This window comes from Cryptomeria japonica, chromosome 11 (assembly GCF_030272615.1).
Source record: "Cryptomeria japonica chromosome 11, Sugi_1.0, whole genome shotgun sequence".
Classification (NCBI taxonomy): Eukaryota; Viridiplantae; Streptophyta; class Pinopsida; order Cupressales; family Cupressaceae; genus Cryptomeria; species Cryptomeria japonica.
The window spans coordinates 355,489,475-355,561,563 of record NC_081415.1 but is presented as its reverse complement, the minus strand read 5'-3'; positions in this window follow the sequence as shown (position 1 = coordinate 355,561,563).

Genomic DNA, 72,089 nt, shown 5'->3' with positions numbered 1-72,089 from the left:
AAATGGGGATGCAATTTGCATTTGTAGGATTTTGCAAGTGGGGGGATTTTTAAATAAATTTTGATTTATTTAAATGCAAAAGAGATTTTAATTAAATGTGAATTTAATCAAAAAGGGGAAAAGGGGATTTTAATTAAATAAATAAGATTTATTAAATTAAATGACTAAGGGTACTTAATCAAACCTTAGTTTAATTACTAGATTAGGCTTTAGAAGAAAGGGGTTTAATCAAATTTTTAATTTGATTAATAGGCTAATTATAATAATAGGGATATAATTAAATCTTAATTTAATTAATTGGGAGAATGAAGAATAATTAAATGAATAAAATTCAGTTAATTCATTGTGCGACTTTTAGGTGTCTACAATGATTAATATGCATAATAAAAAGTGATTAACCAATTTGTTTTTTATAAATTGAAATAGAAACATTTTTTTTTAATATTAGTGTAGACACCTAAAAATGGTCAACGCTTGCGGAGTCATACTTTAACATTGGTGCATTGCCTTATTTTAGGTTTTTGCGTCGCATTAACATTTGTTCTATGTTGCGTACTTGGTCTTTATCATTTGCGAGCATCGAGTCCTTCTTCTGCATTCCTCATTTTTATCGCTTTTGAATCAGGGTTTTGTCCTCTTATCAATCTTGTCATTTTGTGATCAATTTGTCATCGATCCTCATCCTTGTCAATCTCATCAATTTTGCGATCGATTTGTCATCGATCCTTGTCCTCTTCAATCATGTCAATTGGCGCATATCAATTTGGTCTCTTTATCAATATTGGTCAATTTGTCAACCAATTTCAATTGTTTATCAATCAAATCATTTATCAAGTCAGAATCATGATTAAATTGACCCTACATCAATTATCTTTTGTCAGGACCTAATTGGCGTTCTTGCATTTCTAATTCATCTTCTAGGGTTTTATGATTTATTCATTTAATCTTGTTTGTCATTTTCCCTCTAGGTTAAATAATTTATTTATTTATCCTAAGTCTTCTTGTCACAATTAAATATTTATTTAATTGGCTAATTAATTCCCTCTCTTATTGTGAATTAATTAATGAATGAAAAATTGTTAATTAATTCACTTATTTTCCTAATTTCCACATCATTTCTAATTTTCTAATTTCCTAATTTTCTAATTTTCCTAATTCCTAATTTCCACCTCATTTTCTAATTTGTCAAATTCAATTTCCACCTAATTAATTTCTCTCTAGTCTCTCCCTATTTTTGTGCTTCGGTGGAAGCATGAATTTCTCATGCATCATACTATTGGCATAGTAAGATGTCATAAGCTTTAAGTCCTCTAACCTTTGCATTGGCAATATGTCATAAATGACATAGAAGGTGTCATAACCCTCTTCTTTCCACTCAATTGTGCCATTTTTGAAATCAATTGCCTCTCAATATCAAAGTCATGCTAATCTTGTCTTTTCTCCAATTTATCTATAAATTGGATGAATTTCTTCAATCAAAGATCCCCAATTGATCGCATTTTCGAACCCCCTAATCCCTGATCCTTGGTCGAATCAATCACGCTTCTAGTATTCTTGCGCTATCGTCTTGTCTACTTGCTTTCACATCATGCTCATGCACTAGTAGGTGAGATCCACAAACAAAGCTATTTGAAGGAGAAAGAAGGACAATGGAGCCACATGAAGGAGACATTCAAGTTTGCAATGGTTTGCGTTTGAATTGATGTCTTGTTTTCATGTCTTTATTGAGTGTAATTAGGATTGTTATTGTAGCGTCGTAAATTGTATGCACTTGCTAAAGCAGTACAATTTCACACCTAGTTTAGCACCCGCCTTGGCGCATTTTGCATTTTGCATTGCATTTCTCCTTTAACACTTAATTAATCAAATTAATTAGGTCTAAGGTCCTATTTCATCGTCCTCCACATCATAAAGTTGGGCCCTTTCATTAAAGTGTGCCCCTTTCATTTTATTCCTCCAATACATCATTTAATCAAAAACCCTAATTAGGCCCTATTCTGAGCTTGGGGGCTTGATTTCAGGGGTCAAAACATCTCAAAATCACCTATAACTTTGGGATTCGCTCTAAAATCATCATATCCGACGGCCCTGAAAATTTGGTGAAAAGTTGTCAGGACCGTGGCGCCCGGAGTGCACACGGTCCCGGACATTTTTCCCAAAATTTTAGGAGCGCGATCCAATCATAAAATAAAGCTTAACCCCAAGAAATTGGCAGGATATTCAATCTCTAGGTCAGCCAAAAGTTGGAATTAAGACCTAGGGTTTCATACATAAGAGCTCTCTTTCTTCATTTGAAAGGATCCGAATTTTGTTTTCAGGAACCTTATATGTAGTGAAAGAGAAGATCTTGGATGACTTCAACAACATTCAACATCCATCCATCAAGCATCCATCAATTTCATTCATCCATTTAGGGCTTTGAAGGCATTGAAGAGCAATAAGGGATCACCGACTGAAGATTGGCTTGTACCCCCCCCCCCCCCCCCCTTGGGGTTGGGTATGATTTCATGTTGTTTTCATGTCTTTGCATAAGCTTCCTTACATCATTTGTATTCATGCTTTAGATCACTCTACATCTTGATTTGGAGCATTTACATTGTCATTTACAAGTAATTAGGGTTTACTTTCTAGGTTGCTCTAGTTTGCTTACTTGCATTTTAGATCTTGCACACACACAAGGTCTGCACACACACTACTTTTACAATACAACTTGGCTATTCATGGAGGTGGAAATCACCGAAGCGGGGGTTTGACTAAGGCAAAACCCTATATAGCCGACAAAACACCTTTTCAGATATAAGTGCAAATTTTGGGATTTAGACGACGCCGCGAGTTGCAGATCCGAAAGAAGTAGTTGGAGACTGAATCGTACACCAAGTTTCAGAGTAGAAGACCAGGATAGGGGCATGGGGTGCCCTGGTCCTGCTAGGACAGGGGCGCTAGGTGCCCTGGTCCCTGGGACAGGGGCGTTGGGCACCTTGGTCCTCCTAACAGACAACAATTTTTAGCATTTCCGACAGTTTTCCAGGTTGCAAAGTGGCAGTTTCAGGTGCAGTTTCAGGAAAAGAATTAGGACAGTGGCGTCCGCACTCCCGTCCCAAACATTTTCACTTAGATTTTGACTCGAGGTATGCATCTGCATTCTTGTCTTGTCCTTGTGTTTGCAGCTTTCCATTGTTTAACTTCAATTCTGCAATCTTGTTATTAGTTCATACTTGCATTTTGGGGTTAGGAATTGAACTTGCATAATTTTACCTTTCAATTACAACAAAGGAATAGAAACCCTAATAGGTAGCCCGTGGCTCTCTCTTTCACCAAAAATAAGTAGCCAATTGTGTGATACCTCTAGGCTCTTTCGTATTCCGTAATGTGTGTCAAAAGGTAGGATTAGGACATGTTAGCTTAGTCTCGCTTTTTCCCCTACACATTTTGGTGAACCTGACGTGAATCAAATTATTTCTTTCTCTCGCATTGCATTTTTTAGATCTAGATCTAGATTTAGTGTGTTCCATTTAAGTTTCATTTTCAAAAAAAAAAGAAAAAAAGAAAAAAAAAGAGAGTGTGTTTCTTTGTTTCTTTGCATTGTGTGTCTAAGTTTTATGCAACTTTTATTTCAAAATGTTGGATTTTTATTTGCAAGATGTTCATATTTATGATGATGTATGCAATTATGCCGATTATGAGTATAGCCAAGATGAATTAGATGAAGCTTTAGATGAGTTTTTGAATCCTAAAGAGGCCAAACCTTCATTTTACCAAAAACTCATAAACCTTGTTACTATGCCATTTCATTGTGATGAGAAAGATAAGTTGAATGATTCCTCTCAAGGGTACATTCCTATCAACTCTTCCACTGAATCTAGTAACATGGTTGTTTTCAATAATCCCCTCTATGAAGAGATGTCTCCTTTTGAATCAAAAGATAAACCTTTTGATAGATATGATCATGCTTTGTTGGATGATGCTCTTGATGATTTTGTGGCTTTATTGAAATCTCTAAGCAAGAACAAAACTTCTAAATTAGTTAATATGATAAACCTGAATGAGCATAATAAGCCTCTCTTTGAAGTCCAAGGTGCTTGTCCTTCTCCCACCTTTCAAGTTCCTAAATCACCTCTCCTTGCTGTCCAAGGAGGGTATGGTCATGATTCCTTTCTTACTCCAAATAAACCTATCATCACTGTGCAAGGAAGAAAGCCTATAAGTCCTTATAGTTATGCCAAGCAATTAACTAGAGAAAGTTATCATGCGGTTGCCCATACTTATCATACTAGAAATAATAGGCAGCCTAATCCTCCTCCTGTTACTCCAATTTCTCTTCCTAATCCTCAACCAATTCTTCCGCAAGCTCCACGTATTTCACAAGTTCTTAGTAAGGAATATGATCTCATAGAACAACTTAAAGCTACCCCTACTAAGATATCCCTTTGGGATTTGATTCAAACTTCTTCTGCTCATCACGGAATGTTACAAGATTCTTTGAAAGATTTGAATGTTCCTCCACTGAATACATCTAGTAATATAGTGTCTTTGGTTAACTCTGTGATGAATCCTAAAGCTCATATTGTGTTTACTCAAGATGAGTTGCCTACTAGTGAAATTCAACATCAATATGATCCCTTGATGATTGTGGTTATCATAAATGATACTGCTATAAGACTAACACTAGTAGATAATGGCTCTGGTCTTAATGTGTGTAGCATTAATCTATGGCATAAGATGAATGTGGATACATCCCTAATTGAGCCTGACTCTCGTCCTATTTGAGGCTTTGATAATGTGGCTAAAACTTCATTAGGTATTATCACCTTACCCATCACAGTGGGGCCTGTTACTTTGCCTACTCCTATCCATGTTATGTCGGGAAATCTAACATACAACTTGCTATTAGGGAGACCTTGGATTCATAGTATGCAAGCTGTCCCCTCTACATTGCATAGACAAGTTAAAGTTATTTACAACAATAAGACATATACCTTGACAGGTGATACTAACTTCCAAGCTTGTTTACAAACATCTACTTCCAAAGGGGGTTCTTCTAAGCCTTCCTCGTCTAGCGATGACTCTTTAAACAAGATACCTATCGATGAATCCTCGCTCTCTGATGATCAAAATTCTTTGGATGAGTCTGGAGCTCCTGAAGAAGATTCTTCTCGACTTGAATCTACACATAAGAAGGATTTTGATCCTGAGAAATTTCTCGCAGAAGACGATTGGGGATCTCTTGATTTTAATCCCACCTTTGTAGGTGAATATAAGGTTCCTTCTAGAGAGCTTAAAGTTGAAAAGAAGGAAGAAGCTAAAAATCAATCAATCTTACCTGAACCTATGAGCAATAATTTCGTGGCTGCTTCTCAAACTTCTTCCCCTCACACTTCTAATTCTAAAGAATTGGATTCTTTGTCTTATGAAAAACCACCTTCTCTTTTTGAAATGGTTGATCGTTATGGTCGTGGTTTTCGTATTCTAGCTAAGCATGGGTATAATGGAAATGGTTGTGGTGCTCATGAACAAGGAATAAAGGTTCGTCTAGAGAATAATCTTTATGATTATGCCTTTGGACTTGGTTATAATCCCTACAAGCGCACTAAAGCTTCTAAAAGACCATGCATTAGTGTTAATGTTATTTCTACATCTCTACCAATGAGACACCCTGAGTATATTGATCCTTCGTGTGCCTGTGCTTTGGATGTTTTTCCTACCGATGATGCTTTAGCTGAGTTTTTAGGAGCATATGATACTCTTCCTCGTTATCATCACAATAGGGGATTCCCTTATTGTTTGAACACTGAAGCCTATTTTGGAAAAGAGACTGATAACGATGAGATTGTGAAAGAATTTCCTCAGTTAAAGGATACTCCTCAACAAAGTAATCTTCTTATAAGTGACACCATTGATGTTAAGATGGATCCTTGCAATGAAGAAAAAGCTATTAGAATTGGAAAATGTCTGGACGAAGAGGAACAAAAACAATATGAAGATTTATTGCGTGAATTCCCTGAGATCTTTGCTTGGACATATTCTGACATGCCTGGTATAGATCCTAAGATTGTCACTCATAATATTGTCTTAGTTCCTGATGCTAAGCCTGTGAAACAAAAGACTCAAAAAATGAATCCTAAGGTAGCTTTGCTTGTTAAGGCTGAGATTGAAAAATTATTGGAGGCTGGATTTATCCGCCCTATTGATTATTCCCCATGGATTTCAAATATTGTCGCTGTGGCTAAATCAGATAATAAAATAAGAATGTGTATTGACTTTCAAGATTTAAATAAAGCTTCTTTGAAAGATGATTTTCCCCTCCCAAACATTGACATGATAGTTGATTCTACAACAGGACATGCTTTGTTATCCTTCATGGATGGTTTTTCAGGATACAATCAAATTTTCATTAATCCTCAAGATCAATTCAAAACTGCTTTCACCACTCCTTGGGGTACGTTTTGTTGGGTAATGATGCCTTTCGGACTTAAAAACGCCGGCGCAACTTATCAACAAGCGATGACCCTTATCTTTCATGATTACATGCATAAGATTTTAGAAGATTATGTTGATGATATTTTAGCCAAATCCATTCTCCGTATAGATCATATTAAGATCCTTCATCAAATCTTCAAAAGAATTCATAAATATCACATGCGCTTGAATCCCCGAAAATGTGTCTTTGGTGTGGATAGTGGAAAACTATTAGGATTCATAGTTTCGCATCATGGGATTGAGGTGGATACTAAGAAAATAGATGCTATTGTCAACATGCCACCTCCTAGAAATGTATCTCAACTCAAAAGCTTACAAGGAAAGATTCAAGCTATTCATAGGTTTGTATCTCAACTTGTAGATCGTACTTTTCCTTTTACTCAACTTCTCAAAAAGAATATCACTTTTCAATGGAATGAAGATTGTCAGCAAGCATTTGAAGATTTAAAAGTGTATTTGGCTAATCCTCCTATCCTTCAACCCCCCGAACCTTCTAAACCCTTTCTTCTTTATATAGCTGCTTCCTCTCATGCTCTCGCAACATTACTGGCACAACATGATAAAGATGGTAAGGAGTGTCTGGTTTATTATATAAGTCGTACCTTACTCGATTATGAGACCCGATATTCTGTGATAGAAATACAATGCTTGGCCTTGGTGTTTGCGACTCAGAAATTGAGACATTATCTTTTAAATTCAGAAGTCCACATCATGGTAAAGTTTGATCCTTTGAAGCATCTTTTCTCTAAAACTGATTTATCAGGGCGCCTAGCTAAGTGGGTTATGATGTTAACTGAATTTGACCTTAAATTTGTTTCACAAAGAGAAATTAAAGGGCAAGCGTTGACCGATCACTTAGTTGAGGCCCCTTCACCTTTCTCCTTCCCTAACCCTGAGTCTTTTCCTGACGACTTCATTCTTTGTACAGAGAAAGATGAAACTTGGGAGTTATACTTTGATGGCTCTAAGTGTCGTACGGGATCGGGGGCAGGTGTTGTTCTGATTTCTCCTACAAAGAAGTCCATTCCCTTATCTTATCGTCTCAATTTCCTATGTACCAATAACATTACTGAGTATGAGGCTCTTATAGCAGGAATAAAAGCAGCCTTGGCTTTGAATATAAAACAGATACATATTTTTGGAGATTCTCAATTAATTATAAGACAAGTAACAGGACTGTATCAAGCAAAACAAGACAAATTATCACAATATAAAGACCTTGCTATCTCTTTGTTACAAAAATTTGATTCTTACACCATGGAACCTGTTCCTCGAAAAGATAATCGACATGCAGATGCAATGGCATGTGTGGCTTCTCTTGTATCTTTAGAGGACCCCGTGGTTGGTCTTAAATTCGTTATTCACAACCTTATTTCTCCAGCTATTGTAGATGATTCTAGCTTGGTGACATGTTGTGACTTTATAGACTCAGATGAATGGTATTCGCATATCATAAGATACTTGACCGATGGTACCTGTTGGACACTATATTTGAAAATAAAAAATATATATAAAAAATATATATTTCCATAGGTGTAAAGACTAAAAGATTTTTCGGCCAGAAAATTGTATCGAGCATTTCAAGAGAAGCTTCATCGAAAGAGTACTTTCATCGAAATGAAGTATGTAAAGCACCAAGAAAAAGTATTTCGGCAAAAAGTCACCTCCGATGAATACAGAAAACCGCTCATCGATACTCCAAGTTTCATCGAAAAGGTAAAAAAAACAAAAGGCAAAAAGTAATTTCGAAGGAATATCATTACCGAAGAAACTCATAAAGCATTCATCGAAATGCAAGTTTTCACCGATGACATAACATCGAACAAAATAAAAGGTGTTTCATCGATAAAGGAGGATATCGATGGAAAAGGACTGTCGATGAACATACATAAACCTTCACCGAAGAAAGGAACTCATCGAAAGAATGATTTCGATGAAACTTGCGAGTGACCTATCGAAAAAATTTTGTCGATGAAAAAATGATTTCGATGAGTCTTGAAAGTGGCTTCTCGACATGGGCTACTCACCGAAAGAATAATATCGAATAAAATAGGCTTTCGATGAAAGATTTAAACACTCGGCCGAAGACAAGGGTTTCATCGATAACTTGAAATATGATCACTTTGATTGAACTGTACTTCCCGCGAAAGAGTTAAAGGCCCAAGTGAGGAATGTCACATCTGCAATTAAGTTTAAACACTTGAGTAGCCGTTGTAGACGCAGAACATTAACTGTGCACAAGTTGCCCATACGATTACAGTTGAACTGATTGAATTTTCATAAGAACCAGATCAATGCTAAAAGACTGAAAATTGCAAAGAACTTGCGGAAACTTGCGAACGACAATCAGAAGAGCTAGGCATTTCTCCAAGTAAGTGTTGTCTCTCGTATTTGCTGTAATCATGGAACCTTCATCTTCTTCTTCTAAAAAGAGTAGGAAAGGAAAAGAGCTAAACCCTGAAGAGAAGCCCAAAAGACAAAAGAAGGAAGGGAGAGCTTTGACGCAGGATTTGTTAGACCAGTGTCCCTCATCTAGTGTGAGGTCCAAAAAGATCAAAAGTGAAGAAGAAGGATTGGAGGATAGATTTGAAAATCTAGGAGACATTTGGACTAAAATCAGAGGACATGAGTTATTCTTATTTAGTTACAAAAGAAGGGATGCTCCTGAACCCATAAGTAATCTATGGAAGAAGAACTTAGGCAAATTGGTAGTCCCGAACGTGTTTGTAGATGTAGAATTAATGAAAGCACTGGTAGATTGTTATAACCCGAGGACCAAAACCATATGTGATTATAGAGGGAATCCATTAGTGGTGATTAATAAAAAAACTATTGATATGGTGTTTGATTTAGACTGGGAGGTGGAGGAGAGTATTGATATGAAGAAACTTTCACAAGAATTCTTTAGTTTGGAAAACATCTACAGGACTTGGAGACTACCTATTCACAGGCCAAAAGTGGGTGGGTCATTTGTTCCGTTCAGCAAAGATGACAAGGTGCCGTTTGATGTCAACCATTTCCATCCATATTTCAAATACACATATTATGCTGCAGCCCAAGTACTAGGCCTAGAGGCTCATCCACTCATGGATATTGGGGTTATGGTTCTGTGTGCTGACTTACAGTCAAAAGACCCTAGGTCATTTGATTTTGCCACTTATGTTGCAGATGCCTTAAATCATGGGCTGGAAAAATTGAAAGGGGACCTTGTGAATATTCATTTTTCATTATATTCCTTGTTAATGCTTATCATTCTTTATTGTGGACAAGAGATTAACTTCTAGTCAGATGATTTCTGCATTAGATCTTACGACAAGAATGGTCTGAAGAAACCAGTTCAGTTATGGGTTTCTGCATGGGACCAGAGGTTCATGAACAACCAGTACTGGCACTTTCAAGAATATTTTGTGAAACCCCTTAGTGCAGCTTTTGGGCAACACAGGGATTACACTTTGTCCCCTAAAATCAAGAGATTCCTTAGACCAAAGGACTTCTCTCCAGAGTCACAGATTGATCATAATTGGGGTGATTGGTGTTGCCATGATAATCACACAGAAATCAGGATATTTGGATATGAAGGGAAACCCCACATGCTTCCAATTACAGTGCCAAACAGGGTGGCTAGCCTGGAGATCATAAGACAATTGTCTATTGTCAGTGCTAAACACTTAACAGATTTCGGTAAACAATCCATCATTCCAGGTTTATTGGTTTTCTCTGATTTCATTGTTAAAAGTTCAAAAAGTTATCATTTATTGCAAAACAAGTTAGACTACTATGGCATGACTCTGGGTGAGCCTAGAGAGAACTTTGATCCTGAAGGATATATAAGAGCTGCTAGAGCATCACAAAAACTCAAAGCTGGAATACATGTGGCCAGAATGCCAGATGACTTGATTAAGAATCTTGAAAGAGAAGAAGCCAAAGCTTTGAGAGAAAAGAGTGAGTTAGTTTGGGAGGCCTACAAATGGTAAAGGGCAAGAGGAATGATAGATGGAGATCTAATTGGAAATCTCCAAGATCCTTTGGAAGTGGCTAAAAGGCTGCTTCAACATGAAGCAGAGATCATGCATAGAGTGCCCTCGCAATTCCTTCATTTCATTAATACTGAGAAGGATAGTCAACCCTTAGCTCACATGTCACCAAAATCGACTGCTAGTAGTATCCCTGCTGATTCTCCTAGAGAAGATTATCCTCCTGGTTTCGAAGCAGAAATGAATATGGACACTGGTGAAATCAATATTAAGGATGTCGTCGATATAAGGATGACTGAACATGAAGATTTTGTTGCTGATGATGGATTCGCCTCTTCTAGGGAATTTCTCTCATTTTTATACCGATACAAAGGAGCTCATGTAAAACGAAGCATGGCTGGGAGACCAGAGGAAGAATAGATGAAGAAATTGCAGGATGAGATTGATGTCCTCATGAAAGATATGACTCCTGAGAGAGGGAGGAAATTACTAAAAGAGGCTGGTGTAATCATCTTTTCTGGTTGGGCTATAAACTCAGCACTTTTATTCGACAGGTTCTTTAAAAAACAAGACTTGAATCAACAGGTGTTGCCTCAGGAGATAGACAAATTATTCCTAGGCTCTGGATATGATCCTGACAAGAAAGCTCTCCTACAATGGGCATTATATCCAAAGGGGAAGAGGCCCATCATTGTAGACATTGAAGAAACCTTTGGACACCTCATGGTTCATCAGGTTGGAAAAACTGACCCTAGGGTCACTGCTAAACTAAACCTGGATGTTGCTAGATTGAACCTGGACCAGACGGAATTTTTGGTCAGAGAGAACATCACATACAAGGGGTTGTATGAAAAATCTAAAGAGGAGAATCAAAAGTTGCAAGCAAAAATATTGCAACTAGAGACAGGGACTCCTATAAGCGAGTACACCTCATACCCCACGGGACATAGCTTGGACGATGTCTCTGATGCTTTGTACCGGAAATATCAAGCAGAGAAGGCTAATAAACGCGCAGATGGTATCCAACAAAGGATGGACAAACTGGTCAATGATATCATAGGACATCGGTTTAACACCATGCTCTTATAGGTTGAGCCATATTGGAAAGTATATAGTGGAACAATAAAGGCGTTAACAGAGCATGAGAGATTAAAAGCACGACTGCATGAAGTACTGAATAATGTAGATGCCATGACACCAGAAGAAAAAACTGAGGGGACTGTGTATATGGAGAATCATGTTAAACTTGAAGATACGCTGAGAAGAGATCTGAAGGAATTGGATGATGAGAAACCTGTTGGAATGCCCTCTGTTTGCAAAGAAGGAGAAGTGATATCCCTGGAAAACTTGCGAAAGGAGCTCATCAGCGTCAAGGATTGGGCCTTGTCAGAAATAGATCGAAGTAAGGATATGGCCCCTACTGTCAACCAGATGAAATTCAAGTATCTATCACAGGGAGATGAATTGAAGAAACAGAGTGCTCAAATCAAAACCTTCAAGGACGATGATTACATTCATCATTTAGGACTTCTAAATCTCTTTTTGTTTAAATTTGTTAGAAGCACTCAAACTAATGATTAGTGTTTCGAAAAGTCGTGTCTCTTCATGAAAAGCCTTCATCCTCATATATATATGAGAATGATTTTTGTAATGTAAAAAACGAAAAAAAAATACACAATAGGGAGATGGCGATGTATGACAGCCTGTAAGTTTTACAAACTTCGATGGAATACATGCTATGAGCTGTTGTTTTTTCTTTGCGTATGTGTTGTGGATTATTTCACTTTGTTTTGGCAATCGTTTGTGATATTATCTAAAGTGATAAGGTTATTCATATTCTTGAAATCAAATCTGTGCTTCATGTTATAAGGTTGAAACAAAAGTTTTGCTTGCGAATTGTAATTGTTCCTTGCAGTACTTCATTGATTGGTCCCTTAAAGGTAGGGTTAAATTCATTCAATCATCATATGATATAAGCATTCAAATTGATCTCAAAAGAAATAATAACCGACAGGTCCATAAAAGGGTGGATTAAAAAACTGTCTCACAAGCTCGCATAATAAGTCCTGAAGAAAGTACAATGACTCTGTAGCCCAAACAGCAAAGAAGGCACTGGTCAAAAACAGATCACACTCATCATTATATTTCACCATTTGTTATTCTAAAAGCAAACAGAAGTAGTTAGGAAACATAGATCGAATAGCTTCTACAACAACAATCTTGAACTCATCTGCTATATCTCCATTCTAGGAACTTGTGCCATTCTGAGACTAAGAAATATCAGATTGAGAAACTAGATCTGCTATAAAAAGCATTAGTTGGAGGAACAGCTAGTGAGTAGGTATACCCGCCTAGGTCCTGCAGAACCTGAAGTGAGAGAGTTAGTAACCAAATAGGTTCACTCTATAAGTTGGCCAAGTCAATTGGAGGGTTTGATCATAGGAGTTGGCATTTCCTTAGGACCTATCCAATCTGTTGATTTGAGACTCAACAGATTGGCGACTCTGCTGGGGAAAATCATTAAGACTCTGTTGTGGGATAGAACTCAGAAGAAAGAAATAATTTATGTCCTCTAAGAAAGAGGTGGTGACTCTGAATTAAAAATATCAATGCACGGAACAAGATCAGTCACGAAAGGACAATCTTTATCCCAGTTAGACTTCTCTCAACGGAAGAACAAAAACAAAGAATCCATGAATGAATCCATGAGAGAACGGTACAATCAGTATAAATATGAAGGCAACCAACATTCACCTTTAAGAGAACAAGATGGAGAAACTACTTCAAGCCCAGTGAATGAGGATTTGGTTGCAGCATATAAAGCTCAGAAGGGGCGATGCCAAATTCCCCCTGGTTTCGAAAGTCACGAAGCACGGTCTAGACAAAACACACCACTTTCATCAGGATCAGGTATGGTGGATCCTGTAGACAGATTTACAGATTTAACTAGACAAATGATGGAGGCAGCTGCTGAGATGAGAGATTCAGGAAGGACTCAGGAATGTCTGGAACTGTGTGCTAAATTAGGCATAAATGTTGGTGAGGATGACTTTAATAAAGATGTAAACAACTACAAGAAAAAATTTGCTCAGGGAGTGGGTAAAACAAGGAGTAATGATTTTAAGGCTTATGAGAATCCCCTGTTTGGTAACAAAAGGGATGATCATGTGCAATCAAGTGCACCACCAGTCTAGCCAAGTTCGCATACAAACTTCACTACTCATAATCAGTACCCACCTCCTGGTCAATTTCATAACCAACATCCACCCCCTAATCAATTTCAATATCAACACCAGAATCAATACCCTCTTCCTTATCAAAATCAAATACCCTTATATGGCAATATGAACCAAAACTTTGGGAATCCTCATGGAGGGCATGGAATAATAAATATGGAACAAATGAGGCAGTTTGATTTTTCAGGAATGATGGTGTACCCATATCCTATCCCAAATGAAATCAGGACAGCAATACCAAGATTCACAGGAAGTAATGTAGTTTCAGGTGAGGCTCATTGTAAAGCCTTTGATGTAGTAATTGAGGATTTTGGGTTACCATATGAAGATGTCAAGATCAGGTTGTTTATGCAATCATTAATAGAAGATGCAAGAGATTGGTTTAGGACGTTGCCTGATGCATCCATTAGAAATCTTGCAGGATTCAAAGATTTGTTCCTTGAGCAGTATGGAGACCATAACAGCCCTGAGTTTGCTTTGCATGAAATCATTAGCATAAAAAAGGAACAAAATGAATCAGTAATAGATTTTAACAAAAGATTTAACAGGGTTCTAAACAAAATCCCCAATAGGATGAAACCAGTACCTGAGGTGAGCATTCTGTATTATATCAATGCTTATGACAATAAAACAAACTATGAGCTGAGAACCAGAAATCCTAGAGACCTCCGGGATGTAATGAAAGATGCCATTGTTATAGAAAACAATAGAAAAGCTGCTGGTAAAGTGGGAAAAAGAGAGGATGCAAGGTTGTACAATCCTAGAGCACCCAAGGCTAATAGAGATGAAGATAAGCTCGACAAAGTTTTAAATGCCCTAAAAGACTTATCTGTAAGGGTAAACAAAATAGAGAAACAACAATACTACCGTCCTGAGAGGCCCAGACTGCATGATATGCCTTATAACACTACATGGAAGGATGGGAAACCAGTAGACAAGAACCACAGAGATAATCAACAAATTCCAGATCCTTTAAAAAGAACAGTAAATTATACTCAAGATGATGACATGTGGTGTTATGCTTGCAATATGCCACACGCTCCTTCTTTGTGCGCAGTAGCAAAAGGATTGCAGAAGGAGGAGGATGGTTATGAAGAACATATGGATAACCCAACTGTTAACATGATATCCTTTGCCCAAGAAGGAAGGTCAGATTCCATGAACATTGATCAATGCTCTGTGTTACCTGTGACCACCAGCAAAAATGAAAGTGTTAAGCTCAGAATCCCTACTGAAGAAGAGAAAAGAAGAATTACAGCTTATGCCATTGCACAAGCAAAAAGGACTTATGATTTAAGGAATAGGGTAGTGAATCCAGAGCAAGGTAAACCTACTAGTCTTTTTATGAAAGAAACTGATGAGACACTCAAGCGAGTAAACAAAGGGGATAAGACTAAGGAGGTTGTACCAAAGAATAATAAGAAGGGTCCTGATGTTCAAAAGGAAGAAATGGTAAAACTTCCTTCAGCGCAACACTCTACTTCATTTGATATTTCAACTGCATTAACGCAATTAAAAGTTTCTGTCCCATTGATGGAAATAATGAGGTTTCCTGAGTACAGAGAAAAAACTTTGGAGATGATTTCAGGTATCCAGGAAGAGAAGGTAAACGAACAGAAACAAACAGGTGACAGTAATGAACAGATGGCCCCAGTTATATATTTAGGGTCCACTATAACCAAGAACCCAACACAGGTAGACCCATTTTATCTCACTTTGGTGATAAATAACAAGAAAATAAGGAATTGCATGATCGATTCAGGAGCAGCTATAAATGTCATGCCTGTTGGGGTAATGAAAGAACTTGGATTGGAAGTTGATACTACCTTTGGGAAATGCTATGCCATGGACAACAGATCGGTTCCAGTGGTTGGTGTTATGAAAGATGTAGAGTTCAGACTAGCAGCCTGTCCAGAAGCATCGTATAAAATGGATATTATAGTGGTAGATGTTCCCCCAAACTATGGAATGTTGTTGTCTAGGCAGTGGTCAAATATGATTGGTGGATATGTGCAGCTGGATTTGTCATATGCTACGATTCCAATAAATGGACAGGAAGTGAAAATTGACAGAGAACCCCGGTCCACATATATCATAGAAGACATGGAAGAAACAGTGAATCAAATATGTTTTTTACAAATTGATATGGACAACTTCCGAGTACAATTGACAAAACCTAAATTTAAAGAGTGGATCCCTATTGAGTCATGTCTAACTGAAAAGGATGATCAAATATGGAAAATGTTCTTTGATGGGTCTTGTAGCAAGGAAGGAAGTGGGGCTGGAATCCTATTCATTTCACCCACAGGGGAAAATTATAAATATTCTTTCAAGTTGTTATTTGAATGCACTAATAACATTGCCGAATATGAAGCTCTACTCACTGGTCTTAACATAGCAGTCAAACATGGAATAAAATTGCTAAGTGTCTTTGGTGATTCAGAATTGATAGTTTCACAAGTGAAGGAAAAGTATGCCTCGAGACACCTAAGACTGAAACAATACAGGAATGTTGTTTGGGATACTATGGAGCTTTTTGATGCTTTTCAGATAAATTGGATAGACAGGTCGAAGAACATCATGGCAGATTTTTTAGCAAACATTGCATTAAAAGACAATGATATAACGCTAACTAGGATATCTGAAGTAGAGATGAAAGTAAGACCATCTATTCCCGACAACTTGTATAATTGGCAAGTGTTTCAAGATGATGCAGATTTGCTGAACTTCTTATAGTGTGTTGATCATTATCAGGCTCAAGCTATAAATTTTAATGACTTTGTGGAAAAAACTGAAGGTAAGGAAACTTTATTTGGACATGAAATTATACAACTGAAGTCAAATAAATTACCAAGAGGCCTAGTAGCATTAGAAAGAACTTTTAATGCTCAAGATGTGATTGAAACCAAAGGGTCAGCTATTAAAGAGAGTGATGTTGAACAAATCAACCTAGGGAATGAAGGAGCCCCCAGAAATGTTTTTATTGGAAAAAAATTAACTCCTGCTATGAGGCAACAACTGATAATGTTGCTAAAAAGATACAAACATGTGTTTGCATGGTCTTATGAAGATCTCAAAGCTTACAGGAAAGATCTCTTTCAACATGAGATACCACTTAAACCAGAAGCTAAACCATTCAGACAAAAGCAAAGACCTATTAATCCAACATTGTTACCAAAAATGAGGGAAGAGATTATAAAGATGAAAGACGCGGGAATAATTGAACCATGCAGATATTCCACATGGGTTTCTAACTTGGTACCAGTCAGGAAGAAAAATGGGGATATTAGATTATGTGTAGACTTTAGGAATTTAAACATATCATCTCTAAAGGATAACTATCCATTGCCAAATATGGATAACATGCTGCAGAAGGTAACAAGGTGTGAGTTGCTGTCTATGATGGATGGATTTTCAGGTTACAATCAGGTGAAAGTTAGAGAAACTGAAAAATATAAGACAACCTTCACAACTCCATGGGGCACTTATGTCTACGCACGAATGCCATTTGGATTGACCAATGCTGGAGCTACTTTTCAAAGGGCAATGGATGTGGCTTTTGTAGAATTGATTGATGTAATCATGGTAGTATACCAAGATGATCTGACTGCATACTCAAAGAAAGCTGATGATCACTGTGAACACCTTGAAAAGATATTTAAAGGGGCCTTAGAATATGGGATTTCCTTGAATCCTAAAAAATGCCACTTTGGTGTTGAAGAGGGAAAGTTACTTGGACACATAGTATCCAAGGAGGGAGTAAGAATTGACCCTGAAAGGGTAGCAGCTATTAATGAGGTTCCCATCCCTCGAACTATCAAAGCCATTCAATCATTCTTGGGACAAATTAATTTTGTGAGAAGATTTATTTTGAATTTTGCAGACATAGTGAAACCTATAGTGAGGATGTTAAAAAAAGAGGCCCAGATAGATTGGACTGAAGAAGCAATTGATTCCTTTGTGGCAATCAAAAGGGAAATTTCCGAGGCACCAGTACTAATTTCCCCAGATTTTGGTAAACCTTTTATATTATTCTCATTCGCCTCTTGTCACACTATAGCAGCAGTGTTGTTACAGAAAAATTCAGAAGGGTATGAGCAGCCCATTGCATACTTTAGCAAGTCTTTGAGCCCTTCAGAAGTAAAATATGAACTGAATGAAAAGCAAGCTTATGCTTTGGTCAAAGCAATGAAACAATTTAGACCATACTTAGTAGGGGCTGAAGTTATAGCTTATGTCCCCAATACAGCAGTAAAAGATATCTTCAGACAGACTGAGGTCACGGGCAAAAGATGCAAATGGATCAATCAGATACAAGAATTTAACATTGAGCTCAAAATTTCACAGGTTATCAAAGGATAGGGGTTGGCCAAACTCATGACAGGAACTGAAATTGAGGAATCTGGTGTGAATCAGGTTGGATGGGAAGAAGCTAACTTCAGTATTGAGAGAACAGCATGGTACACTGATATCATGTATTACCTTAAGAACTTGAAATGTCCAAATGGTATGACCGATAATCAGAAGAGAGCTTTGAAGCTAAAATCAGCAAGATATGTAATTATCAATGGGGACTTATATTGGAAAAATAGAGATGGGATATTATTATTATGTCTAGACAACTGCCAGGCAGACAAGGTTCTTCATGAAATGCATGATGGGGTTTGTGGTGGTCATTTCTCGGCCAAGAATACAGCACATAAAATATTGAGAGCTGGATATTATTGGCCATGTGTCTTCAATGATTCTTATAGATATGTCAGAAAGTGTGAAGCTTGTCAAAAGTTTTCAAACAAAACAAAGTATCAAGGATCACTCCCATTGAGACCAATGTTGGCTGAGGAACCATTTCAACAATGGGGAATAGAATTTATAGGGGAAATATCAGAAAAATCCAGTGGAGGACATAGATGGATATTGGTCTCTACAGACTATTTTACCAAATGGGTGGAGGCAATACCCACCAGACAGGCCACTAGCAAAGTGGTGATAAAATTCTTAATGGAGAACATTATTTCTAGATTCGGTGTCCTTGCAAGGATCATCTCAGACAATGGCATGTCCTTTAGATCAGAAGAATTCAACACTTTTTGTGGAGAATATGGCATTAAGATATCACATTCTTCTCCCTACCACCCTCAAGGGAATGGACAAGCTGAATCTAGCAACAAGAATATCCTAAAGATCATTAAAAAGATGTTGGGACAGAACAAAAAAACATGGGATTCAAAGTTGAATCTTGCACTGTGGGCAGATAGGATAACTGTGAAGAAATCTACAGGAAAGTCTCCATTTGAATTGGTTTATGGCAGAAGGGCTAGACTACCTTTGGATAATCTCTTGCCTGTATATAGATTCATGACTCAAGAAGAGATAGATGTTGAAGATCCATCACAAGAAAGGATAATGCAGTTAGTAGAACTTGATGAAGTCAGGGCAGAAGCTCAAAAGTAGAATGTCAGGATTCAAAATCAAATGAAGAAGTTGTATGACAAGAGGACATCAAATAGAAAATTTTGTGTAGGTGATTGGGTTTTAATGTGGAATGCCAGGAGTCAGGACAAAGGCAAGCATGGTAAATTTGAAGCCTTATGGATCGGCCCATATGTGATCATAGATAAAAAAGGGGAGGATTCTTATTTGCTTCAAAACGCAACAGGGGAGGTCCAAGAATTGCCAGTACATGGGCAATTCTTAAAGAACTTCTTTTTCTGAACACACTATATCACATGTACAGTAGATTAGGATCCATTTCCATTGTAAATACCATCATATATCTGCGCTAACCAGAGATTCTGAATTCTTGAAGACATATTCAATATGCCTCCATCCTCAGTCAGAGCCGCTGTTGGACACTATATTTGAAAATAAAGAATATATATAAAAAATATATATTTCCATAGGTGTAAAGACTAAAAGATTTTTTGGACAGCAAATTGTATCGAGCATTTCAAGAGAAGCTTCATCGAAAGAGTACTTTCATCGAAATGAAGTATGTAAAGCACCAAGCAAAAGTATTTCGGCAAAAAGTCACCTCCGATGAATACAGAAAACCGCTCATCGATACTCCAAGTTTCATCGAAAAGGTAAAAAAAACAAAAGGCAAAAAGTAATTTCGAAGGAATATCATTACTGAAGAAACTCATAAAGCATTCATCGAAATGCAAGTTTTCACCGATGACATAACATCGAACAAAAGAAAAGATGTTTCATCGATAAAGGAGGATATCGATGGAAAAGGACTGTCGATGAACATACATAAACCTTCACCGAAGAAAGGAACTCATCGAAAGAATGATTTCAATGAAACTTGCGAGTGACCTATCGAAAAAATTTTGTCGATGAAAAAATGATTTCGATGAGTCTTGAAAGTGGCTTCTCGACATGGGCTACTCACCGAAAGAATAATATCGAAGAAAATAGGCTTTCGATGAAAGATTTAAACACTCGGCCGAAGACAAGGGTTTCATCGATAACTTGAAATATGATCACTTTGATCGAACTGTACTTCCCGCGAAAGAGTTAAAGGCCCAAGTGAGGAATGTCACATCTGCAATTAAGTTTAAACACTTGAGTAGCCGTTGTAGATGCAGAACATTAACTGTGCACAAGTTGCCCATACGATTACAGTTGAACTGATTGAATTTTCATAAGAACCAGATCAATGCTAAAAGACTGAAAATTGCGAAGAACTTGCAGAAACTTGCGAACGACAATCAGAAGAGCTGGGCATTTCTCCAAGTGTTGTCTCTCGTATTTGCTGTAATCATGGAACCTTCATCTTCTTCTTCTAAAAAGAGTAGGAAAGGAAAAGAGCTAAACCCTGAAGAGAAGCCCAAAAGACAAAAGAAGGAAGGGAGAGCTCTGACGCAGGATTTGTTAGACCAGTGTCCCTCATCTAGTGTGAGGTCCAAAAAGATCAAAAGTGAAGAAGAAGGATTGGAGGATAGATTTGAAAATCTAGGAGACATTTGGACTGAAATCAGAGGACATGAGTTATTCTTATTTAGTTACAAAAGAAGGGATGCTCCTGAACCCATAAGTAATCTATGGAAGAAGGGATGCTCCTGAACCCATAAGTAATCTATGGAAGAAGAACTTAGGCAAATTGGTAGTCCCGAACGTGTTTGTAGATGTAGAATTAATGAAAGCACTGGTAGATTGTTATAACCCAAGGACCAAAACCATATGTGATTATAGAGGGAATCCATTAGTGGTGATTAATAAACAAACTATTGATATGGTGTTTGATTTAGACTGGGAGGTGGAGGAGAGTATTGATATGAAGAAACTTTCACAAGAATTCTTTAGTTTGGAAAACATCTACAGGACTTGGAGACTACCTATTCACAGGCCAAAAGTGGGTGGGTCATTTGTTCCGTTTAGCAAAGATGACAAGGTGCCGTTTGATGTCAACCATTTCCATCCATATTTCAAATACACATATTATGCTGCAGCCCAAGTACTAGGCCTAGAGGCTCATCCACTCATGGATATTGGGGTTATGGTTCTGTGTGCTGACTTACAGTCAAAAGACCCTAGGTCATTTGATTTTGCCACTTATGTTGCAGATGACTTAAATCATGGGCTGGAAAAATTGAAAGGGGACCTTGTGAATATTCATTTTTCATTATATTCCTTGTTAATGCATATCATTCTTTATTGTGGACAAGAGATTAACTTCTGGTCAGATGATTTCTGCATTAGATCTTACGACAAGAATGGTCTGAAGAAACCAGTTCAGTTATGGGTTTCTGCATGGGACCAAAGGTTCATGAACAACCAGTACTGGCACTTTCAAGAATATTTTGTGAAACCCCTTATTGCAGCTTTTGGGCAACACAGGGATTAAACTTTGTCCCCTGAAATCAAGAGATTCCTCAGACCAAAGGACTTCTCTCCAGAGTCACAGATTGATCATAATTGGGGTGATTGGTATTGCCATGATAATCACACAGAAATCAGGATATTTGGATATGAAGGGAAACCCCACATGCTTCCAATTATAGTGCCAAACAGGGTGGCTAGCCTGGAGATCATAAGACAATTGTCTATTGTCTGTGCTAAACACTTAACAGATTTCGGTAAACAATCCATCGTTCCAGGTTTATTGGTTTTGTCTGATTTCATTGTTAAAAGTTCAAAAAGTTATCATTTATTGCAGAACAAGTTAGACTACTATGGCATGACTCTGGGTGAGCCTAGAGAGAACTTTGATCCTGAAGGATATATAAGAGCTGCCAGAGCATCACAAAAACTCAAAGCTGGAATACATGTGGCCAGAATGCCAGATGACCTGATTAAGAATCTTGAAAGAGAAGAAGCCAAAGCTTTGAGAGAAAAGAGTGAGTTAGTTTGGGAGGCCTACAAATGGAAAAGGGCAAGAGGAATGATAAATGGAGATCTAATTGGAAATCTCCAAGATCCTTTGGAAGTGGCTAAAAGGCTGCTTCAACATGAAGCAGAGATCATGCATAGAGTGCCCTCGTAATTCCTTCATTTCATTAATACTGAGAAGGATAGTCAACCCTTAGCTCACATGTCACCAAAATCGACTGCTAGTAGTATCCCTGCTGATTCTCCTAGAGAAGATTATCCTCCTGGTTTCGAAGCAGAAATGAATATGGACACTGGTGAAATCAATATTAAGGATGTCGTCGATATAAGGATGACTGAACATGAAGATTTTGTTGCTGATGATGGATTCGCCTCTTCTAGGGAATTTCTCTCATTTTTATACCGATACAAAGGAGCTCATGTAAAATGAAGCATGGCTGGGAGACCAGAGGAAGAACAGATGAAGAAATTGCAGGATGAGATTGATGTCCTCATGAAAGATATGACTCCTGAGAGAGGGAGGAAATTACTAAAAGAGGCCGGTGTAATCATCTTTTCTGGTTGGGATATAAACTCAGCACTTTTATTCGACGGGTTCCTGAAAAAACAAGACTTGAATCAACAGGTGTTGCCTCAGGAGATAGACAAATTATTCCTAGGCTCTGGATATGATCCTGACAAGAAAGCTCTCCTACAATGGGCATTATATCCAAAGGGGAAGAGGCCCATCATTGTAGACATTGAAGAAACCTTTGGACACCTCATGGTTCATCAGGTTGGAAAAACTGACCCTAGGGTCACTACTAAACTAAACCTGGATGTTGCTAGATTGAACCTGGACCAGACGGAATTTTTGGTCAGAGAGAACGTCACATACAAGGGGTTGTATGAAAAATCTAAAGAGGAGAATCAAAAGTTGCAAGCAAAAATATTGCAACTAGAGACAGGGACTCCTATAAGCGAGTACACCTCATACCCCACGGGACATAGCTTGGACGATGTCTCTGATGCTTTGTACTGGAAATATCAAGCAGAGAAGGCCAATAAACGCGCAGATGGTATCCAACAAAGAATGGACAAACCGGTCAACGATATCATAGGACATCGGTTTAACACCATGCTCTTACAGGTTGAACCATATTGGAAAGTATATAGTGGAACAATAAAGGCGTTAACAGAGCATGAGAGATTAAAAGCATGACTGCATGAAGTACTGAATAATGTAGATGCCATGACACCAAAAGAAAAAACTGAGGGGACTGCGTATATGGAGAATCATGTTAAACTTGAAGATATGCTGAGAAGAGATCTGAAGGAATTGGATGATGAGAAACCTATTGGAATGCCCTCTGTTTACAAAGAAGGAGAAGTGATATCCCTGGAAAACTTGTGAAAGGAGCTCATCAGTGTCAAGGATTGGGCCTTGTCAGAAATAGATCGAAGTAAGGATATGGCCCCTACTGTCAACCAGATGATATTCAAGTATCTGTCGCAAGGAGATGAATTGAAGAAACAGAGTGCTCGAATCAAAACCTTCAAGGACGATGATTACATTCATCATTTAGGACTTCTAAATCTCTTTTTGTTTAAATTTGTTAGAAGCACTCAAACTAATGATTAGTGTTTCGAAAAGTCGTGTCTCTTCATGAAAAGCCTTCATCCTCATATATATATGAGAATGATTTTTGTAATGTAAAAAATGAAAAAAAAATACACAATAGGGAGATGGCGATGTATGACAGCCTGTAAGTTTTACAAACTTCGATGGAATACATGCTATGAGCTGTTGTTTTTCTTTGCGTATGTGTTGTGGATTATTTCACTTTGTTTTGGCAATCGTCTGTGATATTATCTAAAGTGATAAGGTTATTCATATTGTTGAAATCAAATCTGTGCTTCATGTTATAAGGTTGAAACAAAAGTTTTGCTTGCGAATTGTAATTGTTCCTTGCAGTACTTCATTGATTGGTCCCTTAAAGGTAGGGTTAAATTCATTCAATCATCATATGATATAAGCATTCAAATTGATCTCAAAAGAAATAATAACCGACAGGTCCATAAAAGGGTGGATTAAAAAACTGTCTCACAGGCTTGCATAATAAGTCCTGAAGAAAGTACAATGACTCTGTAGCCCAAACAGCAAAGAAGGCACTGGTCAAAAACAGATCACACTCATCATTATATTTCACCATTTGTTATTCTAAAAGCAAACAGAAGTAGTTAGGAAACATAGATCGAATAGCTTCTACAACAACAATCTTGAACTCATCTGCTATATCTCCATTCTAGGAACTTGTGCCATTCTGAGACTAAGAAATATCAGATTGAGAAACTAGATCTGCTATAAAAAGCATTAGTTGGAGGAACAGCTAGTGAGTAGGTATACCCGCCTAGGTCCTGCAGAACCCGAAGTGAGAGAGTTAGTAACCAAATAGGTTCGCTCTATAAGTTGGCCAAGTCAATTGGAGGGTTTGATCATAGGAGTTGGCATTTCCTTAGGACTTATCCAATCTGTTGATTTGAGACTCAATAGTACCTTTCCTGATTCCGCCAATAGGAACACTAGGGCTAGAATTCGCAAGCTGTCCACTAGATATATTATTCTTTCTAATGTCCTTTACTGAAGGGGTTATAACGGTCTTCTCCTTCGTTGTCTTAACAAATCGGAAATCCCTATTGCTCTTGAAGAGGCGCATTCAGGTGCCTATGGGGGGCATTTTGGAGGCAAATCCTTGGTTCAAAGGTTGCTTCGTATGGGATATTATTGGCAAACTATGCAGCAGGATTCTTTTTCATTTGTTAAGAAATGTCATCAATGTCAACAACACAATAATCTGATTCATGCTCCTGCCCAAGAACTTTGTTCTCATGTAGCTTCTTGGCCTTTCTCTGCATGGGGGTTGGATCTTATCGGTAAAATCTCTCCTCCTTCATCTCAAGGACATACTTTCATTATAACCGCAATAGATTACTTTACAAAATGGGTAGAAGCTATTCCCCTTCGCTCTACTACTGCTGAAGTGATTTGTCGATTTCTTCTAGAAAACATTATTTCTCGATTTGGGATACCTTCCACTATAATCTTAGATAATGGGACATCATTTAAGAACAAGGACGTGAAGAAATTCCTTGAGAAGTATCATATCAAACATCGATTTTCTACACCATACTATCCTCAATCAAATGGTCAGGCCGAATCATCCAATAAATAATTGAACAAATTCTTTGTAAAACCGTGAATAAGCATGGTAAGGATTGGAGTACTCAGCTAATCTATGCTCTTTGGGCCTATCGAACGAGTGTACAAATTGCTACAGGAACCACCCCTTATAATCTTTTTTATGGTGCTGATGTTATTATGCCTTTAGAATTAGAGATTCCATCACTTAGAGTTTCTCTCAAAGGTATAGTAGATGATGACGCTTATAGAGAACAAAGACTTCAACAGCTTGAGATGTTTGATGAACAGCGTATAAATGCTCTTGAGCATATTCAAGCATATCACAAAACTCTATAATGAAGCTATAATGATAAGGTTATTCAACGTTCCTTCTCAGTAGGTGACTTAGTTCTCTATGAGAATCAGCGCAATGTGAATGCCTTACCTGAAGAAAAGGGAAAGTTTAGTCCTAATTGGCTTGGACCGTATATCGTTATTGAAGATTATGGATCAGGTGCTTATAAAATAGCGGGTGTAGACGGTATGCCTCTTAAAGAACCTATAAATGCTATGCACTTGCGTAGATACTATGCTTAATTCCTCATTCCTTATCTTTTATTTCATCTATTTCCTTTTCACTTCTTCAAAATTTGATAATATGTTAGCATATCTTTGTTAGAGCAATTAGAATTAAATGATGTTTTGTTTAATCTATATTGCTTCGTTCCTGACAAGTGTGTTTCTTTATTCTATGATTTGTCTTGAATTCATCTATGTAAATTGCAAAAGATTTACATTTTCATTATGCTGGCATATTATACAATGTCTTTATGTGTTAAGTAGAGTTGTATCATGTTACTTATATGATTCTTAGGCTTAACACATATTTCTTCCCTATCATCAATGTAGTACTTGATCAAATATTTTAATTAAGTCACACATGTATCAATTTAATCATGGAGCATTGAGAAATCAATCACATGGGAATTAAATTCAGAATATACATGTACATCTACCAAATGTATTAACTTTAATCAAAATACACATTGTTTTAGGCATTAAAGATAACATGTTTGAGACAAAGAAGCATGTATATATATATATATGTGGATCAATATACAAAGGTAGGTCACTATACATCCAAAATGTGACCTACCCTACATCATAAGATCATCTCCTATCCCTAGGGCTGGTGGCTGGAGAGTGACGACTAGATGCTCCCTCCTGATCTGGTCGTGCAGGTGGACCCATAGGCGTATAGCGTGATATAGACCGTGAATGACTCCGAGAGGAACTCCTACGATCCCTATCCATAAGGATCACACGATACGAGGTAGCCTCATCCTGAGCTGCTGCTAGATCATGTTGTGCCCGCTGAAGGTCCTCTGATAGAGCTCGCTCTCTCTCCCTCCATATCTCCACCTGTACTCGAAATGGGGAAAACAAATCATCATGCCGACTCGCGTTCTCTTGAGGTCTATAGGAAACCTGTGAGGAACTAGGGATCTGTGCCGTCATGGAAATATCTATCACTGCTTGCTAGATCAGAGAACGCCACTCCTGCACATTAGCTGTAGCAGTAGAACAGATTGTGCATTAGTACCATTTTATATCATCAAAACATTAATCAATCAATATAAATCTACTATACCTGGATCTCCCTCATGCCAGTAGGGATTGTGATATGGTAGCATCTGTGACTGGGAACTACTAGGCTCCCCACATTTGAATGATCTGTGTGCGATGGGTACAGGTCTCCGTATCGCCTCGTGTTCCCCCTTTTGGAGAACAACGGGAGGATCTAAGGCTATGGTATCATCTCCTGAATGGTGAGGAGCTACATCTGACTCCTCCTCGTCATCCTCGTCCTCATCTACATCCTCGTTCTCCTCATCATCATCTCTATTTGTGTCATCCTCCTCTCCTTCCTCCTCCTCCTCCTCGGCACTAGGCTGATCTCCTATGGGCAGATCAGGACCTCCTGCCTCCTCATGACCCTCTCCCTCCTCTGGCTCCTCCGATCTGGATCCCTGATCCTCATCTCGGTCTCCATGTCTCCATGGACCTGGATGGCCTGTTGGGTGATCTGGTGGAAAGATAGGCCCCGGGTATGTCCTCACAAACTAGGAAAGATACCTGCGCTGTGCTTCGGGATCTGCGGCATAATCAGTGACCACATCCTAGTCGAACCCCTCTATATCTGTGATCTTGATATCATCTATCATAGGTCTCGCTACTGCTCTGGGTCTGGGAAGGACTCGTGAGTGTTGAGTGTAGATGGGTACATCGGCTGGAACACACTGCTCTAGCCCAAACTGCCTCCGTAATCGGTCAAAATAGAATGGGACTATGATATGTGGATATCGCCCTTTTAGTAGGCGGTTCCTCTGTAAGAATGCTAACTGTCTCTCCATCCCATCCCATCTGTGCATTTGCAGATATGGTCTCCATACAGTCACCTCAGCTGTCAATCTGTCAAATGCAACTCTCCAATATAGTAGATCCCCAAATCTCCACTCGCTGGTAAGTGGATAAGAAAATACCCTAGGTCGCTCGCTAGCCGCACTCATCGGATAGCCGACAGGCCTGGTCCATGTAAAGTGCTCAAATATCCACACCTACAGAAGTGTGCATGTCATCAAGCTGCAACCCTGTCCGAAAACATACTCCTCGAGGTCGTGATAGAGATGTGCAAGCATACTCCGACCCCAGGCGTATACTCTCCTATGTCTCTCCATAGCCCTGATACACCATGTGAGACCCCCATGCATGTGTGTACCTCGCCCATTAGGGCAGACGGCTAGTGCAATGATGGCAATCATAAGATGTCTCATGAGGGGCACCTCTCCTGTAGGATGTAAGAGCCAGCTGACCATGATGCGACCTCTCGTCTCACTCGGCATGACTCTCCCGATGCAGTATACCTGCTCCCTCTGATGATCCTCTGCTGACCAATCAAACGCATATGTCATGGTAGCTCCTCTGATCGGTAGGTGAAGTATGCGGTACACATCCTCAAGTGTCACTGTCATCTCCCCTACTGGAAGCTAGAATGTGCATGTGTCAGGATCCCATCGCTCCATGAGTGCCATCAGCATCGTAGGATGAAATCGAATGGCCGACATAAGAATCATAGACCACAAACCTACTATAGATAATGTGTCTCTCTCTACCTGAGTCAGTCGGGGAATCTGATCTCGCAAACTACAAAGAATCTGCCCCGCCGTGTGCTCTCTCCTATATGGGAGACCCTGCAATACAAAAACATCAGTGTAATCAGTAATCAATCATCAAAATCATCTGTGCCAAATATGCAAACTGACGAACATCAAAAGTTGACCATTGCCAAGTCCTGATTGGGACCATGGCGCCTTGAGGGGACCATGGCGCCCTGAGAGGACCATGGTGCCCTTCAGGGACCATGGCGCCCCATAGGGACCATGGCGCCCTGAAAGGACCATGGCGCCCTGAAGGGACCATGGTGCCCCACAGGGACCATGGCGCCCTGATGGGACCATGGCACCCTGGGTGGGACCCAAGGTCAGATTCCAGGCCCGCATTCGATCACAGAAAATCAGAGTCAACGGAAATGCAGAAAGTCAAAGTCAAAGTTCAGTCAACTCACCTCGTCCAGTGGCTCATCATCGATCATGGCCTGTCGCATGATCTCAATCCTCATGGGATGCTCCGGTCATCATGCAGGCATGATGATGGCTATGTGGGCTCCGCTGCAATGAACAATACTCAGAATCAACAAAGTGACAAATGCAATAGTCACTTTCAAGGTATATACTTTCATTTCTTTACCTTTACTTTCAAAACCCTAATTTTCCTCTATCACTCATTTCATCATAACTTGAGTTTGGGAGATGCGATTTTCGAACCGTTTGTTGCATAGGAATCGTATTTTCGTTCCCTTACTCCCTTGATGTTCCAAAATGTGCTGTGATGAAGCCTTTTTAGTGAACATCTCTCATCAATAATCGCTCACACAATTTGTTGTAAGTAAACATGCTACCCTGTTTCACCTCCCTAATAAGCAAGCCGAAACAGGGGGGGCATATAGCTACTCACAAATTTCATCACTTTCCTTAGTAAGCCTTAGGTGATTTTGTGATCTAACATGTGTTTTGTAGGGTGCGGTTCCTAACTGTGTACTGCAGATACCGCTGGGGGCTTCATTCGACGAACTTATGGATATATCCTTTTTCAAATAATGTTTACTTTCCTGTACTTTAGCTTGCATATGCACGTAGTACTCATATGACCGCTAAAGTGGGGGCTAAATGTTACATCGTAAATTGTACGCACTTGCTAAAGCAGTACAATTTCACACCTAGTTTAGCACCCGCTTTGGCGCAGTTTGCATTTTGCATTGCATTTCTCCTTTAACACTTAATTAATCAAATTAATTAGGTCTAAGGTCCTATTTCATCGTCCTCCACATCATAAAGTTGGGCCCTTTCATTAAAGTGTGCCCCTTTTATTTTATTCCTCCAATACATCATTTAATCAAAAACCCTAATTAGGCCCTATTCTGAGCTTGGGGGCTTGATTTCGGGGGTCAAAACATCTCGAAATCACCTATAACTTCGAGATTCGCTCTAAAATCATCATATCCGACGACCCTGAAAATTTGGTGAAAAGTTGTCAGGACCATGGCGCCCAGAGTGCACACGGTCCCGGACATTTTTCCCAAAATTTTAGGAGCGCGATCCAATCATAAAATAAAGCTTAACCCCAAGAAATTGGCGGGATATTCAATCTCTAGGTCGGCCAAAAGTTGGAATTAAGACCTAGGGTTTCATACATAAGAGCTCTCTTTCTTCATTTGAAAGGATCCGAATTTTGTTTTCAGGAACCTCATATGCAGTGAAAGAGCAGATCTTGGAAGACTTCAACAACATTCAACATCCATCCATCAAGCATCCATCAATTTCATTCATCCATTTAGGGCTTTGAAGGCATTGAAGAGCAATAAGGGATCACCGACTGAAGATTGGCTTGTACCCCCCCCTTGGGGTTGGGTATGATTTCATGTTGTTTTCATGTCTTTGCATAAGCTTCCTTACATCATTTGTATTCATGCTTTAGATCACTCTACATCTTGATTTGGAGCATTTACATTGCCATTTACAAGCAATTAGGGTTTACTTTCTAGGTTGCTCTAGTTTGCTTACTTGCATTTTAGATCTTGCACACACACAAGGTCTGCACACACACTACTTTTACAATACAACTTGGCTATTCATGGAGGTGGAAATCACCGAAGCGGGGGTTTGACTAAGGCAAAACCCTATATAGCCACCCAAACACCTTTTCAGATATAAGTGCAGATTTCAGGATTCAGACGATGCCGCGAGTTGCAGATCCAAAAGAAGCAGACGGAGACTGAACCGTACACCAAGTTTCAGAGCAGAAGACTAGGACAGGGGCATGGGGTACCTTGGTCCCTGGGATAGGGGCGCTGGGCGCCCTGGTCCTCCTGACAGACAGCAATTTTTAGCATTTCCGACAGTTTTCCAGGTTGCAAAGTGGCAGTTTCAGGTGCAGTTTCAGGAACAGAATTAGGACAGTGGCACCCGCACCCCCGTCCCTAACATTTTCACTCAGATTTTGACTTTGGGTATGCATTTGCATTCTTGTCTTGTCCTTGTGTTTGCAGCTTTCCATTGTTTAACTTCAATTCTGCAATCTTGTTATTAGTTCATACTTGCATTTTGGGGTTAGGAATTGAACTTGCATAATTTTACCTTTCAATTACAACAAAGGAATAGAAACCCTAATAGGTAGCCCGTGGCTTTCTCTTTCACCAAAAAGAAGTAGCCAATTGTGTGATACCTCTAGGCTCTTTCATATTCTATAATGTGTGTCAAAAGGTAGGATTAGGACATGTTAGCCTAGTCTCGCTTTTTCCCCTACACAGTTATCATTGCATTTGAGTTTTTGTCATTGAACTAGGCTAATATTGATTTGCTTTGATGATTTCCAGATTCCTGTCTACATTAATTGGTGAACCCAACGTGAACTAACCCCCTAACCATGCTTTTGAGATGATTTGCAAGTGAAAAACCCAAGAAACAGGGTAATGCAGGCCTTTCTGGGCACTTCTACGCCTGTGTAGGAGCAATCTGCGCCTGTGTCAAGCATTCTATGCCTGTGTTAAATACTTCTGGGCCTGTGTCAAAGGGATCTGTGCCTATGTTGCATCATTCTGCACCTGTGTAAGGCCAGAAACAGAGGTAAAAAAGTAGTGTTTTTACTTGCAAATTGATTTGTTTTGCATTCTGTTTCTGCTTTTTGATTTTATGGTACTGATTCTTTGTGCAGCGCCTTGGCATTATGCATGGCAAAGACAAAGATGAAACTACTAACGAATTTTATGCAGATTCGATAGTCAAAGATCACACATATCAAACTTCTAACTTGGTGGTTTTGCAGGTTGCCTTGAATTACAACTAAACTTTGTGTTTGTAATTCATATTTAGGCACCTAGTATGATTTCTAAATAGGATGGAATGAACGTATGTTTTCTTTGATTGTTGATTTTGACATTGGAGTAGGAGAGTATGCTCTCATCCTTCTTAGGGTGATCAGAAATCCAGATCTTCGATATCATTCTCATGTTTTGATTGTGTGTTACCTTTAGAGGGCCTGCCTTCTCGACCATTTTCTTTTGCAAGCAAGTGACAATCATGAGAAGGGAATGACCCAAAGTGAGTACGGCTAGAATACCTTGGCATTCTAACTCACTATAAATAAATACCTGATGAGCGAAAGCTTTGAAGGAAGGGTTACGTGGGAATTGTAGTTACTTGGGAAGTGATGACCCTTGAACTCTTTCTCATATCAACATCTAAGTATGGTCTCATGGTCTAAATCATGCTTGCGCGACTACATTTGTTTGGTATCTTGGTGGGCCTATGTCTCAATCATTCTTGTGTGACACCAAGGAGTAACGCTTAACATAAATCCTTATTAAACACCTTGTATTTAGAGGCCAAAATCCTTCTAGTTTCTTGAGAAGGAGGAGTTCGGATACTTGGAAGAGATACTAAGTTCGCCATGGGGAGATTTCCATGGGGACTGATGCTTGGCTGCCCTAAGAAGTGAGTGCCATGGAGGGGATCCCGTGGGGTCAAGCATCTATGTATTCTCCTTGAATCTCATAACGAGTCTACCTCTCAAGTACCTACTGTCCTTACTTGCCATAAGAAATGTGTGAATGAGCATGATTGTCTTGAGTCTAAGTTGAAATATCTTGTCTTCTTTATTTGTCAAAAGTTGAGTTGTGTCTCATTTCCAAAACAAGACAAATTGATTCAAAACAAAGTTAAACACAAGAACATTTCATCCAACAAAGTTCAAAACATCTTCAAACATGGTTGTCAAACATTTTTCAAAATCTTGTCTCAACATTCATGTCACTTAGATGTAGGTTCATCCTAGGTTTGCATTTTGCAAATTCATTGTCAACTACCAAGGTTAGGTTTCACCTAGGTCATACTCCTTTGCATATCAATAAGGGTCATCCATTTGCATGTGTCCTCTTGCATTAGAGTAACACCATTTCATAATTCAACCTTAGGTTTTGTCTTAGGTTGACATTGTCATACATTTGCATTTGCATCTTTGTCCTCATAACATTAGGTCACATTTGCATACCCTAGGTCTCTTCATTAAGCTTAGGTCATTATCATATCATATTAGGGTCATTTGCATAGTAATTGTCCCTTTGCATATAGTGTCAAAACTAGGTTTTGTCATACTTGAGTAATTGCAAATCTTTGATAAACCCTAAGTTATTGTTAGGAAGTCTAGACCTTATCAAACCTTTGTCTTTTTGTCATCACTATCATTTTGGTCAAACCTAGCTTAGTATCCAAGCATATAGGGGAGACATTGTCATTTTGTCCTTTTGTCACTTGGTCCTTTTGTCCTTTGAGGTCTAGACATCATTTGAATTTCCTAAGGGTCTCTTTTTTAGATTTGCATTCCAAAAAGTTTGTCCAAAATCTTGAAAAAAAGAACAAAAACATAGGTTGCATTCTTGCCATAGATTGCATTTCCGTCTGTTTAGTTTGCATTTAGTTGCATATCATACATTATCCTTGAAAAAATTCCAAAATATTGCATTGCATAGTGACATGTTTGTTGAAATGAGATCTCAACCTTCTTACAAAGCCATGTAATCACAATTGAGCAATCAATCATGTCAATCCAATCTCTACATGTCTTAGAACTTGGATCAAACTTATCATGATGATGTAAATGTCCAAATACAAAAACTAGAGGAGAAACTAGCTCAAGAAAATGAGATTTTGGAACAAAGAGTGAAAAACATTGAGAAGAATAGATCACAAATGTCCAAAATGTTTCAAAAATTTCCAGGTCGAAATCCAAAGATTGAGCCAATTGATGTAAGATCTCTTCTTTAACGATCAGACATACCAGCTCTCCTCTCCCAAATAGAGATGATGAAACAATTTCAAGAAAAGAGACAACATCAATTTCAACATTATGTGCCTCCACAACAAGAACAAGAAGGTGTTTACTATCAATCAGATTTTCAACCAATACAACCAATGGTTCAACCAATTGTTCAACATATACAACCAATACAACCAATGGTCCAATTTCAACAATATGTCCAACCAACTATACAATGTCAACAAATAGTTCAACCAATGGTGGAATATCAACAAGTTCAATCAACATATCAATGCCAACAACCACAACCAAAAATTCACAAACAAAACTTGCAACATGCACCAAGCCAAATTTTGAACATGTCAAACCAATCTAATCAACATCTAGTTCGAAATCAAAACATGACATCAGACCAGAACCAACTCCTTTCCAAACAAGTTCAAATTCTGGATACAACTATGTCAAAACCTTGAAAGAAAGGTGGCTTTATTGCAATGATCTTAAGGAAATTACCAAGTGAGTTCTTTGAAGAAGATCAAGATAATACACTTATGTCAATGCCTCATCTCCCCACAAACAAATTGACTCTCCAGTGGCATCTATCCCTACACCTTTAGAAGTTTCACAAAAACCTTCTATATTGTCCTCATCAAACAATACACCCAAGGATGCAATTATCCAAGGGCTATCCATAATTGATTGCCAAGATAATCCAATTCATGATGCACATCCTTATCTTTTATCAGAAATACAAGACCCAATGCCACCATGCACTTTATTGCCATTACCTATTTTAGAGGACCCCATTCGAAGTCCCTCTTCCTCATGTTCAAGCATTGATTCCTTGCCAGAATCCATCACAAATGTTCAAAGTGCATTTCCTTCATGTTTAAGCATTGATTCCTTGCCAAAATCCATCACAAATGTTCAAAGTGCATTTCCTTCATGCCAAAACATTGATTCCTTGCCAGAATCCCCCATGCATATCCAAAGTCCAACCTCATGTCAAGAGGATAATTTAGAGCATGAAGAAACGTGTCTTAAAATGTATCAAGATCAAGATCCCGAAACCTTATCATCCCATCCAATTGTTGACCAGGACCCCATGTTCCCAGACACTCATGATGATTCCCCTATTCTTGTCCATCCTATCCAAAGTCCTATTGACATTCCATTCCCCGAGCAAGATCAAGATATCCCAGTCCATCCAATCCCAAATGATCCCATTCCATTTCATGAAAAAAATGTCCTTTTAAATCCCATTGACATTCCAGATATCCCTTCCATCCTTTTCGATGATCCCATTGAAAGTTAAGAGCAAAGCACCTTTAAAAAGGATTCCAATGATCTTCCTCCTTGTCAAGATCAAATTATTCCTTTAAATCCTCCACAAGATCCTTTTGTTCCTCCATCTCCTTGTCTTAATGCTCCATATACACTCCAAGATCTCATTCCTTTTGATGATCCCATTATTTCTCCCATTCCATCTCTTGAAGAGCCTGTCATTGAACCATGTCCACTACACAATCCTAGTCCCTCTCATGATCCTAATCCCTCTCATGATTCTAACATGTCAGTGCAAGATGTTCATGAACCCTCGACATGCACAATGGGTTCTTCCACTTTGGTGCAATCTGATCCACTTCAAGATCTCATTATTTCTCTCATATCATATCCACCTCATGATGGACTCACGTCTTCTTCTCAAAGAAAAGAGTATCCTACAAGTCAAGATATTCATAAAGGCAAAGGAGTAGCTCTCCATAAGCAAGAATCCCTTCATGTTAAAGAAAATATTAAGGGTCATGGCCTTAGTGAAATTCCTCAAGATGTGGGTACCCCTACTAAATCCAACATCCCTTCAAAATCCAAGCATACACCTTCCCCATCATACTTTCAATCCATCTTAGGTCCTTATATTCCTTCATTCTCTATGCAAGGTCAGCAAAGGCATACATCCTTGAGTAAATTTCATCCATCCAAAAGAAGTCCATTTCATTCATTTCCATCCATGCATTCCTTTCCCCCTCCAAGCAATTTGGATGCCAAGTATAAAAGTCATAAGTCTAGAAATCCACATGTATTCAAGGATCAACATGTCCAATATAGTCGACATGTCAAAACAAAGAACAATATGATATATAAAGAAAAGAAATATCCAAAAGGCCACAAAGGCCCACTGAGCAAAATAAATCAAAGTCAAAATCTATATGGGTTCCTAAATCCCTTGTGCAAGCAATGCACTCCAAGGAACCACAAAAGCATGAAAAATCAAAAACCATGTGGATCCCTAAGTGGCTCCTTGAAGCACAAAAGCCTAAAGAAACATCAAAATTGGCATCTACAATTGCTATTCCTCCATCCAACACTCTCAAATTTGTTCCTCCATCACCTTCTTCGTCCATTTTGGGCCCTTATGTCCCAAAATCCATAGCCTTTCCTCCGTCAAAATCTCCATACCCAAAACCCACTCTTCCTCCATCAGTTCATCACCCCTCAAGGTGTGTGCCAATGTTGATCTTGCCTTCATTTCCATCCACTCAAGCCCAATTCTTCCAATACCCTATCCATTATCCAATGCATATTTTTCATCCTTTGATCCCTCTGGTCCAATCCTTTGCATAAATCCTCGCCTTAGTTTCATCTCTTTTTCCATGTCCTTATCCTACCAACATCTTTGAGCATAATTTTAAAGGTCATGGTCCATTTTTTTTCAAGGCTACTATCAAAACAAAAAGATGTTTGAGTCCTTCTTCCATCCCCTATCATATGTCCATCTTCTATTGAAAAAGTCAAAAATACAAAAAAAAAAAAAAAAGTGAAAAAAAAAGAAAAAAAGTCATAAAAAGACAAAAGAAAAAAAGTAAAGCAGAAATAATTCATCCACTGGTGAAAACCTGGCAAACAGGTTCCTTGGGCAAGTACCGTGATGAAAACCTGGCAAACAGGTGTCATGCATAATTTTTGAACTTCTTGCATACCATACTTGGGGACAGGTTTTATCCTATCATATCCTTTTGTCCTTCATTGTTCCATTATCCTATCGAACCCATGTCCTATTACCCTTCCTTGTCCTATCATCCCTCATGTCCATTTTCCCTTTCCACCTTTGATCTTGACAAGGCTGAGGATCATCATGAGCATCATGCATCTTGTTTGCAGCTTTTAGTCCATCATAGCTTTTGGTCTTTATCCATTTGCTTATTATAACCTTTCATCCATATTCCCTATCTTATTGCAACTTTCGGCCACTATCCCTTATCCTACCCCGACCTTCAGTCCATGTCCCTTATCCATTCTTGGTCTTGCTTGTCCTATCCATATCTTATCACTATCCATACACTCTTTTTCATTCCTTGATCTTGATCTGACATAAGGACGCAAAATTTAAACATGGTTTCAAAAACCTCTTGACATGTCCCTCATGCCATGTCACTGCTTTACATTGTCATATCCAGTCTCTTGTCCCATCATGCCATAGCCCTTGAAAATTGCATCTGTATTGTCTCCATAATAAAAGGCCTCTATCTTCCCTCTATCCACCAACATTTTAGCAAGCCTATTTATTCACCTATCATATTCCTTTCCTTGCTAGACACTGGGGGCAAAAATCATAAAAAATTGAAAAAATGTCCTAAAAAAAATCATAAAAATTGAAAAATGTCCTGAAATAATAATAAAAATTGAAAAAAATCCTAAAAACATTAAAAAATCTCTAAAAATCATATAATGTCCTAAAAAAAATCTCTAAAAATCAAATAATGTCTTGAAAAAATCTCTAAAAATCATATAATGTCCTAAAAAAATCTCTAAAAATTGAAAAATGTCCTGAAAAAATCCAAAAAAAATCAAATAATGTCCTGGAAAAATCCCTAAAAAATCAAATAATGTTCTGAAATAATCATAAAAATTGAAAAATGTCCTGAAATAAATAAAAAAATTTCAAAATATTAAAATCCAAAAACAGTTCCTTTAGAATTTTGCATTTTGTCAATAAATATCCCCTTTGTGCATAGACAGATCGCTGAGCATACATCCCTCTGACGACATGCAATCACACACTACGCTTTACTGCAAATCACGCCTTAATAGATGAACTTTTCAATCAAACCAGACATTCAAACTGATCAAAATTGTCATGTCAATCACTCAACATCAATATCATTTGTCCTTGTCACTATTATAATGGGTCTTATACAGGGTACCGCATTCCCTGGAACCAGACAGCATGATCATTCTTGTTTTCCACTTTTGACAATGATGATCAGAATGTTTGTTTGACTTGTTTGAATTTGCGAGTCTTATCTTTTTATTGATTTATTTTTGGCTTCGACCATGTTCCTATGTTGCTCGATGATGTCACTAAGTGATTTAGAGTGGTCGGGATGGCTCATGGTCCTTTATTATTTTTTGTCTTCTATTTGTGGAGTGTTTCATAACATTTTGGGGCAAGTTTGTCTTAGGATTTTTGAACTCTTCCTTGTCTATGAACATATCTGTCTTACGCAAAGGGATTGCATTATCGCTCTGGCCTTCATTGCCATGTTGCGCCACATCCATTTTGCCATATCAAATAAAGGTTCTCACCTACTTATGTGCATATGTGAAAGCAAGTTTTCCTTAATCTCTAACTATCCTCTGTCTAATTTCTTCTTACTAACATTTCTTCCGTCAATCTTGGCAGTCCGTTCGAACCTATTGTCTTCTGTCATTCTTATTGATCACTTGGCCTCTTTTCTGGATTTTTCCGGCCAATTCCTCGAGGGGGCATGCATGTGTCATTATTATTGTCTAGGGCATTTTCATTATTGTTCTTTGAAACAACACTTAAAATCGCATTGTCTCAAAGAGGGGCAAAATGTAGACACCTAAAAATGGTCAACGCTTGCGGAGTCATACTTTAACATTGGCGCATTGCCTTATTTTAGGTTTTTGCATCGCATTAACATTTCTTCTATGTTGCGTACTTGGTCTTTATCATTTGCGAGCATCGAGTCCTTCTTTTGCATTCCTCATTTTTATCGCTTTTGAATTAGGGTTTTGTCCTCTTATCAATCTTGTTGTTTTGTGATTGATTTGTCATCGATCCTCGTCCTTGTCAATCTCGTCAATTTTGCGATCGATTTGTCATCGATCCTTGTCCTCTTCAATCATGTCAATTGGTGCATATCAATTTGGTCTCTTTATCAATATTGGTCAATTTGTCAACCAATTTCAATTGTTTATCAATCAAATCATTTATCAAGTCAGAATCATGATTAAATCGACCCTACATCAATTATCTTTTGTCAGGACCTAATTGTCGTTCTTGCATTTCTAATTCATCTTCTAGGGTTTTATGATTTATTCATTTAATCTTGTTTGTCATTTTCCCTCTAGGTTAAATAATTTATTTATTTATCCTAAGTCTTCTTGTCACAATTAAATATTTATTTAATTGGCTAATTAATTCCCTCTCTTTTTGTGAATTAATTAATGAATGAAAAATTGTTAATTAATTCACTTATTTTCCTAATTTCCACATCATTTCTAATTTTCTAGTTTCCTAATTTTCTAATTTTCCTAATTCCTAATTTCCACCTCATTTTCTAATTTGTCAAATTCAATTTCCACCTAATTAATTTCTCTCTAGTCTCTCCCTATTTTTGTGCTTCGGTGGAAACATGAATTTCTCATGCGTCATACTATTGGCATAGTAAGATGTCATAAGCTTTTAGTCCTCTAACCTTTGCATTGGCAATATGTCATAATTCATGACATAGAAGGTGTCATAACCTTCTTCTTTCCACTCAATTGTGCCATTTTTGAAATCAATTGCCTCTAAATATCAAAGTCATGCTAATCTTGTCTTTTCTCCAATTTATCTATAAATTGGATGAATTTCTTCAATCAAAGATCCCCAATTGATCGCATTTTCGAACCCCCTGATCCTTGATCCCTGGTCGAATCAATCACGCTTCTAGTATTCTTGCGCTATCGTCTTGTCTACTTGCTTTCACATCATGCTCATGCACTAGTAGGTGAGATCCACAAACAAAGCTATTTGAAGGAGAAAGAAGGACAATGGAGCCACATGAAGGAGACATTCAAGTTTGCAATGGTTTGCGTTTGAATTGATGTCTTGTTTTCATGTCTTTATTGAGTGTAATTAGGATTGTTATCATTGCATTTGAGTTTTTGTCATTGAACTAGGCTAATATTGATTTGCTTTGATGATTTCCAGATTCCTATCTACAATTAGAATATTATAATTAAGAAGAAAATAAAATAAAGTGATAATATGGAGATTTAAATTTAATTAAAATTATGATTAGTTTTGTGATTTTTCTTCATAAATTTTTTCAATTTGTACAATTGAATATAAAAAAGGAATTTATTCATGAAAATATTTAGAAAATTATTAATTGATTATCTATATAATTGAATAATATGGTCATTATATCTATTTCAATAAATATAACAATATAGAAATTTAAAATTGCAAGTCTTTATTTAAAATTTAAAAGTGTGTGGGTGTGTATATATATATATATATATATAACAATTAGAAAAATAATATAACATATTTATTTTCTTTATTTAAAAAATTAGAAAACTAATATTTAATTTCAAATATTTTAATTAAAGTATGTGGATAATGAAAAGAGATTAATCGATTATATTTTATACTGAATTGGAATAGAAATATTATTTTTACATATTTGATTTTTGTAGTGAGTTACATTAATCAAATTTCAATTTCAAAAGTTTAAAAAACATGTTTGCTTTAAAATCTATAAACTACTAATGGCACACATCACATGATTTAGTCTTAAAGATTATATCGCTCTGTGACAAAATATTTTGTTTAATTACAATACAGATAAAATGTTTCTTTTTGTCCAATCACAACATAAATAAAATGTTTATTTTTAAATATTTGATTTTTTGATACAAACAAATAAATCTAACCCTTGATTCTTATTTTGTCCATTAAATATATGAAGTTGATGAGGCTAGATCAAGAGAAGGAATAAATCATGATTCAAAATGGCCCAGTAGAATAAGAGATATTACTAATTATGGAAAAACCCTTTGATGACTAAATTTGAGTATAAAAAGAAAGACACTCATTGTAAAAAGGATTATGATTTTTTTTTTTCCGAGAAGTGTAAAAAAGGTTTATTCTATTGTGGCTATATTAGAGGGGACTATAATAGAAGTAATTGCCATTGTGAGCATGAATAGAATGAAAGGAGATATTTTGAAAAGAGGATATTACTAAAAACTAAGTTAGAATAATTGTTATTATTATGCTAGAAAAAGTATGGGTATGGATGGAAGAGGAAATGTACACAAGCAAAGAAAGGAAAAAAATATATAATGAAAGTAGATATTAATGGAGTATATATAGGAGAAAAAGAATTTCATCTATTTAATAGACCTCTTTGAAATATTTATGAAGATGATACATGCTTCTATATCTAATTATTTTTCTCTTATTTCATACTGAAAATTCCACCAATATTAAATTAGTTTTTCTTAATTTTCCACTTTTGCTTGTCATCACTAATCTATTATTTAAAAACACATAAATTTATTATCATATAAGGTATTATATAAACATAAATATATAACTTCTTTTCTCTTCTACTTCTTATTCCATGGTAACACATGATGCAATAAATTGAATGTCAAGTCCATTTATGATGTTAGTATACTATCAAATTTTTGAAACTTCTCAATTTTGGGGTGAAGGTCAATGTATGCCTAAAATATAACTAATAGGATAACACATCCATGAATTATTCTTTATTATAGGAGAAGAACATTAACAATTTCTTCTAGTCTCTTAATGTATAATCGCTTAAAGACTATTATCAAGCTCAGAATTTTATATATATATATATATATACATGTGTGTGTGTGTGTATGTAGCTACTTATTTGTAGCCTAAAATATTACTATTTATACTAACTAAATTGACATGATTAGTTGAAGATTTAATGACTTGCATATCAAAATAAACATGGTAGGGTAGAGGAAGCCAAGTTAATAGTAGAGAAAGATCGCACTCAAGTCAATGACTAATGTTGTTGCTACCTAGTGTATTGTAACCAGTTTCAAGTGTTAAGTGAGGATAGTACAGGTGGTGAGAAACAATTATAGGCCACCTAGGCATCCCCAACACAAACAAACCAATGTGTCGCTTGTCCTAGAAAGCAACACACCTCTACTTCAAAAGATATAAGACTGCAATGCTATATTATGTTGAAGAATGAAACGAGCCTTATTTGAATGCTTTCAAACAAATACTTGGAATAACAAGCTCAAACTAATGACTGATTAATGGCCAACAAATATATTATGTTGAAGAATGAAACAAGCCTTATTTGAATGCTTTCAAACAAATACTTGGAATAACAAGCTCAAACTAATGATAGATTAATGACCAACAAATAATATCCATAGTTTTTTGCCCATTTTATTTGTCAAGAAAGTATAAAAAATGTAGTTTGATAGTGGTGACCAGTAAATCATCAACAAAGGTTTCATCTACAGACAAAATTCAAGGCCCTAAGAGTGACCAACCTTGTTTGCAATAAACATGTCTTCCTCCATATAGAGTGTTAAAATAAATACCAGTTAGGACCAAATATAGAATAAAAACCTTTTCTTGTTGATGATGATGATGTTATACACAAAGATGACAACAAACAAAAATAAAGAAGATGACTATACCCCATAAATTTATGAATATGCACACCAAATTGAGCTAGGTAGAGAGTGATTTGATTGTATTTGCCACTTGTACATATCCACAATGTTTGACGATGTGTTGGAGGCCAAGCATTGCACAATGCAATACAAAGAAACCTGGAAGTTGTCCCCACTAGTGCTAATGAAGTAAAATATGATTACAAATGGGTCAATGTGGGATTTTTACAAAGGAAACACCAAGTCTTCTTGTATGCTTTGAAGGGTTTTTGACAAAGCACCTGGATCCATTAAAAAATGCTTTGAAACTAGTGAATACACTAATGATGGAGCATGCATAAAATATTAAAATAGGACATGATGATGGAGCCTAAAAATAGATCACAATGGCTCTAGATTCATCTAGTGAAAAGGAAGATGGTAGGCATGTTAATAATGAGGCAGAGTATCCAAATAAATCTATGAGATAGCAGTCGATGATAGTTTCAACATAATTTTATTATCCTTTTCCATCTAAAAATGTAATATAGTTAGCATTTCTTAAGCTTGATAATTATAATCCTAGGAATGTATTCCTATAATAAAAAAAAAATATGACCAGTGGGATGCAATGTATGGAAAGAATATTTTTTTGGGTCTTTAGATTGGAGAATAATAGATAATTGCTTCTCTCTTTCAACAAATGTTTCTAATAGTAATAAATCAACCATTATTTTACAAATTTGCAACACAACAAATTACGACTCAACTAAATTCATAGACAAAATGAAAGATAACTTAAGAATAATAAAAATTAATTGTGTGTAAGGCCTAGACTTACACCTGACTCTTGTAGCACCCTTTTCCTATTTGTAGACCTAAATTTTACCAACTAATCTAATTGTTTGATAAGCTTAGTGATGTTGATTTTGGTATTGTCTAGCTTTGATAGTCTCCCAAGTGAATATTGTGAATTACTAACAATCTAGTTTTGAAACTAATTGTGTGTCATTAAGAACTAAATATATTTTGATTGTCAATGTGATAATCCACTTCCTAATATAACTTTGGTCACACTTTTTATAATTTATAATGTTATTCTAATGATTATAAATCACATGTCATATCTTTCAACTCTATAATTATAATATCTTATCAATTTTTTTAATGTGACTATTTAAGTTAGTTGCAATTGAATTTTTAGAATAAGAACTTGATTTAATTGATTTAGAGAATGGCATAAACCTAATAGTAGAAGTTAATTTTAATAAAGAGTGGAAAAAAGAATATACACTAATAATATTTTTAAGTGAATTGTTCATTAATGAAGAAATTGTCCATGGTAGTATTAGGACTAATATAATCCTTGTGAAGGGCTCATGAAGGTTTTAAACTATATAGACCTAAATGAATTGAAAGCAATAGTGACAATAACCTTATTAAAGGTAGGATATTGGTTGAAATTTAGGAAAATGGAGTCTAGCCTAAGAATGCAAACTAGGAACCATTTCTAAAATATTTAATTAGGGAACAACCAAAGGCTCAACTTCAATCTGATGGAAGAGTTGAGAATTGTGATTGATTGTTCCCTTTTTAATGTTGATCAGATATGATTAGATATGATTAAATTGAGGATGAAAAACTAGGTAAAATGCTAGTAAATTGACAATAATCAATATAAAGATAGATATAGAACTTAAAGTCAACTCAGAATTACAAAATTGTAAATGGTGTGCATAAAGGAACCTATCTCTAAAATTTGGGCCTAAACCAGTCAGACTATGGAGCTAGGTGCCATAGCCCAAATAAGTGTTTGAGTGCAAACAAGTGTCAGATCTAGTCTTAGAAGCTTTCAAACTACTTTCCCTTCAAATTTCAAGTCAAAATGGTAGGACTATGGAGCTAGGAACCATAGTCTAGGACTTTTTTGTTGAATTCCTTTTGGTAATCTATGTCTCAGTCTGCTCTATTCTCTTGTACCTGCAAACTAGGTCTGGAATATGTATATGAACTTGCATATGCACAAAAGGGGGGTAAAATGATTGTGTTGTATAAGGGATTTCCTAAGCAAACCCAGGTAGGTGTTAAACTCCACTAACACTATGATTGATTAGAAATGAGAGCTTACCTATGGTAGGATAGAGGCTAAATCTAAAATGAAATGCTGAATTGACAAGATTATACCTTTAGATTGATAATCGTGTTGATGGAATTCTCTTTAGATAAATCGTGCAAGTGTTGATGTAATAACATTATAAATCATAACAAAATCAATCATGGAAACATGCTTGAAGATAACTTGCTATATCTTGTTGCTCCTTATACTCAAATATAGTCTTGAAGGAATTGAGGAATGCTTGTGAATAAGATTACTAGATTATGAAAGATTATCAAATAAATTAGATATGATGCATTTATATAGAGATTTTTACATTTAGGATGACTTCTAACAGTCTTAAAAAAATCAAGACTAGATTCTGCAATGTCAAGGCCAACACATTAATTCCCCAAAATTTTAGGAAACTTTGCCCATTCTATCTAGTGGATCTCCATAGACCTGAGAAAATATGTCCCAATTTAGTAGGATGTGAAATATTAGTGCCTTGACATCTTGAAATGACATAAGTGAGGGCACACTAGAGTGGAGACCCAAAAATGAGCGTGAAATTGTAAGGGGTTACAATTTATCATACTAAACTAGTAAGTTGATTTGGTAAGTCAAGAGTGCATGATACATTGTTAGTTGTAAATATTTTTACTTATTATTATCCTAATATCAATGGAATAATCACATGATTAGATGTAAATTTTAAATTTTAAATTATATGGTCGATGAATTGAGAATTTAATGGTTATTTTAGAATTCATAGAAGATGGTCAAGATGACTTAATCTTGATTGAAATCTGAATTTGATGCTAACAAATATGTAGAGGGTCTTTTTGGGACTCATTAAATTTGAGTCAATTTTAGAGGCCCATTTCAAAAAAAATTCTCTCCATTTCCAAATGATCATAAAATGAGTCAGTTTGAATGGCCTAGTTAGAGAGGGTAAAATGGAGCCAGTTGACTTTCAAGGGGTAAGGCTTTGGAAACTTGTTGTACACCTTTCATTTGGCCTATGCAGTGTGTTGCAACTTTTAGTTTTCAGTTTGGATCAGTTTATCAGGTACCCATTTCAAGGGGTGAGCTAAAAGTGCATTTTAGGTAAAAATGCAGATTTTACCAAGTAGCCTACTTTGAGTGCTTATATCTTTTACCCTATTGATAGTCATGGTGAAATTAAAAATGGATTGAAGTATATGCATAAAAGTGTGCCTCCGTGCAAAATTTCAAGTCTTCATGAATTCATTTGCTCATTTTTCAAAGCTCAATCTGTTTGCAGTTTGTGTTGTTTGACAAGTCCCTGTTTTAGCTGCTAGTCGAAGCCCTTTTTTGCATAAGTGTAAAAGTTGCCTCAGTGAGTTTCATGTCAGAATGTTTGTTCTGGGCTATTTTTGGTATAAATGACGAGCTATGCTTCAAATTTCAAGCTCCTACCAATCCGTTTGATCGGTTTTTAAAAGGGTTTCTTGAGCCATTTGTTTCAGTGATCCGTACTTTCATTGCTACATCAGTTAAAGTGGCTATTTTCATGAGCACACCATTTGCACCCAGTCATCCTTTTGGTCAAAATGAGCATTCAAAGATTTGATATGTACTTCAAGGTACCTATGCCTCAAATTTGAGGGTCTACAGAGATCATTTGATATTTTTAAGAAAGGCATCATGAGTTGCCTGAGCATTGACTTAATCAGGTCCGTAGTGTCGACAAAGCTAGTTGGTCATCTTTGACCATTAATATCTCTTCACTCAAGATTCATCTTGAAAAATCACTTGGTAGAGTTCATGTTTGTATATCAGAGTACACGCCTGTCGGTTTGCAAGGTCCAGAAAGGTGTTTTGACCGGTTTGAAAATTACGTCTTCGCGATTAAATGCAAAAATGTGGCACAAGTGCCTGAAAGTTGCAAAACTTAGTTTGATGATCCAAAAATGGTGCCGATCGATTCTAGAGGTATCTTTAAGGTTTGTGAGGCATTTCTAAGGTCAGTTGCATGAAAAAAAAAAAATTAGCCAGAGCCACTTTTGGGCCTGACCTGGCTCATGCCTGTGCACTAATTTTATGGTGAAGTGGTTTTAAAATAACATGGTGCACTCAAAATAAAATAAATGGAATGGATTTCAATGCTTTTACAATGGGGATCTGAAAGTAATAGTTTCTCACAATCATTTACTTGGCGAATTTATCCTAAGTTGAATTGTGCATGTGCGGTATGAGGTGCCAGATGTAAGAGTTTTAAATAAATGGAATTTGTTAAAAGGGCATGGAAGTTTCCAAGCAAGTGTGATTGCTAGGTGTAAAGTAAATTCCATAATCATGGCCAAATCCTCCCATGTGAGTTGAAGACCATAGAAAGTCTCAAGCAAATTCAAGTGGTGGAGGGCGATGTTTTTAAATAACTTTTAGCAATTTGCAATTGGCATAATGAAATGTCTTTCCTTTTGTTGTCTGCATTGTGTTTGGGCTGAAGAGCCATTTGAAACTGAAGCAATACTTCAGCAAATAAAACTCCAATGCCAAATTCCCCCCTCTGTTGTGGAGTTTGGAGGCTATTTTAACTTTGAAGCAAACACATTTGGAAGTGTTGGAGAGGACAGAAGTTTATGCAAATGCAAACAGAAGGTGTAGATCCTCCTCCCTCACATGGCAGATTGGGTGTTAAACAACAACAGTATAAACTCCAGCCAATGCAACAACATTATAATCCTTCAAGCAATGTAATGGGTAGGTTCCCAGTTAAGTTCCCCCTCACGTGCCTCACCATCCTAGGTAGCAGCCAACACAAAAAAATCAAGTTAAGCAAATGCAGATTGGCAATCCTCTCCTCTCTGACGTGAGCTTTTGTGAGGTGGGTAGGCTAGAGAAGGAAGTTTATTGGGCAATAAATTTTTCAGATTAATGCAATTAACAACCATTTTCCCCCTTCTGCGTGGAGTTTGGAGAGCTTATGAAACTACAAACAAATGCTTTTGGCAAGCATAAAGCCCAGCTAGTATCCTCCTTAGACCATGTTTTAGCAAGAAAGGTATTGAAATCTTGAAGAAAATGTCATTGGCAATTGTTTTTTATTAAGAAAAAATAGGTTTTAAGGGACCCAAAACCCACTTACAATATGAAAGATGAGCATGAAAGAAACAAGACAAAACAATTGCAAAAGACCAGCACAAAAACCAAAATCTAGGACAAAAAGACAGCAAGGAGCCAACAAGAAATTGGCATCCAAAACCCAGCATTACATATCAATTGAACACTTTTATAGACTCCTCAACATTCTGAACCAATAGCATCATCACTTTGGCCGCTTCCCTCAGATCATTGCTCTCCTGTTTCAGTTGGATGTCTTTTGTTTTGGTCTCCATCTCAGTGGTGTTCTACCTAGTCCTTCGCCTGTAAATTTGATAGGTGGAGCTGGAGGTCGGTGCATCTTCAATGATTACCAAGTTCTTATCCTAATTTTTCCTCTTTAAGTGATCCACCAAGGCATTCATATTCTGTGACGAAACTTATAGGAGATCAAGCCTGTGGTTCATGAAACTTTTTCAGAGCCTTCTCAGTACGAGCAACCCAGGTATTGATATTGTCTTTATCCTCCTCAGCCCATTCTTTCACAATTCTGATAACATCCTCCAGATGTTTCAAATCCCCTTTAATCATATCTTTTTCCAGCTAGTCCTCCATCTCGATTTCCTCCTCAGCTTCACTGGTTTCTGTCTCCTCATTCTTTTTCCTTGAATTTGTTTCCTTAATCAAATTGTTTATCCTATTTTCCAAAACCCTCTGTTTGCTCTGAAAGCTAGTAATGTTGTCAATAACCCATTTCTAGAAGTTGAAGGATTCCAAAGTACAGTTACGGGCAATATTCAAAATAGTATTCATTGAATCCCTACCCTGCTTAGTGCCCACAGAAATAGGGTTGTCATCCTGCCTGGAATTCAGGGCGACATTCCTGCTATCCGAGCCCATAGGGTTGGAGTAAGGGTTTTCAGAGTTACCCCCTTCTTCCTCTTCACCAACCTTCTCATCCTTCTCACTCTCCATTTTTGTCTCACTATCCTTTCCCTTTTCCTCTTCCAAATCACAGTGCACCTCCATTTCCACATTATCTGTTTCAGCTCTCCATTTTTTATGGGTAGGGGCATTGAGCTGATCCTCATCATAATTAGAATCTTTACAGCTCTCAAAAATATATGCATTAGTGACCAAGGGATCATCTTTGCTAGCCCTAGCTTTCTCCTTTAGGTATTCATAAATGAGCAATATGAGCCCCTGATGGGCTATAGGGTAAGGATTAGGCTTTTTAGCATGATCAACCAGACTCTCATTCAAAGAGGACGCTAAGTAATAAGGCAGGGAGATTTTAACCCCATGATGGAAGTGATTAAGGATTGAAAAATGATGTCATTGGCATCCATTAAAACTCAGAAAATCTTCAGAAAATGCAGTCCCAGGCAAAGGACATTTATCCCACATTTGTTGGGGAAGAGAAATATGCGATGTTTAAAAGTAAATCTCCGCCCAAGTATAATGTCAAAGCTCAAAATCTTTTGACGGATGGTGTCGGTTGGGCACCCAGGCGGACCCCACGTGTGCGGGCGCGTTTCCTGAGCCAACCAAGAAGGCCAAGTGGCGACCAGGTGGACCCCATGCAGGCACGGATCCTGAGCTAGGTGAGTTTTGTAGAGAACAAACAGGTTAAAGATCAAGCAGGTTCAGAAAACCAAGGTTAAAGATCGCGCATCTTGCAGAGGATCCGACGGCCAGCGTGATTTCATGATCGGAAGATGCACGCCCGTTAGCCATCACAAAATAGCGAAAGATGAGATGGCATATAGGTGGCATGTCCAGGTGGAGGTCCAGCTCGCAGTAGTCCGGTGGTGGTGATGAGGCAGACAAGTGGTGGAAAGATGATGTGTCAGCCCAGGTGGCGCCCAGTGGACCCCATCAACGAATCACAAGTTGCCGCGTGGCAGGGCGTCAGGAGCAAAAAATTGGTAAAAATCAAAGTTAAATATATAGTTGAAACTATAGGAGAAATTCGAAAAAATTAAATGATGAAGGCATAAAAAGGATTAATTCGCCCAGAGGCTCAGTTTTGCCCAAAATATCAAGTATTATATATCACCGGAAAGCTCTCGAGATAAGGAATCAAATAATGCAGTTAATTTTAATAGATTTGGGATATTTTGAGAGAAGTTTCCATGGGAAAAAGAAAGGAAAATGAAATTCAGTTAGAAGAAAAGACACTTGGCAATTTCGGTTGCAGACCTAATCTTTTCCCTCTTCTTCTTTGTCTCTATTCTTCTCATTTTGAAGAGATCACAAGATTTTTGTAAGAAAACTCTGGCAAAATATATTTAGGGCCTTTTTTCTGTTTTTGAAGGATCATTCTGAGTTATGTAAATATTTTGAAGAAGGATATCAATACATAGATCACAACATTTTGAGGCTAGATTCCTATTGTCTTCTTGTATGTATGATTGATTTACTAGTTCAGTTAGATAATCAAGGATTGTTTGATTGAATGAGTTGCAAGACAATTTTACAGAGATGTTTTAGGTTTTTCTCTCAAGGAGGGGGATTAAATATACTTAAGATCTTTCTGGTAGTAAATCAGTAATTCTGCTTGAATCTAATAACTGGGTTTAGCATAAAGGTAAAATTTATATATGTCAAGAATATATAAATTTGGTGAAGTCAGAATGATGAAATGTATGTGGATTTCCTATTTAGAATTCTTATTTAGTCTTAGGTGACTCTAAAGCCCAGGATAAGGCACTAGTATAGTTTGCTAGGTTCTATAAGCTTCTTAGAGATCAATAAAAATGATTACAAGCCTTTCTTTTATGTTCAGATTATGTTCTAGGTGATAAGGTTTGCCAAAGTTGACTCTGTTTTTCTGCAAGTCTTCAATCGCAGTTGTGAAAAGTAATCACAAAGGGTAAACCCACCTAAGCTAATTGAAAGCTTGAAGTGTAGAAGATTTTGGTATAAACTTTGTTATATGTTGTCTTTTGTTTCTGTTTCCTGTTGTTTCTCTCCATAAGCGATAGAGATTTAAGATTCGAGTAGGGAAAACAAAGCAATCAGAATTTGAGAACAACAAAAATGGCGACTCTGCTGGGGAGGTGTTGTAATAACTCATGTTGAATTGAATCCCAGAGTTGTGCCTATCCAATTTGAGGAAAGAGTCATAAAAGTTATAAAACTGAAACCATTTTCAGATCTGCAGTTATTTGCCTGGTAGTGTTGTGTGCCAATTGTTGAAAATCTGTTATCCTTTTAACTTTTTGTGAGTCCAGATATGTTCATGTTCTACAAATGATTTTATAAATTCTCATAGCAGTGAGTGGTGACTCTGAAACATCTTTGCATCAGTGTGCATTATTGTAAAAAATTTAAAAGATTTGGTGAACTTTCATCAAAGATTTAGCAGCTGCTTGGGGTTTTATGATTATAGATCCCAAAGAATTTATTGAAGATATTTTCCTCCGTGAAGGAGGTGGCGACTCTGTATGAAGATAAATGTGTAATGTTAGAAGATCTCAGAAAGATCTTACCAAATATCAGAGTAGTAGCAGCAAAATTATTTTAGCAGGTATTCCTCATTGTTGAGGTAATTATTTGTTCCTTATTAGGTGAAAATGTCACCATAGAAAGGAAAATAAATTCATACTTCACATATTTCCTATTTTGAAAACTTTCAGTTAAGGCACGCATGAAGTATTTTGAGTAATAGGGAAGGCATACTCTAGTTGCAATAATTTCTATTGGTTGAAAATAGTGAATGTATTTAAGCAAGATTGCAGCTAGTAATGGATTGTTGTAGAATTTTCTCTATTAAAGGTTATGTGCCATTCTGTTTTGATGGCATACCTGGTTACCCGAATCAGATTCCAAGTGACATTAGGAAGCATTTACCATTGTTTAATGGGGACCAGTTACAATCAGCAAGAATGTATGTGCAAAACTTTGTTGATTTTATGAATGACTATGAAATCTGTCATGAGGATGTTTGCATGAAGTTGTTTGTGTAGAGCTTGAAAGGGGATGCCAGGATTTGGTTCTCGTTTTTGTAGGAAGATTCTATTCCCTCATGGGAAGAATTAGTTGCCTCTTTTCTTGAGCAATTCGCTAAGAGAATAAATTTTAATGATGCAGTAAGGAAGTTGATGGAGATCAGAATTGAGGAAGGTGAGTTAGTGCCGACCTTCAATGTCAGATTTTCGAAAGCACTGGCCGAGATCCCACAAGGGTATAAACTAAATGATGAAATGTCTTTAGTGATTTATTTGGATGCCTTTGGAAGTAAGATGGGTTACAGGTTGAGGGATAAAGAGCCAAAGACATTACATCAGGCATTTGTGACAGCCATGGACATAGAGAAAAATTTAAAATATGGTATTCCTAAAAGACTTGTATCTATTGATGTCTACTGTCATAGTGTTTGTAATGCTACAACTAAGTGTGAAGTGAGAAGTAATGTTTAGAGTTTTGGTGTTCATACTTGTGCTGGCAACCACGATAATTTAGTTCCCTATGAAAATCAGAGTTGTTTGGTGCAAACAATGATTGATCCTCACTTAGATATTGATAATGTCAATTGTGTTGAAGATGAAGTAAGAGTAATTTCAGATTTCACTTCTTACAATCATGTGGATGATCTTTCTAATTCGAAAGTTGTGCACAAAGTTAATTCAAAAAATCTCAATGGTACACATGATTGCAATGAAAATATAGAACACATTGATGAATAATTTTTTAAAGAATGTCACATGGAACAACCAAGTGCAATGCAATTCCAGAAGATTGCAGAACCTAGAAAAGCTCTTGAAGTTGTGGATAAGAAAGTTCAAATGTTGGAGAGCCTTAGAGTTATTAATGAAGACCTTCAGCAATATGGTGAAGAGGATTCTTCAGAAAAGGACTGTGAACTAAATGCTTATACATTTGATGAACAATATGCTAATCTAACAGATGGTTTTATGATAGAAAATTTAAGTTAACATGCTAGATATTCATCAGATAAAGTAAATGGTAGTGATATTCTTTTTTGTTCTTTGACTGATGATGAGTGTTCTATTGGTAAAAAAAATCAATTGTGGCAAGATAAGTATGACTATCTTGATTCTCAAAATGATGGTCATAGGATGAAATTTTGTGGTTGTGAAACATGGAACACTAAGGATAGTTCCAACCTAGTTTCAATTTCTTCTTTGTCTGATGAAGATGATTATGATGATAGGGCGGATGGTATCTTTAGCAATTTTTCTAATGTTTTATTCAATGTTGATATAGATATGGACCAACCACTTCATTGTCATAATGTTCATAAGGGGATTATTCATTTGGTTGCTAACCCTTTGTATGAAGAAATAATTGATCAGTCAGATGTTGTAAATGATGAACCAGTCCATGATGCTGATACCATTCCATGCAGTAGTGACATGTGTCAGGATGGAGATTTTTGTAATGGGTTGCTTGCTAGTGTGTTTGAACCTCATCTTAAATGTTTTCATGCGAAGATGAGTGAATGTGCAAATCTTACTTCATATTATATGCTTGAGTCAGAGGTATGTTCATTTTTTCAAGAGTGGGATGTTAAAGATGCTGATTTATTTCACTTAGTAGATGATGAAAAGAATGGATACGTTTCAGTGGTTGATCATGAAAGTAAGGTTCAAAATTGTGTTCATGATGAGTATGCATATAATGTTGATTGGAAAATCATGCTGAAATATGTGTGTCATAATAGAAACATTTCTTTGATGATCAATGTTTGCTTCGGATTGTTTACATTATTAAGTGATGAGAATCAGATTTTTGATAAGGGAAAGAGTTGGTTTCAACTTTAATGGTTGGAAGCCATTTTATAAATAAGTTGTATTTTTGTACAGTTGCTTTGCTTCAGTTGTGTGGTTTTCAATAAAGTGCCCTGTTGTTTGGGTAGAATAGGAGCCCTTTGTATTTGAGAAGAGAAGAGAAAAGAAGTGATCCGTTTTTATTTGGTCTGCTCTACCATAGATTCTGAATTCTTGTGTTGATCTTGCAATCAACCATCCCCAGTCAGAGCCACTGTTGGGACTCATTAAATTTGAGTCAAGTTTAGAGGCCCATTTCAAAAAAATTCTCTGCATTTCCAAATGATCATAAAATGAGTCAGTTTGAATGGCCTAGTTAGAGAGAGGGTAAAATGGAGCCAGTTGATTTTCAAGGGGTAAGGCTTTGGAAACTTCTTGTACACCTTTTATTTGGCCTATGCAGTGTGTTGCAACTTTTAGTTTTCAGTTTGGATCAGTTTATCAGGTACCCATTTCAAGGGGTGAGCTGAAAGTGCATTTTAGGTGCAAATGCAGCTTTTACCAAGTAGCCTACTTTGAGTGCTTATATCTTTTGCCTTGTTGATAGTCATGGTGAAATTAAAAATAGATTGAATTCTATGCTTAAAAGTGTGCCTCTGTGCAAAATTTCATGTCTTCATGAATTCATTTGCCCAGTTTTCAAAGCTCAATCAGTTTGCAGTTTGTGTTGTTTGACAAGTCCCTGTTTCAACTGCTAGTCGGAGCCCTTTTTTGCACAAGTGTAAATGTTGCCTCAGTGAGTGTCATGTCAGAATGTTTGTTCTGAGCTATTTTTTGTATAAATGACGAGCTATGTTTCAAATTTCAAGATCCTGCCAATCTATTTGATTGGTTTTCAAAAGGGTTTCTTGAGCCATCTGTTTCAGTGATCTGTACTTTCATTACTACATCAGTTAAAGTGTCTATTTTCATCAGCGCACCATTTGCACCCAGTCATCCTTTTGGTCGAACTGAGCATTCAAAGATTTGATATGTACTTCAAGGTACGTATGCCTCAAATTTGAGGGTCTACGGAGATCGTTTGATATTTTTAAGAAAGGCATCATGAGTTACCTGAGCATTGATTTCATCAGGTCCGCAGTGTCGACAAAGCTAGTTGGTCATCTTTGACCATTAATATCTCTTCACTCAGGATTCATCTTGAAAAACTACTTGGTAGAGTTCATGTTTGTATATCAGAGTACACACCTATCAGTTTGCAAGGTCCAAAAAAGTGGTTTGACTGGTTTGAAAATTACGTCTTCGCGATTAAATGCGAAAATGTGGCGCAAGTGCCTAAAAGTTGCAAAACTCAGTTTGATGATCCAAAAATGGTGTCGATTGATTCCAGAGGTATGTTTAAGGTTTGTGAGGCATTTCTAAGGTCATTTGCATGAAAATAAATTTTTTTATAGCCGGACCCACTTTTGGGCCCGACCTAGCTCATGCCCGTGCACTAATTTTATGGTGAAGTGGTTTTAAAATAACATGGTGGACTCATAACATAATAAATGGAATGGATTTCAATTGTTTTACAATGGGGTTCTGAAAGTAATAGTTGCTCACAATCATTTACTTGACGAATTTATCCTAAGTTGAATTATGCTTGTGCGGTGTGAGGTTCCAGATGCAAGAGTTTTAAATAAATGGAATTTGTTAAAAGGGCATGGAAGTTTCAAAGCAATTGTGATTTCCAAGTGTAAATTAAATTCCATAACCATGGTCAAATCCTCCCACGCGAGTTGAAGACCATAGAAAGTCTCAGGCAAATTCAAGTGGTGGAGGGCGATGTTTTTAAATAACTTTCAGCAATTTGCAATTGGCATAATGAAATGTCTTTCCTTCAGCAATACTTCAGCAAATAAAAATCCAATGCCAAATTCCCCCCTCTACTGTGGAGTTTGGAGGCTATTTTAACTTTCAATAAAACACATTTGGAAGTGTTGGAGAGGACAGAAGGTGCAGATCCTCCTAGCTCACGTGACAGATTGGGCATTAAACAGCAGTAGTATAAACTCTAGCCAATGCAATAGCATTATAATCCTTCAAGCAATGTAATCGGCAAGTTCCCAGTCAAGTTCCACCTCACGTGCCTCCCCATCCCAAGTAGCAGCCAACATAGAAAAATCAAGTTAAGAAAATGCAGATTGGCAATCCTCTCCTCCCTGCCGTGAGCTTTTGTGAGGTGGGTAGGTTAGAGAAGGAAGTTTACTGGGCAATTAAATTTTCAGAGTAATGCAATTAACAGCCATTTTCCCCCATCTGCGTGTAGTTTGGAGAGCTTATGAAACTCCAAACAAATGCTTTTGTCAAGCATAAAGCCCAACCAGTATCCTCCTTAGACCACGTTTTAGCAAGAAAGGTATTGAAATCTTGAGGAAAATGTCATTGGCAGTTGTTGGCATCCATTAAAACTCATAAAATCTTTTGAAAATGCAGTCCCAGGCAAAGGACATTTATCCCACATTTGTTGGGGAAGAGAAATATGTGATGTTTAAAAGTAAATCTCCACCCAAGTATAATGTCAAAGCTCAAAGGCTTTTGACGGATGGTGCCGGTTGGGTACCCAAGCGGACCCCACGCGTGTGGGTGCATTTCTCAAGGTGACCAAGGAAGCCAAGTGGCGACCAGGTGGACTGCACACATGCATGGATCCCAAGGTACGCGAGTTTTGCAGAGAATGAACGGGTTAAAGATCAAGCAGGTTCGAAGAAGATCTACGGTGCGCGTTGATTTGCGGGGTGAAGATGCTCAAGAGTTAAGCTTCGCGAAATGGAAAAAAGCACATGCAAAAAACCAAGGTTAAAGATGGCGCATCTTGCAGAGGATCCGATGGCCGATGTGATTTCATGACCCGAAGATGCACGCCAGTTAGCCATCATTAAATGGCGAAAGATGACATGGAGTACAGGTGGTAGCTCCAGGTGGAGGTCCAGCTCGCAGGTCTCATCCAGTGGCAATGATGTGGCCGCTGAGGTGGAGATGACATGGTGACAAGTGGCAGTTTGGTGGTGGTGATGAGGAAGACAAGTGGTGGAAAGATGATGTGTCATCCCAGGTGGTGCCCAGTGGACCCCATCAACGAATCACAAGCTACCACGTGGCAGGGCATCAAGAGCCAAAAATTGGTAAAAATCAAAGTTAAATATATAGTTGAAACTGTATACACCTAAAAATGGTTTGAAGATAATTAATTAAATAAGAAATTATTTAATTAATCCCCCTCCCGAATTTAATTGAATTCACTAAGCAATTTGATTAAATCTCTCTTTTATCTACTTATTAATAAATCTAAGGATTTATTAAATAGGTTCATTTCATTTCACCCCTTTAAATTAATTAATTCCCCCCATCAAATTCATTTCTTCTAAATCTCCTAATTAATTAAAACAAATCGTTTATGATTTGTTGAGATTAATTATCCATTTTCCTAATATTTGAATTTCTAAATTCAAATTCTCCTAACTTCTACCACTCCTAAACCTAACCATTCCTAAAACTAACCCATTCTACCTACCACCAGGTCCCCTTTCATCCAACATCTTCTAGAACCTTTGTGACACTTGTCACTAAGTGTTCCCTTTCATTTTACCTCTTCTAGAAGCCTCTTGACACTTGTCACCATAGAGATGATAGATGTTCCCTCTAATCCAACTCTCTTTGCCAACCTTCTCCAATTTAACCATTGATATCTTTAGATCAATCTTGACCATTGATCCATGCCAACTCACCCCTAGCCTTGGAAAATCCTATAAATAGACCTCATTTTGGAGCTCAAAGGGTCCCAATTTCATATGATTTTTGCATATCATTTGATCCCATCTCATTCGTAGCTTAAGCATTGTTACTATAGGCATCTAGCTTCTAGTTTATCAGTTTTAGCAATGTTATCATGCTCGTTTTAGTTTAATTGCATCTTCATTCTAGTTCATTTTCTAGATCAATCATGAATTCATATAGCTTAATCATGCTATTCTTGCTAGATCATGCATTTTCAGCATTCAAATCCTCCATCTAAGTGTAGTCAAGTCACTGAATTTTGCATAATCCAATATGAGAGCATTTTTCATACTCGCATTTACTAGGAGGCAATAAGTCGATTAGCTATGGTTTTACATGTCTTTGATATAATCTACTAACCATTGCTTATAATGATTTATTGAGTGCATTGTGGTTGCAGGTACAAGTACAATTCACAGAGCACGACATTTTGGCACCCACTGTGGCGCCGAAATCATCATTTTTAGCCTCCCAAGCTTCCTCAAACTTCATCTCTGTCGGATCAGAATTAGATTGTTGCACGAGTTGTCTTTTTGGCTCGTACGAACTTCCTTTCAGTCTCGGATGACACCTCATCCTAACTCGTACGAGGTATAAATCTATGTCATACAAGTTTTTAGACTGTAAATTCTTTACTCATTTTAGCTCATTCCTATGTCGTACGAGTTAAATTTCACTGTCGTATGAGAGCTAATTCTGTGTCGTACGAATTTTTGGCTTCAAAATATTATGTCGTACAAGCTAGTTTTTATCTCTGTGTGAAATCTAAATATTTGTCGTTTTGTCTGATAAATCATTTCGTACGAGTTTTTGCGTCTATGATTTTTTGAAAAAACTACAAATTAGAAATTTCAAATTTGTCTATACGTCGGTAATTTGCATTTTTGAAGGCTTTCTGGTCATTTTTAGCCCCTGAGAGTGGGCTAAAAGCCATGTCCTTTGAAAATTGCATCTAGAACTCTTGGAGACCTTTCCAACGAGGTAAACGACTTGTAATTTCGAGTCTCGAGTAGCAAGTTATGCCTATTTGAAGTTAGACTAAAATTTCATATAATTTTTCTGAAAATTTCATAGTTTGGATCACTAATGCTAATCTTGTTATGTCTATGAGATGTTTGCAACCTAACTCTTTTCTTGCAGATACACTTGTCAAAGATATGATTGTCAAAGACAAATTCAAAACACAATCATGACTACTAATGGATCTATTTTGCAGGTTGCCTAAGGATTCAACAAAAAATTTGTGTATTCTTTAAGATTTTTAGGCACATTTCAATTTGGGCTTAAAGAAATGAACTGTCATGTCTTATGTGCTTGTGATGATAGGCGAGTATGCTCTCACCTTCCTTAGGTGATTAGAAAGCTAGACTCATCTTTTTGCTTTCAATATTGTGTATCTTTAGCGGACCTGTCATAGTGGGAAAAAGTAATCACCCTGTGAGAACGACCCAAGTGAGTATAGCTAGACCTAAGCATTCCAACTCACTATAATAAATAGGTCTCGGATGATTAAAGTCTCAGAGGATGAGATTATTTGAGTCTTCTCTTTGAGATCTCTCATATTCAGCATTTTGTAGGGCCTCGCGGTCTCAATCACGTTTACGTGACTACAACTTGTTTCGATACCTTGTTGGGCTATAGGCCTCAATCATGCTTGCGTGACTTCAAGGGGTAATTTCAAACAAAATTCCTGACTACAAACTATAAAAATAGAAGCTACCCAATTCACCTCCGAAAGGGTGATAATCTTTGTGCAAGAGAGATAGTAACTCTCCCAAGACACTTGCCATATCATGCCCACATTAGCATTTGGAGTCGGATAATACGGCGTTGAGAATCCATTGTGTGAGACTCAGCGGCCATATTCTGATTAGCTATTGGGTGTGTACCTAATTTAGCAAGCAAAGGTTTTCATTCTCAGCCAACTTCCTTAGGGCTTAGCTTGATTGAGAGTCATGTATCCCATCATGTGTTTTCTGTGTATTCATCCCTAAAATTGAAAAATCAGACACTTAAAACTGGAAAACCAAAGTAAAACATCAAAATTCAATGATCGAAACTCAAACAAACAAACACTTTTTATCACTGTTCAAATACATGTCATACGAGTCAAGATATTCTATCGTATTGCTTGATCTTCTATCGTACGAGTCAAGGTGCTATGTCATACGAAAAACTATTGTTCACATGAAGTCACTAGTCTGTCCTTTTGTCTTGTATCTCTTGTCATCCTATGCTGCATAATTTGTCATACGAAACTCTACATTTGTTACTCCAGAACTGTGTCTTACATGCCTGGTTTCAGCTTTGTCATTTCTGCTTGATCAATTTGCAGTAAGCATAAACACCTATTATCTGTCAATCTGTGCTTAAATTGTCTGCTTGGTTTGCTTGGTCAAGTTATCACTCGTCAAAATCAGACTCTAGAACATAAACACCTCAAGATTTTCAAAGTGCTTACCCCCAACAAGTTCAAAATCTAAACATCTCAAAGTGCATTATCACCCTCTTTGATAAACTGATCACTCAAACATAGTTTCTCATTAGGATCAATCATTCTTTATCACAAAACTGAAATGTTTGGTCAGGATAACTTTGTCCCACATCATAGGATAGATCGTTCCTACTGGACTTGGTTCTTATCAAATCATCACCATTTCACTCCTAAACTGAAGATTGAAAAACTTGCAAACCTTTAAACACTTGAATCCTCTTTTAGTGTCATATCACTCTATGGCCTTGAAATTGACTATTGATCACTTACCAAAATAACCTTTAAACAATCAAACCCTAGCACAATATCAAACACAATGCCCATTTTAACAAGAGAGCAGAGACATAAGATCGCTAAAACATTTGAAATAGCTGAAGCTCATATCGACATGACATACCAAAGCAAAACACAAGAAGAACACACAACAAACCAACATATCAGAGAAATCAAACAAGGTCAAAATCAAAATCCAACTATGTTAAAACCTCACAAGGATTCAAACACATATCCAAAGAAAGGTGGCTCTTTTATGCACCTCTTAAAGAGATCCCTAAAGGATTTAGCTAAAGAAGATCAAAATTGTGCACCCATGTCTAACAATGATCCATCCATCCATAAGCAATTTGACGCTCCAAAGGCATCTATTCCTACACCTCCTGAAAGCTTGCAAGAACCTTCCATAGCATCCTTGCCAAATAATGCATCCAAAGCTAAAGTTTCACAAGCGATATCCATAATTGCCATCAAACCTATTTGAGAGGATCCTATTCAAAGCTCATCTCCTTCATATCCAAGCATTAATTCATTGCAAAATCCCCATAACACTTCCTTGCAAATTGAAGTCCTTATTCATAGAACGCTTGTTAAACGTGTCCTGATAGATGGGGGAGCTGGTTTGAATATTTTCTCTATGTCTCTTGTCCGTGCTCTAGGCTATTCAGAAGATGCAATTGATCCCCATAAAAAGATCAAAATCAAAGCACATAATGAAGAATCTAACATTCATCTAAAGGAATGGTGATATTACCCATCACAGTAGGACCCTTGCAAAAAGATACAACATGCCAAGTTCTAGATGTGGACCTACCCTACAACATACTCTTGGGGAGACCATGGATATAGGATATACAGGCTATTCCATCAACATATGATCAGTGCTTAAAATTTCCATACAATGGACAAGAAATCACAATATACACAGCATCAAATTCAATGCAGTGTTGTAGTAATCTGAAATCAGCTCAAGAGATCACAATTTCACATAACAAAGAGGTAGCATATTCAAGCACACAATCCAAAGAACAATCATTTGCATCAATCTTGTCAAACATTGAAGAACAAATGCAGCTAAAAGATCAAGAAGCCGGAGAATATTTTCTATCATGGAAAAACAAACAAGAGCAACTTCAAATTGAGAAGGATGAAGAAGTAGATATAGTAGATGATGTAGTTCACATGTATGCAAAACAAACGTTAGGAACTAGCCTACTTGAATCAGAATCACATGCGACTGACATGGAATTAACCGAGGACGATCATGATTTTCTTATATGAGGTCATTCTGACAAGAGTATCATTCTAGACATGGGAATACATATTGAAAGCTCTGTCATCTCTATCATGACCCCTAATATCTTTGACATGATTCAACACGAAGATCCTGTATCCTTAAGCTATCCTGAACCTATGGACTGGGAAAATGAAGGACATACTGCTATTGATACCTTACCTAATGACCATGCCATATCTTTATATCTTGATGAAATAAAACCCGCATCAACTTTCACCAGGGATTCCACTAGCGCATCTTCAAGTCAAATGGATGTCAAATCTCCTAGTTGCAAAAGTGAAAATCAAGAAAACAATATCAGGTCTAATGCTGAAAACCATTTACTGGCAACATTAGACCGTGAAAAAGTAAAAATAAAGGATGCATCTAACGGTGAAAACCTCCTCGAGGCACCCGAAGATGGGAGATTTGACACCTTACCAGAATACTATCAAGAGAAGTTATCTATCATAATAGCACCAACAAAGGCAGTTATCATTAGCACAACTAATCTACATCCAACAACTTCTCTATCAGAACTAGCAAGGTAAAAATACTTGAAACCATTCAAAAGGTGGCAAGTCAACTTTACCTGGTCATATACAGATGTTCCAAGGTTTAATCCATATCTTACAATACATCACCTGAATATCAGTCTAGGAGAAAGCATCAATAATGGAGCACATCATGGATCAGGAGCAAGCATCCATAAAAGAACACAACATGGATCAAGAGCAAGCATCAATAAAGGAACACAACATAAATAAGAAGTAGGCATTCTATTCATCAAAATGGATGTAGAATGGAATATAACACAACTTTAAGTCTTTGGAGACTCTCAGCTTGTCATTAATCAAATCAATAATGACTATCAAACCAAAGATGACAAACTCATGCCTTACAAAAAGATGGTGGATGATTTCAAGAAGTACTTTGTAGAAATAAATTTTGAATAGATTCCAAGAAATGATAACAAAGCAGTAGACGCCATGGCTACACTTTCTTCTCTATTACAGACACAGGAAAATCAAGAGCGCTATGAATTCCTGGTTGAAGAGTTGTTTCATCCCGCCTATAATTGTCCTGATTCCCAAACCATCTATCAACTTATTGGATACGATTCCTCCCGCTATGGCCAAACTTACACATACTTGAAAGATAATATCTTACCTCCTGACCTATCCAAGAACCAAAAGAGAAATTTTATTCGCCAATCCTCCCATTATACTCTCGTCGCGGATACCCTGTATAAACGAGGTCTAGACGGTACTCTCTTACGATGTCTTAAACAAGAAGAATCTAAGAAGGCCTTACATGAAGTCCATAATGGCATTTGTGGCACTCATTCAAGTGGTTTGACCCTTTCAAAGAAACTCATATGCTTGGGCTATTATTGGCCAACTATGGAACGAGATTCTTTTAAGATAGCAAGAACATGCAAACAATGTCAAATCCATGGGAATTTGATCCATGCACCAGCACAAGAACTACATGCTTTAGCAACATCTTGGCCTTTTTGTCAATGGGGACTTGATCTAGTAGGAAAGATAAATCCTTCCTCATCTAATGGACACAAATTCATCCTCGTAGCTACTGAATATTTTACAAAATGGATTGAAGCGGTGCCTCTCATCAATATCACAGGAAAACAAATTGCTGCATTTATCTTGAATTATATCATCTGTCACTATGGAATACCAATGACTATTATCACTGATAATGGGCGACCATTCAAGAATAAAGATGTACATGAGTTATGTGAGAAGTTCAAAATCTAGCACATATTCTCCACACCATATTATCCACAAGGAAATGGGCAGGCATAAGCATCTAACAAAACTGTCCTGAAAATTCTTAAAAAGATAGTGAACGATGTTGGGAAAGATTGGCATATCCAACTAAATCCTGCTCTATGGGCCTATCACACCAGTATCCACACACCAACAGGTGCCACGCCTTTTTCTCTTGTATATGGATCAGAAGCCATATTGCCAATCAATGTAGAGATACCTTCTCTACGTGTATCACTAAAAGGTCTCATCCCAGATGAAGAACAAAGAATATCTATACTGCAAGAGTTAGAACTAATCCATGAACGTAGACACAATGCCTTTGATCATCTAAAGGTATATCAGCAAAGAATGTGCCAGAGCTATAATCATAAGGTCAAACCAAGAATCTTTCAAGTGGGAGAACTAGTGCTAAAGGAAAATCCACGCAACCAGGTAGATCGAGAAAAGAAAGGCAAATTTGAGCCAAACTGGTTAGGTCTGTTTGTGGTCACAATAGTATTTGGGTCAGGAGCATATCAGTTATCAACACAATACAGAGATCAGCTCGAAGAACCTATCAATAGCATGCACCTGAAAAAGTTCTATGTCTGAAAAATAAAATAAAATCAAAAACAGTGAAAAATCAGAAAAAAATCAAAAATAGTGAAAAATCAGAAAAAAATCAAAAACAATGAAAAATCAGAAAAATCCTAAAAAGTGAAAAAGCAGAAAATCCAAAAAAATCAAATATCAGAAAAAGTGCAATAAAAACAGGTGGTGAAAACCTGGCAAACAGGCACTATCTGTCTGCTAGCTCTTCCATCTATTAATTCATGCATTTTTTCGCTTGCATTCATTTTCCATCAGCGTTGATCATCATAAAGCCTTTATACATACACAAGCATCCCAGGTGGCTTCTTACCATGGTTTGGATCACTGGATATATCATAACAACTTTGTTTCTAGGCTTGGGGCAAAATCCTACACCTAGCTGGGGGCAAACTTTTGACCATTTTGAGCTTAATCAAACAAGTAGAACAACAGTTAGACAAATCTTATCAAGTGAAAACTGAGACACATCCAACGTTGAACACGAGATCAAACTATCAAATATCAAGCTATCATGAAGTCAATCTAAGCACATCACACGCTTTTTAGTGGATAATATCTTTTTGAATGATTGATTGTAACATGATTGTTCAACTTTTCTATATTGCTTTTCACTATCATGATTTCTGAGTGACTCCAGGATGTCATTGACTAGAGGAACAAGGAAGAAACATGATATTTTTCTTGTCTGCTGTCTGAAAATTAATCATTAATATGTGCAAATTGGTCTCGGGACATGATCATTGAAGTATCATTGAAGACATTTCCGATTTGCATATTGAAATGATTAATACTGCCTATTTTATGCAAACAACACTTAGGTCATCTCAGTTCAATTATACCTCGATGCTTATGTTAACTTGCTATATCAAAATCTAGGAAAATAGTGCTCAGTTCATCATGGTTTAATTATACCATCGATGTTTTCACTCACCTCCCACATTTCAAAAGCTCAATGATGACAAAAATGCAAAATAATCCAATGACTGGTCTGGTCGTAGCTTTGCATTCCATTACATTTCATTTGCATTCTAGCTTGCATTTCATTCTTGCATGGATCCCAAAAGCTCCTTTTATCCAAGGTTAAATCTATCGTAGGAATCATCAAAGTATCATCACAGGTGTATACGGAATCAGAATAACTCATATCTCTCTAGATATTGTCAACTCAGCAAAAATCTTATGCTATCTCCCTCAAATGCATCAACATCAGCATATCCAAAAATTTCTGCAACTTGATATCAACAAACTGTCAGTTCTTTATCTAATCAATCTTATCAAATGAAATCAATAAATCAAACCTAATCAATTCTATCACATCTTATATAGGATGAATCCTTCCTGAAACCAGATGATCTGATTCTGATTCATGTCTTATACAAAATGTATCCTTCCTGAAACCAGACGTGATCATCAATGTCTTATACAGGATGAATCCTTCCTAAAACCAGATGATCTGATTCTGATTCATGTCTTATACAGAATGTATCCTTCCTGAAACTAGACGTGATCATCAATGTCTTATACATGATGAATCCTTCCTAAAACCAGACATTATGATCATCCATGTCTTATATAGGATGAATCCTTCCTGAAACCAAACTGAATCTAATTAATCAAGATTTTTCAATCTTACCAATCTAGGCAATCAAGCTAATCAAAGAACTCGCAGTTTCATCAAACAATAGTTGCAAAAATCAAATCAAATCTATCGGGATATCAATCTCGCAAAAAGTCCAAAGATCAATTATCTCAATTGATCTCCCGAGGGGGCATCATTATATCGGGATTTAGCAATCAAGAGCTGGGGCATCCTATCAAATCAAAATCATCATCAAAATGAGATTATTCTTTGAATCAATCCGTCATCACACCTCTCTTCAAAGAGGGGCAAAATGTATACACCTAAAAATGGTCTGAAGATAATTAATTAAATAAGCAATTATTTAATTAATCCCCCTCCCCAATTTAATTGAATTCACTAAGCAATTTGATTAAATCTCTCTTTCATCTACTTATTAATAAATCTAAGGATTTATTAAATAGGTTCATTTCATTTCACCCCTTCAAATTAATTAATTCCCCCCATCAAATTCATTTCTTCTAAATCTCCTAATTAATTAAAACAAATCATTTATGAGTTGTTGAGATTAATTATCCATTTTCCTAATATTTGAATTTCTAAATTCAAATTCTCCTAACTTCTACCACTCCTAAACCTAACCATTCCTAAAACTAACCCATTCTACCTACCACCAGGTCCCCTTTCATCCAACATCTTCTAGAACCTTTGTGACACTTGTCACTAAGTGTTCCCTTTCATCCTACCTCTTCTAGAAGCCTCTTGACACTTGTCACCATAGAGATGACAGATGTTCCCTTTAATCCAACTCCCTTTTCCAACCTTCTCCAATTTAACCATTGATATCTTCAGATCAATCTTGACCATTGATCCATGCCAACTCACCCCTAGCCTTGGAAAATCCTATAAATAGACCTCATTTTGGAGCTCAAAGGGTCCCAATTTCATATGATTTTTGCATATCATTTGATCCCATCTCATTCGTAGCTTAAGCATTGTTACTATAGGCATCTAGCTTCTAGTTTATCAGTTTTAGCAATGTTATCATGCTCATTTTAGTTTAATTGCATCTTCATTCTAGTTCATTTTCTAGATCAATCATGAATTCATATAGCTTAATCATGTTATTCTTGCTAGATCATGCATTTTCAGCATTCAAATCCTCCATCTAAGTGTAGTCAAGTCACTGAATTTCGCATAATCCGATCTGAGAGCATTTTTCATACTCGCATTTACTAGGAGGCAATAAGTCGATTAGCTATGGTTTTACATGTCTTTGATTTAATCTACTAACCATTGCTTATAATGATTTATTGAGTGCATTGTGGTTGCAGGTACAAGTACAATTCATAGAGCACGATAGAAACTATAGGAGAAATTCAAAAAATTTAAATGATGAAGGTATAAAAAGAATTAATTCGCCCAGAGGCTCATTTTTGCCCAAAATATCAAGTATTATTTATCACTAGAAAAGCTCTCGGGATAAGGAATCAAATCATGCAATTAATGTTAACATATTTGGGATATTTTGAGAGTAGTTTCCATGGGAAAGAGAAAGGAAAATGAAATTCAATTAGAAGAAAAGACACTTGGCAATTTCGGTTGTAGACCTAATCTTTTCCCTCTTCTTCTTAGTCTCTATTCTTCTCATTTTGAAGAGATCACAAGATTTTTGTAAGAAAACTCTGGCAAAATATATTTAGGGCCTTTTTCTGGTTTTGAGGGATCATTCTGAGTTATGTAAAGATTTAGAAGAAGGATATCAATACACAGATCACAACATTTTGAGGCTAGATTCTTGTTGTCTTCTTGTATGTATGATTGATTTACTAGTTCAGTTAGATAATCTAAGATTGTTTGATTGAATGAGTTGCAAGACAATTTTACAGAGATGTTTTAGGTTTTTCTCTCAAGGAGGGGGATTAAATATACTTAAGATCTTTCTGGTAGTAAATCAATAATTCTGCTTGAATTTGATAATTGGGTTTAGCATAAAGGTAAAATTTATATATGTCAGGCATATATAAATTTGGTGAAGTCAAAATGATGAAATGTATGTAGATTGCCTATTTAGAATTCTTATTTAGTCTTAGGTGACTCTGAAGCCCGGGATAAAGGCACTGATATAGTTTACTAGGTTCTATAACCTTCTTGGAGATCAATAAAAATGATTACAAGCCTTTCTTTTATGTTCATATTATGTTCAAGGTGATAAGGTTTGCAGAAGTTGACTCTGTTTTTCTACAAGTCTTCAATCACACTTGTGAAAAGTAATCACAAAGGGTAAACCCACCTAAGCTAAGTGAAAGCATGATGTCAGGCCCAAACTTTTGGGCACGAACGGGATAATTTTTTTTTTTTAAAATAGCAACCTAATAACATTAAATTTGCTAAAACGAAATGCACTAACATGTTTTGTCTTAACTATATTCTGAGTTAACTCTAACCACTAACTCAAGTAAGCGAAAATAATTTAAAATTAAATTGCGGAATACTAAAATAATTATTTATTATCTCATCTATCTTAATCAATAAATTAACTTCGTCATAACTCACTAAAATTAATTGATGAAGAGAATATTAATCTCCAATAATCATTAATTGCTTTTAGGAACTAATTAAATTAGTCCTAGCACTTAGATGTATTAATGCCTAAATTTTATTTTAACAATAATTAAAATGTAGTTAACTAATTTGACTAAAGGGTCAATTAAATTCATAATGAAATTCATCCTATAAAGTTTAATCTCAAAACACTATATCTAGGTGGACTAAAAATATTCTCTATAGTCAAATAACTTGCCAACATAATAAATTTCCTAAATGATTAATTCCAATCTAATTTAAAATTTAAGACTTCATATTTAAATGTGTAGTTAACATATATAAAATATGAATGTTAAATAAACTAATTGAATTAAAGTCAAATTTATACATCCATAATTTTAAACTATATATATATATATATATATATATATATATATATATATATATATATATATATATATATATATATATATATATATATATATATATATATTGTGTGTGTGTGTGTGTGTATTTATAAATATATATATATGTGTGTGTGTGTGTATATATATATATATATAAAACACCTATATATTTATATGTGAGGATATTCCACCCCTTTTTTTTAAACATACATTATTTTCAAATTACCCATGAACCCTAATTTAAAATATTATAAATAGAACCCATTATCTTAACCTCCCTTTTATTTCTTTTAAAATATCAAGTTTACCCTAACCCCAACCGGGTTAGGGTTCCATGATTTTTTATTTTTTTGTGTTGCAGGGAGGAGGCCCGAAGGGAAGCAGCGGCCATGGAGGAGGATCGACAGAGGTTTTTTTGTTGCGGGAAGGGTTGCTAATGGCGGCGATGGTGGGTTCTCCCTGACCGCCACTATGTGTACACACAGCGGCAGCGGTGCCGGGTACCGCCTACTGTGTGTCCACACAGTGGGTTCGGCCCCCCCGAAACCCCCTTTTTTTTATATTTATTTATTTTTAAAAAAAATTGTTTTAAAAATAAATTAATATATATATATATGTTTATATATTTTAAATATAATTGTATATATTTTTTTTTTGTATATATATATATATATATAGATATATTTTAGATGCACAAGATTTCTAGGATGATTTTACCATGCCAATATATGTTATTATTTTAATCCTTTGAACAGATTAATTAAATTATTTAATTTTAGATCAATGTATTATTTTATTTTTTTCGATAACCTTGCTTCTTAAATCAGAGATAGACTAAATAATTTAGATTTATTTTCTGCAATAAATGATTGACAGAAATCCAATAAAATTAAACAACAACTATAGAATATGATATTATTTAAATTAACTAGACTATTTAACTCTCTAGATTTTATTTTTTGCAAATAAGTAAATGACATAATTCAATAAATTCAACAACAACTATATAAATGTGATATTATTTAAATTTATCCTTAGAGATATGCATAAGGAAATAAACTGATCCTTTACTTTTCAGAAATAATATGCAAAAAAACTTTTCATTTTCAAAACTAACATGCATACTATAATTTCAATAACTATAGGGAACTTAATCCAAGATAAACATATTTTTCTTTTTGCAACAAAATAATACTTTAACAAAATAAATGCATTTCTTTAGAGTACATTTAGAATACATTATAGTCATCAATACAAATGGGTGTGGTAACCGACTAGTCTCTCATTTCTATTAAATGAGGACTTTAATTAAAATAAATACATTTTCTTTTCAAAGTAATTACAACATATAGTTTCCCATTCACACTACTACAACTTAACATATAAAATATTCTATTTCCAATTCTTTTTCTGCAAACAAATAATTCCAGCAACTTCTACTTGTCCTTTTCTTTTCTTCCAACAACCTGCAAATAAATCATAGCCTATGACCATGGAGTGCTCACCTCCCAGCCTAGGCTTACTAGAAGCCACCCCCAAGCTTGGAGAACCAAGCCCTAGACAGGTTACAGACATGCAAACACAACAAGCAAGGGAAAAATCACATAACATTCACTTTCCCAACCAAGGCTACACTTCATCACAACATGTGATGATTTCACATGGGTGGTAGTGGACCAAGTACCCTGAGGAGACTGCAAGCATAGTAGAACACAATGCCACCTCATGGCAAACAAAGTTATTTCATAAGATCATTAACGCCACATTCCTTATGTCCCCCAAGGCATTCATGCCATACATTCTCCCCTTATGACCTCCAAATGCACAAACTAGGCCATGCAGCAAGGGTCAAAAATACACCCCTTGAGTTCGCTCTCATAAAGAGAGTCTCTCAATCGAGGGCTGTCAAACTTCTACCACCTGCAAGACCATTCTACTCTCCCAAGAGTAGATGGCCTTGGTTACTTCCAAAACACAAAAATGCATACAAGACAATAAAAGATGTCACAAAATAATTTTCACAATAGAAAATACAAGAAAACCATTTTTACACACAAACTAACTTTCCATCATAAACATGCAACATGAAAGAAACACAAGGAGAAGATAAACCAACTTTAAATCTGCCCAATGGTATACTAGAACTAATTTGAGGATGAGCAGCCCAAATCCACAAATCTTCCTTCCACACTTAGCCAAAATCTCGAATCCAAAAAAAAAACCCAAACTTTTCAAAATGCATAGTCTCCAAAAAATGGAGAGTGGGTGATTACCCACAAAATCTCTCATTCTTGCCTAAGAAGACCTCAGTGAGATTTCTCACAGGTTTCTAAAATTGAAAAAGGAAAAAGTAAGAAAAATATCAAAAAGGATCTCTCATCAATAGGGAAGGTTATCTAACCTAGATGGTACCTTCTAATTTTGAATTTTCGCACATCTTAGAAAATCCATTTTTTGGGATGACTAAACAGTCACATGGGAGTAGATACATGCCTAAAAACACTCCTAACCCATAGGTATACTTTATGGGCTTTAGGAGACACCTTTAAACTACCCCTAGGAGTCCATTTCACCCCTTATAAACCCATCTGAAGTTTATTTTCGGGTCAAACTTGAGTTGACCACTCTGAAGACTCTCTACCCAAGGAAATTTTAGAACCACATTCAAATGTTTGAAAAAGCTATAGTTAAACAACTCCCTTCAAGAGACAAGTCAAAATTCAAGACATAATCAATACATGTGTCAAGTGACACAATAAAATACATTACAAAATTACACATGGAAATTGTCTCTTGTTGGATTTAAATAAATCAATAATAAAATTTAACACACATGCATCATTCAATATTGCAAATAAAATACGATACATACAGGGTGTTGTCTCTCCAAATAGACAACTCCTGGCTTTATGAATGTACATAGGTCTAGGTTTGGTTCTCCATAATATTTCCATGGTCACATGGATAATTTCTTGCACATCTCAATTACACATTAGTACTTCCAGATAACCTCATATAATATTTAAACACATGAATAAGAATACATGTCAAAAACTCTGCATATAATTGATATTAAACAAAATCAATATATCTTGTATCAAAATAAATCCACATAAGCAATTATCATAATCCTCATAATTTTGATCCATACATAAAACATGCATCCTATTTCTATCATCATAGTAAAGTCCTACAATTCCAATAATGACATACATCATCACAAAGTAATCCTATTCTAGAATCATATAGAGTTCTATATCTATAATGCATAGAAATGAAGCATCAATATATATCAATGTTATCCAAATCATGAAATCATATAAGTTCCAAATCCATAATGTATAAAAATAAAGCATCCATAATAGTCTCAACATGAAAAATACTGAAATGCTAGGATGAGTCGGGGAAGGGCCTCACACCCTCCCCCTCGAGGCATGAACTTCCTCCTGGAGTTCATAAAAAAGATGGGGGTACTGTGATCTCATACATGATGCATCCTCCCATGAAGCCATAACCTCATCATAGCAATCCCACTGGACCCTAACCTGGTCCATCTCTCGACCTCGAAGGGCCAGCGTTCGGCATGCCAAAATGCAAATGGGCTCTAAAGCTAGCTGTCGTCCAACTCCACCTGCAAGGCATCCCAATCTAAAATATGAGACTCATCATAGATATACTTTCTCAAAACTGATACATGAAACACATCATGGATGCATGACAGGCTAGGTGGCAATGCTAAATGATAGGCAACTGGTCCTATCCTCTCAAGGATCTCAAATGGTCCTATAAAGTGAGGTGCAAGCTTAGAACCCTTTCCATAATGGATTGGACTCTTATGCAGTTGCACTCTCAAAAAGACTTTGTCTCCAACCAAGTAGCTACGATCTATCCTCTTTGCATCTGCATACTTCTTCTATCTATCCTGTGCCTCTCTAAGATGCTATTTAATCAAATCCACCTTCTGCTCCATATCTTGAACTATCTCAGGACCAATAGCAACTCTGTCCTCTATGCAGTCCCAACTCAACGGTGTCCTACAAGGCCTACCGTATAATGCCTGATAGGGTGGCATCCCCAACGAAGTGTGATGCCCATTGTTATAGGAAAACTCCACTAAGGTA